Here is a 60,948-nt window from a genome sequence, read left to right on the forward strand (position 1 = left end):
TTACATGTCATAAGAAGACATAAGGGATACAATTGATCCTATGTGTAATGTAAACCTTAAGAAATCTACATACCTGTGTGATAAGCTTTGGACAGATATGTACATATGTACATGTATAAATATGAGTTTGTAGCTCAATATCCTATTTTTATGTTAGTCTACCAAACCTTGATTGTGTATTATTTAAAAGCCCAACATCTTGCCTTTGTCCTTAAAGGGGAATTCTGGGAACTATAGGATAGGGGAAAAGTAGGAGACTGCGGGGGACCCGACCCCTGAACCCCCTGGCGATCTCCATATCAGCACGCAACCCGCGGCTGTATTCATTCCTATAGAGCGATGGAAAGAGCCGAGTACGTATAGTATGACAGATCATAGTATACACTGAGTTCTTTTTATAACAACAAGCAGTATACTCTATCTATTGGTGTCTAGAGGTAGCCAGAAGATTATACTTTAAAGGGGTATTCCACTCTATACATGTCATTACCTTTTCTGTGAACTTCCCCCAGTCCTGAGCATGCTGCTTTGTGCTCAAGACACAGAAAACTGTATAAGAGCTGTCCCCCCCCCCTTTCCAAGACAGCTCATGTAAAAAGTGGCCAGCTGTATCTACACTGTTTCTGCACTACGGAAACAGCCGGCCAGGGACATGTCCATTCTTTCAGCAGAGAGGGGAGGCGCCTGAGAAATACCATTGCATCAATAGAACAGGCAGAATTTCAAGCAGTGTCCGTAGCATGATTCCACTTTCTGTCTTTTTTTGCTCTGTGTGCTTGGGCCCTTACCAGTAGGAAGAGGGAGATTGTGATGCCGCTGTATAGAGCTCTAGTGAGACCACATCTGAATACTGTGTCCAGTTCTGGAGACCTCATCTACAAAAAGGATATTGGTAAAATAGAACGGGTCCAAAGACGGGCTACAAAAATGATGGAGGGTGTCAGGCATAAAACATAGCAGGAAAGACTTAAGGATCTGAATGTGTATAGTCTGGAGGAAAGAATCGAAAGGGGGGACATGATCAAAACCTTTAAATATGTTAAATGACTAAATAAGCTTAAGGGGTTGTCCACCAAACATTTTTTCTTTCAAATCAACTGGCGCTGCTATATGTCCGTCAGGAATTAGTGTATTCTTTCCAGTCTGGAGAGCAGGAGAGTTTTTCTGTGGGGATTTGCTACTGCTCTGGACAGTTCCTGACATGGACAGAGGTGGCAGCAAAGAGCACTGTGTCAAATTGGAAAGAATACACCACTTCCTGCAGGACATACAGCAGCTCATAGGTACTGGACAACTTGAGATTTTTAATAGAAGAAAATGACAAATCTCTGGCGTTTTCTGGCACCAGTTGATTTGAAAGAAAAAAAATGTTGGTGAACAACCCATTTAAGGAGGGAAGTGGTTTTAGAAAAAAAAAAAACTGAGCTCATGAATAAGGGAACACAGTGAGGGGTTAGTTAGGGAAAAGATCAGAAGCAACATAATAAAATATTACTTTACTGAAAGAGTAGTATATGTTTGAAAAAACACTTCCAGCAGATGTGGTTGGTAAATCTACAGTAACTGAATGTAAACCTGCCTGGGATACACATATATCTATCCTAAGATAATAAGAAGGGAAATAGGTTTCAGAAAGTTATATAGATTTGTAAATTACTTCTCAAGTCTTCCAGTACTTATCAGCTGCTGTATGTTCTGCAGGAAATGGTGTTTCCTTTTCAGTCTGGCACAGTGCTCTCTGCTGCCACTTCTGTCCGAGATAGGAACTGTCCACAGTAGCAGCGAATTCCCTTAGAAACCTTTCCTGCTCTGGACAGTTTCTGATATGGACAGAGATGGCAGCAGAGAGCACTGTATCAGACTGAAAAGGAAACACCACTTCCTGGAGGACATACAGCAGCTGATAAGTACTGGAAGACTTGACATTTTTTAATTAGAAGTAAATTACAAATCTATATAACTTTCTGAAACCAGTTGATTTGAAAGAAAAAGTTTTTAGCTGGATAACCCCTTTAACTTTATACAATGCATACAAGCTTTGTGGCACCAGATGAAAGGTCGATTTATCCGGGAGAAAGAATAAAACAAAGATAAATGATGACATGATACATTGGGAACTGAGACATTTGGCAGTGACAGGGTTAATCTTACTAGACTTTCCTGAGTATCAACAATTTTAAGGCTTGGACCTCGCACATGCTCCTTCACTATTTTTCTTACAGTTCTTCCTCCTTGTTGCATAACACCTGCAGTAACGGGTGGGGGGAGCACATAGTTTAAGAGCCCTATTTCATACACGGATATCTGACAGATCTTGTTTTAAGCCCAACCCAGGAACAGATTATAAACCGAGAACAGGTCATAAAGGAAAGACTGAAGGCCCTATTACGTGAAGCGATTATCGGCCGTATTCAGCTGATGCCAACTGTTACGGCCACTATCCACTTAGTGTAATAGAAGATGAGAATTAGCCGAAGATCGTTGTCTTTCAACAGGCTGAAACCAACATCTCCTATGGGCTGCCCGGACGATCTAAAGATCACCCAGGCAGCCCCCCTGAAGCTCCCCCCGGCTCTTAGGGCCCTATTCCACCGAAAGATTATCGTTTGCATAATCGTTAACGATTAACGATCTCAAACGACCGCTATTGCGAAAGACCTGAAAACGTTCACTCATTTCTATGGAACGATAATCGTTACTTATGATCGTATTTGCGATTGTTTTTTCTTCGCTATTGCGTTCGTATCTACTGCGAATGACCGAGCGATGTCTTATTCAATACGAACGATTTGCAAACTTTTTGCGAACGAGCAACGATAAAAATAGGTCCAGGTCTTATAATGCGATCAACGATTTCTCGTTCGGTCGTTAATCGTTAACTGCATTTCAACCGAACGATTATCGTTTAGATTTGAACGGTTTAACGATAATCTGAACAATAATCGTCCGGTGAAATAGGGCCCTTACCCACTTGCTGCTTGCGCGTATAATTGCACTGACAGCAAGTAGGAAACGAGGAGCAAGCGAACACTGACCTGACAGGTCGGCACTCATTTGCTCCTCTTAATCTCCCCGTGTAATAGGGGCTTGAGATTTCTCCTCTTTTAAATTCCATTTCTGGTTTTGGCTGCCAAACTCTGTTAGATAACCTTTCAGATACCTGTGTGTGTAATAGGCCCTAAGGCAGGGCTTATGTCTGCATTGTATGATCCACCTCTAAGGAAGGGCTTACTGTCCCACCCTGACTCTGAGCTCAAAGAAAGCAGCCAGAGCTGGAGAGAGCAGTCAGCTCTGCATTACCCACTCTGGAGAAGGTATACGTTGTGGATCTATATACTTTACCTATCTGGAATATCATCATGGCTACAGCAGATCCCATAAACAAAGCCCCTTTGGAGCGTATGAACAGTGACCGCTCCATGATGAGTTTTTCTTCGGTGGGCTCAGACATCCTGTCCACGGTCACCACAGCCAACTGTGAGATGGCCCTGCTACCCCTGAGGCTACTCATAGAGCTGCAGCCCAACTACCTGACCCTGGAGGACGGTGTGCTGACCTCTCATAACCACTCAGGGGGCTTCAACTTATTCATTGATGGCACCGCCGTTATCGATGGAAGCCAGTGCCGGATTATCAATTATATCCAGAGGTGAGTGTGCTACTATCGAGACTCTCCATAGTTGCATCAGTTTGCATGAAACCCAAGTTTACTATACGCAAAAACATTTAACAAGAACTTTTCATTTAGATCAGGCTTTTTTGGGGGCAGTTTTTTTTATTAGTTTTTTTTTTTTAACCAGTGCCAGAAGCTTAGTGGAAGGAATGGCATAGGAAGCATAAGGGAAGGAAAATTCTTCTTCCTGCTGGATTCATTTCTGCCTGGATCCACTTCAAACATGTATGAATCTAGCCTAAAGCTGGCCATACATATTATATTATTACAAGCAGAAACAGCCAACCATCTAATGTGGAAGGAGCCCCCCTTGACAGATGATGCCAGGAGAGCGAAGCATCGGGTAGATGGACTTCAACATGCTGGATCCTTCTGTTCTCAGGAGAGATAAGCAGCCACCAGAGATGTCTGGCAGCAGTTCAACCCCCAGATAATAATAATAATAATAATAATAATAATAATAATAATAATAATAAAAAGGGTGGCCTAGGTAGTCTTTCACTACCATCAATAATTTACGTTTTAATCTCCACTGAATATACATGCGCGCATGGCCAAGCTGAGCATGCATGTGTGTGTGGTGAGGGACTGGGCAGAGAAACAAATATTCTCTAATGGATACGGCTGGTAAAAGTCTATATTTTAGGTAAAAACACACCTTGCACTCACATTGCAGTTGGCCATATGCAGTCAGTACTTACACCCCAATGGCTAAAACTGGCAACTATTAAAAGAAAAAAAACAACTCAGGTTAACAGCAACACAACTGCATTGTATTTTTTTACCCTACTATTATAGTTTCCCTTAGAACCTTGGCTTTGGTTGAGAAAAACAAATGCTCATGCGGACAGTAGTGCAAAAATACTGAAAATACATTCAATAGACTAAGCAGGACTACATCCCTATAGAAAGCATTATAAGTTATGGTCTCTACAACTGTTCATAAGGAATATGTATAACTATCGCCTTGTACTCTGTTACATTCAGTCGTGCGAAATGCTTATCTAAGCCTAGGACTTGCCATAATAAAGAACAACTTACAAAGTGCTGTATATAGACTCCAGCAAAGCCTTAGGGCCCTATTCCACCGGACGATTATCGTTTGCATAATCGTTAACGATTAACAATCTCAAACGACCGCTAATGCGACAGACCTGAAAATGTTCACTCATTTCCATGGAACGATAATTGTTTCTTATGATCGTAATTGCGATCGTTTTATCTTCACTATTTATTCGCTATTGCGTTCATATCTATTGCGAACGACGTCTTAATCAATGCGAACGATTTGCAAACGTTTTGCGAACGAGCAACGATAAAAATAGGTCCAGGTCTTATAAAGCGATCAACGATTTCTCGTTCGGTCGTTAATCGTTAACTGCATTTCAACCGAACGATTATCGTTTAGATTCGAACGATTTAACAATAATCTGAACGATAATCGTCCAGTGGAATAGGGCCCTTACAGTGCTGTCTTGCAATTCCATTATTCCACCAAATACCCTTAAGATAAATTGTGGCACTGGCAGCAAGCCTGTCCATATCGTATCCTTATCAAAGTCGCAGTTCTTGTCACTGCATTAGACAGCCATGTTCTGAAATCTAATGGAAATTATATGAGTGGAGTGGTTATTAGATGAATGTGATATTTGGTGTGGGGGGGTGGGGGGGTGGGGGGGGGTCACAGACGTCACATCTTCTTCACTTCTCCACTCTCCCCAGATAGCTGACGTTAGGAAGGGTATATAAGGGAAATATATAATTATACACCGCCCCCCCAAAAAATAATATGAATAAATAAAATATATATATTAAAATATTAAAATATATATATATATATATATATATATATATACACACACATATATATATATATATATATATATAAAATTTGTATTTTTCCATATTTATATTACATTTGACACTTTTTGGGGGTAAAACCTTTCCTAATATTTCATGGATATTAATAAGCAGACACATTATAAACTGACTTCACTGTTCCATTTATGATGTGGAGCTGTGGGAATCTGCTTTAGAAATCACTGGCACAACCAGGTCTGATGTCAGCCATACACCCGCGGTCAGGGCACGGCCCATATAACAGTGCACCATTTGTCAACCATCCAAGAGAACTGTTTAGCCACGTTATAGATCCCCAGGTTTTAACTGTAGTTTATACTAAAAAAAAAAGAAGAAATAAACATTTCTTATATTAAATTAACATTCCCAAAGCTTAAGTGACATTTCAGCTGGTGTTTGTACTAACAAGGTGGCGTCTCCCTTGGACACGGTGCTGGAATGTGCCCGTTTCGGAACACTCACACACTGGCTCCTAATGTTACATCCATTAGGTATTGGCAGTCAGACGCTGCCGACATCATATTTGGCTTCAGTCTGGCACATGAAATCACACAGGAGTGGACAAGTACTCCAAAGGGAGTCCGACACATCTAGGAACCAGAAGGGTCTTTAAAGAGACATAAAGGATGTGATCTCAGTAGAAATGACTAATGACAAAGGTGTCAGCGTGGATGCGGGAATCTCTCCAAGTCTGTACCTCCTGGAGAATTCATTTTTAAATCTAATTATGTTACTAATATTTTCTGTATACTTTAATAGGGGATTCTTTATTAGAATGTTACCCATCATCTTAATTCCCTGGTTATATGTATAACTCTTCAGTGCCAGCACTGCTTATTATATGGTAGCAGTAGTTATAAGTTATATGTTGCAATAACTCATTATTTATATGGCTCTAAAAGGAAACTGGCATGGTGATCAGCGGATCGCTGTCTGTTCCTGGCTTTGGGTTAAAAAGTCCATCAGATAAATCTGTCTGTGTAAAGGCAGCCTTAAGTCCTTATTACACAGGTCGATGTGGAGAGCAAGCGAGCGTCCACTTGTCCGGTCAGCGCTTGCTTGCTTCTTGTTACCCCGCCCGCTGCCAGTGCTATTACACACGCCGACAGCGAGCGAGGAGGAGCTGGTAAGAGCCGCGGGTATGCGGGGAGACTGCCCGGGCGATCGTCAGATTGTCCGTGGAGCCAATAGGGGACAGCGGTGGTCTGCTGTCGCCGCTCCCATTCCTCAGGGCGACCGCAGCAGATTGTTAACAGGCTGATCGTTGGCGTTTCAGCCTGTTGAAAGACAATGATCAGACGAAACTTGGGTGTTCAGAATTTATTTTATGTAAACTGGAAGAAGGGGCGACATTGTCTCCAAACTGAAAGCCTTTACAACATTCAATGAACACTTCTCATAATTGTCTTTATGTGCACAGCATAACTGTTTGTGTATATCGTCAGTATGATTTATGACTACATGTAATATGTAATATTACGTGCCCCATACTCTGCATGGCCCACACAACTGGACTTTCCTATATAACATGAGCATCAGGGGCGGATTATAATGTGGGTGGTTTGGGCGGCCGTCCAGGGCCTGAGGCTCCTGGGGGGGCCCATGGCTGTCCAAACCACCCACATTATCACTGTCAGGGCCGCTCCGTCCATGAGGAACATGCAGGAATGTGATCCAGTAGGTAAGATGGGGCAGACTATTTAGGGCCCCACCTGGTGACTAATGTGCTAAAAAGGGGAGAATTTTTTTAAGAAAACTGAAAAAGGAAAAATTCCAGTTTGCCCACAATGGCTTTTTAGGATGTTTAGTAATATGATTGGTCACATCCTCCTGCATAGTAACTTACCCTTTTTAGATGGATTTCTTCAATACGTTGAATTGACATTTTTCCTTTATCTTTTCAGAAAAGTCACCCTACGCAGCCATGTGGACTATAAGGATTACAGAGAAACAGTATTAGCAAAGCCCATGTTATTTATTACAAATGCAAGAAAAGTCAACAGCACTTCTACCTCAGGTACCATGATAAGTTGCTGCACTCTCTGATAAGTCGCTGCAGTGCACTCTCTGATAAGGCACTGCACTCTCTGATAAGGCACTGCACTCTCTGATAAGTCGCTGCAGTGCACTCTCTGATAAGGCACTGCACTCTCTGATAGGGCTTTGCACTCTCTGATAAGTCTCTGGACTCTGATAAGGCACTGCACTCTGATAACTCACTTCATGCTCTGATAAGGCACGGTACTCTCTGATAAGGCACTGCACTCTCTGATAGGGCTTTGCACTCTCTGATAAGTCGCTGCACTCTCTGATAACTCACTTCATGCTCTGATAAGGCACAGTACTCTCTGATAAGTCGCTGCACTATCTGATAACTCACTGCACTCTCTGATAAGGCACTGCACTCTCTGATAAGGCACTGCACTCTCTGATAAGGCACTGCACTCTCTGATAAGTCTCTGGACTCTGATAAGGCACTGCACTCTGATAACTCACTTCATGCTCTGATAAGGCACGGTACTCTCTGATAAGGCACTGCACTCTCTGATAAGTCTCTGGACTCTCTGATGAGGCACTGCACTCTGATAACTCACTTTATGCTCTGATAAGGCACGGTACTCTCTGATAAGGCACTGCACTCTCTGATAAGTCTCTGGACTCTGATAAGTCGCTGGACTCTCTAATAAGGCACCGCACTCTGATAAGTCGCTGGACTCTCTGATAAGGCACTGCACTCTGATAAGGCACTGCACATTTTGATAAGGCACTGCACTCTGATAAGTCACTGCACTCTCTGATAAGTCACTGCACTCTCTGATAAGTCACTGCACTCTTTGATAAGGCACGTCACTCTCTGATAAGTCACGTCACTCTCTGATAAGGCACTCTCTGATAAGGCACGGCACTCTTTGATAAGGCACTTTCTGATAAGTCACGGCACTCTCTGATAAGGCACTCTCTGATAAAGCACGGCACTCTTTGATAAGGCACTTTCTGATAAGGCACTTTCTGATAAGTCACGGCACTCTTTGATAAGGCACTTTCTGATAAGTCACGGCACTCTTTGATAAGGCACTTTCTGATAAGTCACAGCACTCTTTGATAAGGCACTTTCTGATAAGTCACGGCACTCTTTGATAAGGCACTTTCTGATAAGTCACAGCACTCTTTGATAAGGCACTTTCTGATAAGTCACGGCACTCTTTGATAAGGCACTTTCTGATAAGGCACTTTCTGATAAGTCACGGCACTCTTTGATAAGGCACTTTCTGATAAGTCACGGCACTCTTTGATAAGGCACTTTCTGATAAGTCACGGCACTCTTTGATAAGGCACTTTCTGATAAGTCACGGCACTCTTTGATAAGGCACTTTCTGATAAGTCACAGCACTCTTTGATAAGGCACTTTCTGATAAGTCACGGCACTCTTTGATAAGGCATGGCACTCTTTGATAAGGCACGGCACTCTCTATAATCCCTGTGTCTCATGTCTTTGGTGAAATTCACTTTTCACAAAATGTCAGGTGACTCAGGGCATGAAAACCAATACCAGCGCCTTCTGAAAATGCCCTGCAGGCTTGTTATTGTGGAGTCTGCAGAGGAGGACATACAGTACAGTACGTCCAGACCCAGGCACCAGGAACAATACAATATGTACCTTTCTTAAGAAACATAATAGAATAGAATGAAAAGGTCACGTTAATATGACTGTATCAGGGCGTCAGCTGTTTTTAACAAAAAACAGGAATGTTTAATGCTTTAACAAAGAGCCTGGAGTTGCCTTACTCGTGTTTGTACTGTAACAATATAAACAATATAACAGCCAATAACAGTTCTAAAAGGAACATTTGAGATTATTTCCCTATGTCCCCTTGTTCTTGGTGCAAAATGTCCGATGTGTGTATGTTAAATTTTCATTTTCAGTGTGGTGGTCTCCTCAAAAAGGCCTCCTTCATAGTGCCCTGCTCTATACTGATGAGGGGCAAGAGCCCCAAAACAGTTATCTACAAATGGGCAACTTTCCCTTCTATGGCTATGTTCACACAGCGATTTTTCTCTCTCCATTAAAAAAAAAAGTCCATCATTTTGAGTTCAAACGGAGGTCCGTCATTTCACTGGCCGTCCATCCGGCAGTTTGGTTGTTGGTAAATTATTCTAGTTTAGGGTGCGTTTACACAGAGAGATTTATCTGATATATTTTGGAGGCCAAAGCCAGGAATGGATCTGAAAAGAGGATAGATCCCAGTCTTTCCTTTATGACCTGATCCCTGTTTATAGTCTGTTCCTGGCTTTGGCTTTAAAGATCTGTCAGATAAATCCGTCTGTGTAAACGCACCATCAGGTGGACTAATTGGTCTTTGGGTGTGCCTTTAATTGAAAAGTCCATTGAATTTAATAGTAAAATTGGTGAAAAGACGGTAAAAAAAAAAAAAACGGTGTGTGTAATGCTGAGTTTACACAAAGCAATAATTCGCCCAATCGATCATTTAACGATTTTGAAGCAACAATTTGGTTTTTTATAACGATCAGCGTTTAGATGAATAAATCGTTAGAAACAATGTCAGAAAAATCGTTATTGCGATCTTTTTTAAGATCGCTTAAGCCCATCTCACACACCTGTTTAGCGAACAACCAACAACGATTTGAGAACATCCAAAATTAATGATTTCTCGCTCGTCACTTGATCGTTTACTGTGTTTACACGGAAAGATTATCGCTGAAATGCGATCGTTATATCGAAAATTCGCACAATACTCGTTCCGTGGAAATGCAGCATTAGTTTATGGCAGACAGCCTCTCTCCCTGCTAGTTGTGTGATCGGTCGTGGGCTGAACTAAATCAATGTCTCTGTGATATGCCATAAAATCTTTCTGTTCACTTGATGCATCTTTTGCGCTTCCTAAAGTATAAAGTGAATTTTATTTTTCATTTGCACAAAGTATTAGACTATGTACCTAAAATAGCTTTTTTTCCCCAGCTAAAACATTTGCCATTGTTGTAAATACGCGACATCCACAGATCAGAAGCAAGTTGGAGGATGGTATGAATAGTGTTATATCCTCCGTTATGGGAGAAAACTATCAACTGCAGGTGAGAAACTTCAAGCGTTTTTGTTTTTATCAATAGTCGTGCTAGTAGCTTGTGTTATGTAAAGAAGCAATGCTGCAATCAGGCCCGCTTCTGCCATGAGGCGGAATGAGCCTTCCGCCTCAGGCGGCAGATTTTGCGGTCCAGCAGGGGGCGGCATTATGTCCCCCCTGCTGTCATTTTTGTTAAGTATCACTTAACAAAAATGACAGCGGCAGCTCACCTGTCCCGTCGCCTGCGCTCTCCACATCCCGTCATGCCGGCCATCACACGCAAAAACCCCAGAATCGGCCCTGGCTGCAATGCAAACATAGGAACAAAGGAGGTAGAGAAAGAGCAACTGCTTTACTTAGGGTCCTATTGGGGCCATATTACACTGGACGATTATCGTGCGAAAAATCATTATATTGTTTTAATTTAACCCTTTCTGGACCGGGCGAATTTTCGTTTTTTTTCCTCCTTGTGCTTAAAAGGCCATAGCACTTGCATTTTTACACCTACAGACCCACATGAGCCCTTATTTTTTGCGTCACTAATTGTACTTTGCAATGACAGGCTGAATTTTTGCATAAAATAGGAAGCAAAACAAGAAAAAAATTATATGTGCGACGAAATTGAAAAAAAACCCCGCAATTCTTTTTCATTGGGGGTGGCGCGCTTCATTTTTATGCCGTGCGTCTTATGGAAAAACTGACGTTATATATGTTCCTTAAGTCGGTACGATTACAACAATATGTAACATGTATAACTTTTATATGTGTGATGGCTTGTAAAAAATTCAAACCATTGTTAACAAATATATGTTCCTTAAAATAACTCCATTCCCAGGCTTATAGCGCTTTTATCCTTTGGTCTATGGGGCTGTGTCAGGTGTCATTTTTTGCCCCATGATGTGTTCTTTCTATCAGTACCTTGATTGCGCATATGCGACTTTTTGATCGCATTTTATTACCATTTTTCTGGATTTGATGCGACCAAAAATGCGCATTTTTTTTTGCGTTTATGCCGATTACTGTACGATATCTGGTATGTGATAAATTAATATTTTGGGCAATTACGCACGCGGTGATACTAAACATGTTTGTTTATTTATTTATTTTTATTTATAAAATGGGAAAAGGGGGGTGATTCAAACTTTTATTAGGGGAGGGGGCTTTTTATTATTAATGACACTTTTTTTTTTTTTTTTTTTTTTACTCATACAGTATACTAGAAGCCCCCCTGTGGGACTTGTAGTATATGCACACTGATCTCTCATAGAGATCTATGCTGTAAAGTTATACAGCATAGATTGATGAGATCAGCTTTTGGCTGCTGCAGCCGGAAGCAACCGAATGCCGAGCCAGGATCAGCGCCATTACGGCGCAGACCTGGCCCGGCACCAGACACGGAGATCCCTCTTCCGTGACAACGTCACGGGGGAGCGATCTCCCCACTAGCCACCAGGGAATCGGCTGCAGTAAGTCTTCAGATGCAGCTGTCAACTTTGACAGCTGCATCTGAAGACTTAATTAGCGGGCATGGCGATCAGACCGTGCCCGCTAATAGCTGCGGTCCCGGGCTACATGGCGGTTCAGAGCGCGGTCCCGCTCTGAACTCCCCCACCCGCGTGAGGACGTACAGTTACATCCTCATGCGGGAAGGGGTTAAACGCTAATCGTTCTGTGTTATTGCAGGCAACGATCGGAAAATCGTTCGTATGTCGTTGATTTAGATCTGAACCTAAAATTATTGTTAATCGTTCGCTGTAATTCCACATTCGTTCGCTCAAGTTCCGCATTTTTTCACTAATCGTTCAGTGTAATTGCACATTGTTCATTGTTTTGCTGGGATCAGAAGGAGTAAACGATCATAGTTACGATCGTAGTAACGATCATAACTAACGACCATCGTTCTGTGTAATATGGTGAACGATTTCAGGTTAACGATAAACAATCTCGTTTGCGATTGTTTATTGTTAGGGTGCGTTTACACAGAAAGATTTATCTGACAGATTTTGGAAGCCAAAGCCAGGAATGGATTTAAAAAGAGGATAGATCCCAGTCTTTCCTTTATGACCTGGTCCCTGTTTATAGTCTGCTACTGGTTTTGGCTTAAAAGATCTGTCAGATAAATCTGTCTGTGTAAACGCACCATTAGTTGTTAATTGTTAAAAATTGCTCCATGTAATAGGATCCTTAGGCAAAGCGATTTTTAATGATTACCGATTAACGGTATATGATTGCAAATGAGCGCTTTTGGGGACGACCTGAAATTGTTCACCATAACACACAGAACGATAGTCATTAGTTCCGATCGCTACTCCGATCGTTTACGCCTTCTGATCCCAGCAAAAGAACAAACAATGTGTACATTTTAGCGAATATTTAGCGAACGATTAGGGCCCTTATTAGTCCAACTATTACCGCAGGTAAGCAAGATCGATTGTGCAGATGACTGGATTGTATGTGCTCTTTTTATGATAGTCGCCTGCACATTCCTGATTTCACTGATGATTTTGATGCCCGCGCAAAAGATGCCATCAGCCGCTGAAAGAGAAGTTTCTCATTTGTCAGCTGTTCGCTGGCCCTTTTAGGCAAAATAGGACTAGAGGGGATCTGTCAGCTCTATATATAAGGCTCAGAGCTGCAGGCATGGCCAGATAGCACATAGGGGAATAAAGCAAATGATAGTTGTATTTTAGACCATTGCCAATTGCAAAGTTAAAGTGAATGTACCACTAGTACATTGCTTTTTCTTTTTACATGAAAAGATCGGCAGGAATATCGGTGCCGCAGTGCTTTTTTTGAACTACTTCCCGGTTCTTGTGCACAGTGCCGGCCTATTACTGAGCACCAGCTGGGCATAAAGTACTGGAGACGGCCTGTCGACCCCCAGTGTGACACGCCTCCAGTGCATCATGCCCTGCTGGTGCTCAGTAATGGGCAGGCTAATGGGCAGGCATCGTGCGCGGGAACTGGGCAGTGGTTAAAAAATAGGACTGCAGCGCCGATTTATTCATGTAAAAAAAAAAAAGCAATATACTAGTGGTACATTCACTTTAATAAATCACTTTTTCCTTCCATGCCCAAGTGCCCAGAAGACTGTGCTAAGCTGCAGTATGCATGCCTCCTCCCTCCCCCACCACTCTCAGCCTTAACAGAATGACATACAGGGCTTAGTGCTGGAAGCACCACAGTGAGGTTAGAGTTCATTATGTTCTGATAACCCTCATTTTACCCTAAGCATAGACATTTGGAGGACTGTCACAACTTATATTTCTTTTTTTTTCTCTCTAGTTTACTTTTCACAATGTTGTAAGAGAATACCTTCAGTTACAGAACTTTGAACTGACAGAAGACAACCTAAGTTTTTCATACACCTTCAAGCTGGATGTCTTTGTTGATTTCTTTTACATGTTTGGTCTAAGCAAGAAAACTTATGATTTACATGGGAAAATTTTGAACTTGTACTGTACAAACAACAGCAGGAAAGACAGAGTTAAAATGTTCCTGTCCAAAATGACCACACCATTGATCCGACTGGGCAGCAGCCTGGACCATGATCGGAGACCGAGTGTGTTCTCTTTGGGTAAGATCACTAAATTAATAATAATGATTTCAAGTTTGTTTTCTGTAAAACCTAAATCTCAAAATTGAGGTTGAGAAAGCCGAGATTTGGGGAGATGTTGGGATCTCCACTATGATGAGCTGGTTTAGATCCTTGTAAAAGTCCTAAATCGGAGAGTTATCAAAGAATGACCCCCCTCCCTGGCACAGCTGAATGTTCATGTGTTCCCTATGGGGAAGGGAGAAGTAAGTTGCTGTCAGACAGCTCTGGCACTGGCTTATCCTTGTGAGAACAAAAGGGTCGTTAGTGAATATCCTTCACACCTGACCCTTACCTCCACCGACATTATCAGTAGTTGGAAAGCCGGGAGGCTCCATACACCTTATACCTGTAATAATTATCTTAAATGCTTTATAGTCATTAAACAGTGCCTCAGCCTATTCCATAATTTTTTGCTATGTGGTGCTTAGTGTTTCCGACATATACCAAGGTTTCCTAAACTTGTTTCTGGTGTCCTTTGACAGCTCTTTGGTCTTCACCATAGTGGAGTTTGGAGTCTGACTGTTTGAGGGTGTGCACAGGTGTCTTTTTATACTGATAACAAGTTTAAACAGGTGCCATTACTACAGGTAATGAGTGGAGGAAAGAGGAGACTCTTAAAGAAGAAGTTACAGGTCTGTGGGAGCCAGAAATCTTGATTGTTTGTAGGTGACCAAATACTTATTTTCCACCATAATTTGCAAATAAATTATTACAAAATCAGACAGTGTGATTTTCGGGATTTGGGATTTTGTTTTCTTATTTTGTCTCCCATAGTTGATGTCTACCTATGATGTAAATTACAGGCCTCTCTCATCTTTTTAAGTGGGAGAACTTGCACTATTGGTGACTGACTAAATACTTTTTTCCCCACTGTATTTGTAGTGGGAATAATTATATTTTAATAAATCTGGGCCAATAAATTTTAAGCCATTTTGGAGTTTATAAAGGAAATTCTACCACTGCCATGTATAGACAGTGTGATTTCACAATACTGGGGGTCTATACTACATGTACATTTATTGACAGTCTTTATGCTAATACTAATTTGTTTTTTTGCCTTTTTTCCAGATATGATCACAGAAGACCCTTTTCCACAAGAGGAATTAGTCAGCGATAGTGCGCCGGTTCTTCCACTGAACTGTTGAAGATGAGAGGAAATAATCACATTATAAATATCAACATCAATGCAAGGACTGAAGATGTAATCGTTCATACCATGCTTTGCGCTTATGGACACCAAACTAAAAATGGTTACGGATTTTTTTAGTGAAGAGGAAGAAAAATGCATATAAGGCTGACGAGTCTTCTGAAAACCGTGGGCTCATTATATGACCCAAAGGGATATGGACTATGACCACTATGAACATCTCATGCACCTTCATACTGTACAATCTTAGCACTATGGTACTTTTTTTAGCTGCCTGTGAATAGATAAATCTTTGGTGCAGAACCCTGGTATAGGGTAAATATTATTTTTATTAACAATCCTATATATATATGTACATAATTAAGCTGAATATTTGGGGTTTTCATAAGTTCGCCATGTTTTCTTTTTATATACTGAAAACCGTGTTGGGTTTAAAAGCACTTGAGGTAAATTGAGGCATTGAGGTAAATGAAGCATTACAGAATGAACTCAACACGCTGTCAGTATAATGCAAGAACATCTTAGCAATAAAAAAAAAAGAATTTTTTGCTGTCGTTGGCAGCCATATATTATACAGAGTATATTTGTGGTGAAACAAGTGCTGCTGACTTTGGGCCCGCACTAGGATGGTGGCCCATTTGGGTTTTTGCTCCTCCGTTTCACTGACCAAATAGCTTTAGGGTATGTTCACAATGAGTAAATCAGGCGGAGTCCTGCCTGCCTCAGTGTGACACTCAGGCCCGGACTGGTAATCTGGCAAGCCAGGCAAATGCCCGCTGGGCTGGCCGGATTACCAGTCCGTGGGCCGCCCGGGTTGCACAATAAAAAAAAAATCACCGATGCGGCCCGCTCCTCCCACCGCGCAGCCCGCTCCTCTCCTCCCGGCCCGCTCCTTCCACCGCAGCCCGTCCCGTCCTGGCCCGCTCCTTCCACCGCAGCCCGCCCCTGCTCCTGGCGTGCTTATCCAATCAACTTGGAGCAGGAGTGTGGGGCCGCTGCGGCTGGCTGTGGCGCACGCGTTGTACATGCACAACAGCCAGTCGCAGCGGCCCCACGCTCCTGTTCCACATTGATTGGTTGAGCACGCCAGGAGCAGGGGCGGGCTGCGGTGAAAGGAGCGGGCCAGGACGGGACAAGCTGCGGTGGGAGGAACGGGCCGGGACGGGACAAGCTGCGGTGGGAGGAACGGGCCGGGACGGGACAAGCTGCGGTGGGAGGAACGGGCCTCACGGAAAAAGCGGGCTGCGGTGGGAGGAACGGGCCGCACGGAAAAAAGTGGGCTGCGGTGGAAGGAGCAGGCCACGGAGGGGTGAGGTGGCAGAAGCGCCGATTCGGACAGGCGGGGGGAGGCGGTGGCAGGGGCGGGATTGTCAGGTGGAGGAGTGGAGAGGGGAGGGGGGATTTGTCAGGTGGGAGAGTGTGAGTGTGTGGGGGGGGATTTGTCAGGTGGGATAGTGTGTGTGTGTGTGTGTGGGGGGATTTGTCAGGTGGGATAGTGTGTGTGTGTGTGGGGGGGGATTTGTCAGGTGGGATAGTGTGTGTGTGTGTGGGGGGGGATTTGTCAGGTGGGATAGTGTGTGTGTGGGGGGGGATTTGTCAGGTGGGATAGTGTGTGTGTTTGGGGGGGGGGATTTGTCAGGTGGGATAGTGTGTGTGTGTGGGGGGGGATTTGTCAGGTGGGATAGTGTGTGTGTGTGGGGGGGATTTGTCAGGTGGGATAGTGTGTGTGTGTGGGGGGATTTGTCAGGTGGGATAGTGTGTGTGTGTGTGGGGGGGATTTGTCAGGTGGGATAGTGTGTGTGTGTGTGTGTGTGGGGGGATTTGTCAGGTGGGATAGTGTGTGTGTGGGGGGGGGATTTGTCAGGTGGGATAGTGTGTGTGTGTGGGGGGGGATTTGTCAGGTGGGATAGTGTGTGTGTGTGGGGGGGGATTTGTCAGGTGGGATAGTGTGTGTGTGTGGGGGGGGATTTGTCAGGTGGGATAGTGTGTGTGTGGGGGGGGGGATTTGTCAGGTGGGATAGTGTGTGTGTGGGGGGGGATTTGTCAGGTGGGATAGTGTGTGTGTGTGGGGGGGGGATTTGTCAGGTGGGATAGTGTGTGTGTGGGGGGGGATTTGTCAGGTGGGATAGTGTGTGTGTGTGGGGGGGGATTTGTCAGGTGGGATAGTGTGTGTGTGGGGGGGGGATTTGTCAGGTGGGATAGTGTGTGTGTGTGTGGGGGGATTTGTCAGCTGGGATAGTGTGTGTGTGTGTGGGGGGGGATTTGTCAGGTGGGATAGTGTGTGTGTGGGGGGGATTTGTCAGGTGGGATAGTGTGTGTGTGGGGGGGGGGGATTTGTCAGGTGGGATAGTGTGTGTGTGGGGGGGGGGGATTTGTCAGGTGGGATAGTGTGAGTGTGTGTAGGGGATTTGTCAGGTGGGGTAGTGTGTGAGTGTGGTGGGTCATGTGGGGTAGTGTGTGAGTGTGTGTGGAGTGTCAGGTGGGGTAGTGAGTGTGGGGGGGATTTGTCAGGTGGGCTAATGTGTGAGTGTGTGAGTGTGGGGGGGGTCAGGTAGGGTAGTGTGTAAGTGTGGGGGGGGGATCTTAATTAGTGTGCCCCTGTCAGCGGCCGCCCGTCCGAAACATCATGCTCAGACTGACAATAGTGCCGCCCACCCACAGCCCACGGGACCGCAAGTTTATTGGGAGGATACGGCCTGCGAGGAGATCAGAAGAGAGAAGGACCCGCTGTATTTCAGAATAAGGTGAGTATAATGTTTTTGTTTGTATTTGTCAATGCAGGGTGGGGGGGGGGGGGAATGGGGGCTGTATTATGGAGCAGAGCACAGGGGGATTACTGTGGGGGTGCAGCACGGGGGGATTACTATGGGGGTGCAGCACGGGGGGATTACTATGGGGGTGCAGAACAGGGGGAGTACTATGGGGACAGCACAGGGGGGATAACTACTATGGGACAGAGCACAGGGGGGATTATTACTATTGGGGCACTGCACAGGTGGCCTTATTATTATATCGGAGCACAGCAGGGGATTCTAGTGTGTGTGTGTAGGGGGGGGGGGGGGTCAGGTGGGGTAAGTAGTGTGTAGGACTAGGACTACAAAGCCATCAGCAAAACCATGCAGTACCAGAAGTCACACTGATGCCTGATAGAGAAAAGACACGCACTGCCGGGAGAGGAGCTGCAGGAACGGGTCACAGGAGAGTTGTTGTTTGTTTGTTTTTTTCTCTGGTGGGGGCACTGTGGGGGGGACACTAGTAATTGGAGCATAGAGGGGCTTTAATCAAATATATGGGGCACAGATCGGACTTGAAGTGAAAAATATGGGAGATAGAAGAAGGATGTAAATATACACCTGGTGTAAACTGCCCACAGCAACCAATCACAGCTCCTCTTATATTTTACCAGAGCTGGAAGCTGAGCTGTGATTGGTCGCTGTGGGCAGTTTACACCAGGTGTATATTTACACCCTTTCATAAATCTTCCCCTAAGCGTTTACTGTGCAAGAAAGAGGCAGATCAGCTAGGACAGGTGTGTGTGAGAGTCGGTGATGCAGCACATCGCACTCACATTGTCACATAGTGTGGCTCCTGGCAGTGTCACTCTGGTTGTGTCCCCTCTGTGTTACCTGGAGGAGGTGCACACTATAGAGAATGGAGGAGTACGGAGGGGGTGCACACTATAGAGAATTGAGGAGTACGGAGGGGGTGCACACTATAGAGAATGGAGGAGTACGAGGGGGTGCACACTATAGAGAATGGAGGAGTACGAGGGGGTGCACACTATAGAGAATGGAGGAGTACAGAGGGGGTGCACACTATAGAGAATGGAGGAGTACGGAGGGGGTGCACACTATAGAGAATGGAGGAGTACGAGGGGGTGCACACTATAGAGAATGGAGGAGTACGGAGGGGGTGCACACTATAGAGAATGGAGGAGTACGGAGGTGGTGCACACTATAGAGAATGGAGGAGTACGGAGGTGGTGCACACTATAGAGAATGGAGGAGTACGGAGGAGGTGCACTCGAGAGATTGGAGGTTGAGGGGATTGAGCTGTGTGGGGAGAGGCAGTCTTGGATCTGTGTTTCCTTTGGTGTTTGCAGTATAAGTTAATGTGGCCTGGGGTCTGAAGTTACATGTTGGGGTATGCATTTTAGGCCTGTGTCATACATTTTTTGGGGGTCCAGGCTATGAATTTATTTCAGCGTCTGTGAATTCCATTTAGTCAGCAGTCTGAGATAATTTATTTAGGCGTCGGATAGGGGAACAGCACAATGACAGGAGTGGGGATGGCTCTGTAATGGCTCTGTATTCTACCTGTGACTGTCTGACCACTGCTGTATACTCTCAGCATCTGTGTACACCTGCTATGGGATATCACTGCTGTATACTCTTCTATAGTCTGCAGGGAGTAATACTTCACATATGTAAGAAAATAATGTGACAGTAGTAAAGCTAAAAAAATTTCTGCTCAACATAGTGCAATAGGTGTGTGGGGAATATATATGTGGGCTGGTGGGGTTTGTGTGCCAGGGCTGCTTTTCAGCCCCAGTCCGGCCCTGGTGACACTGCTTCTCTATGGGAGAGAGTGCGCTCCTCCGCTGCCACCGCTCTCCGCTAAAGTGACATGTCACTTCTTTGAGCGGAGAACGGCGAGGCGCGCAAGCTTTCCCATAGACAGGCTATGGCACACTGAGGCAGGCGGGATACCATGGAGGAGATGTTCCACCGCAGAATTCCGCCTGATTTACTCAGTGTGAACATACTCTTAGTTTTGAAATGTAAAGAATGGGAATAGTATCTTTTTATATAGGTCAATTGCTCTTATATTTTATTCTATCCTGATTTGTTACTCCTAAAGGAACAATATAAACAATATAACTTATGTAATTTATCTTCAGACTTTATTTAGTAGAAGAAGGTATGTTTTTTTTCCATTTAAAATGCAATGTTTAATATTTTTCAATTAAAAAAAAAAAGTTAAAGTTTATAGAAGTTAATTTGTATGCGGAAATTATTTATTTTTTAAGTCAAGTCGCCACCTTGATGTCTTTATGTTCCTCACGCCTTTCCTGAACGGTTTTGAAGTGTGGAAGAGTGTTTAGTTAGATGGTACAAAAACGTGCAGCATTTGAATACTGGTGGCTGAAGAAGCTGGATGCAGCCTTAGGGAGTTCTGGAAAACATGGATACAGCCTATGGATGTATCTATGTTTTCCAGTCAGCTTTAGGGTCCATTCACACCGACGCCCAAAATTCTGAGCAAAACCCCCGCCCACGGAATTGGAGCGTGTCAATTCTATGAGCAGAGAGATGCGGAGATTGGAGGCTCGCAAGGTCTCCCATTGAAACACATAGCAGGCAGGATTTGGTAATGTGAACGGGCCCTTAGGGCTGCATCCATCTTTCAGCCACCAGTAATGAAAAGCTGCGCGTTTGTGTTTGAATGAACCAGATCGTGCTCAGGGTTCGCTCATCTCTAGTAACATCCTCATGATGCCAGGACTTAAGTTTTCCCAGCAGAATCCCATTGCCCTCGTTAGCCTGTCTTTTTCCCATAGTGCATCATAGTGGCATTTCTTCTTCAGGTGAGTGACGCACAGGCACCTGGCCATTTATTTTCACCATTTTCCATTGCTCCATGGTCCAGATATGATGCTCATGTGCCCATTGTAGGCATGTTTGGTGGCAGACAGGGGTCAGCATGGGCACTCTTACTCGTCTGGGGCTATGCAGCTCCATGCACATCAAGCTGCAATACAGTGGCACTGATCTGTGTTACAATAGCTTGTCTGTGGGATCAGACCAGACATACTAGTCTTCGGCTTCCGATCAATGAGCCTTGGGTGCCAATGACCCCGGTTTTCCTTCCTAGAAATAATTCTTGCCAGTATCAGTTACTAAAAACTGCAAATCTATATATATGTACAGTATCTCTTGCTACTTATCTCTCTTTCTATTGAAAAATGGCTTCGGGCTTCATGTCTATGGATGGCTCCACTTGGCCATGCAGATATCCGTTAAGGGCTAACAATAAATACACCCATAAACATACAAAAACAGTATAAGAAACTAGATGGAAGCTAAAAACTATCTGCCTATTGTAATAGTTAAAGTTTCAAGTAAAGTTTAGAGGAATTTCTGCTGCAGGGGATGCTGTATATTCTGCTGATTCTATGTAATCAAAAGAAGCCGGACAGGTTTGACAACCTTTGAATGCTGAGTGTTGAGATGCAGGATTTCGTGAGGTCACAAAAAGAAGCGATGTTACTCATAGTCATAGCGAAAAAATGCTCATTTATTTTAAGCAAAATAACAAAACAAATAATAATCAGCACGTCAGGGATTGTTGCAGCTGCCTTAGGGTATGTTCACACTAAGGAATAGGCGAGGAATTGAAGAAGAAAGTTTTGTGCTTGAAATTCCTTGCCAAGGGTGGGTTCACACTACGGAATCCGCACAGATAACTTCTGGCGGATTCCGTCGTTCATTCACGTTTGCGGTGTCTATGGCACGGATAACTGATTTGTGCCATACTGTGCCAAAATGGTAGGAGATGGGGTTGTATGGCCTGTTGATAAACAATATTGGCAGTTTTCTTGCCAGAAGACATAAATACTTCAACCTGATCCAACTCTGGAGCAGGCAACATGCAACTGTCCATGTGAGAAACATGCAGAATCCAGATTTATGCCAGCCACCTGCAATGATCAGCATTGGGTCTTAAAGGAAAACTTTAAAGGGGTTATCTAGCATTAGAAAATCATGGCCATCCAGAGACAGCATCACTCTTGTCTCCAGTTCAGATGGGGTTTGCCATTGCTCTGTTCACTTCAATGTAATTGAGTTGCAAAACCTGCACCCAAACTGGAGACAAGAGTGGTGCTGTCTCTGGAAGAAAGTGGCCATGTTTTTCTAACCCTGGGAACTCCCTTCAAGTATCTAAAAGGTATCTAACCTGTTGATACTGTATGATAATGCACAGGGGCGCTGAGGATGAAGGTACTGTTTTCAGGATATTAGTAGTTAACCCCTTAGTGACCCATGACGTATCTGATACGTCATGGTGCCGCGGGGGGTGTTCAGAGCGGCGCTGATCCCGGCTGACATGTGCAGCCGGGCAGTGCCTGTACCGGGACCCGCGCCGGATAATTAAGCCTCTAACTGCAGCTGTCAAACCTGACAGCTGCACTTAGATGCTGTGCTCTCCCTGTCCCTGGTGTCTAGTGGGACAGATCTCTCCTCCGCGATGCGATCACGGGGCGGGGGGGGAGATCCGTTCTTCTGCCCATGCCGGGCCTCAGCGTCGGAATGACGCTGATCCTGGCTCGGCAATAGATTGCTATGGCCTGCAGCTGGCCATAGCAATCTATGACCGATCTGATCGATCTTTGCTGTGTATATACACAGCATTGATCTCTATGAGAGATCAGTGCTGTCTATATACAAGTCCCCCAGGGGGACTTCTAGTTACAGTAAAAATAAAAGTAAAATGTTTTTTTTATTAATAAAAAATCCTCTCCCCCATTAAAAGTCCAAATCACCCCCCTTTTCCCATTTTATAAATATAAATAAATAAACAAATAAATAAACATATTTAGCATCGCCGCGCGCGTAATCGCTCGAACTATTAGTTAATCACATTCCTGATCTCGCACGGTAAACGGCGTAAGTGCAAAAAAAATTCCAAAGTGCAAAATTGCACATTTTTGGTTGCATCAAATCCAGAAAAAATGTAAAGTCGCATATGCGCAATCAAGGTACCGATAGAGAGAACACATCATGGCGCAAAAAATGACACCTCACACAGCCCCATAGAGCAAAGGATAAAAGCGCTATAAGCATGGGAATAGAGCGATTTTAAGGAACATATATTTGTTAACAATAGTTTGAATTTTTTACAAGCCATCAGATACAAGAAAAGTTATACATGTTACATATCGTTGTAATCGTATCGACTTGAGGAACATGCATAATAAGTCAGTTTTACCCCAGGGCGAACAGCGTAAATGCAAAACTCCCCGAAATCAAAACAAATTCCTTTTTTTAAAATTTGACAGCGCAAATTATTTTTTTCCAGTTTCGCAGCATACGTTATGGAAAAATAATGGCTGTCATTGCAAAGTACAAAATAAGGGCTCATATGGGTCTCTAGGTGAAAAAATGCAAGCGCTATGGCCTTTTAAACATAAAGTGGAAAACGCAAAAGTGCAAAAACGAAAATTGGTTTCATCTCAAATGCTGATGAGGCGGTTTGGTGCACTGGGGGCGGGACTAATGCCCTCAGTGCACCGATTTAATAGCGCATCTGTATTAGATCTGTAGCGCATCTAATAAGTATTAATCAGTAGGACGAGACAGTCATGGTGAACAATGGTAAGTATTCTTGAGGAATACTGGAGTCTTTTGGCTGAGGATGCACAGTGCACCTTTATATCTCTTTCATTGAGCAGGACATCTTTGCATGTGTGATTGCAGTATTTGTACTACAATGGGCAAGCCTATAGCGAACTATAGTATGCATGCCATGTAGCTGCAAATCCTCCGTCAGCTCTGCTCAGATGAAACACCAATAACTACACAGCAGGCTCAGATACCTGAAATCATGTCAAGATGGTGGTGCTTATGGCACGTGCTGATGGGCAAAAGCAAACAGTAGTGCTTGTCGCTGTTCTCGCTGAACCAGAGTCAGGATGGTGGGATGTGTCGTGAAGTCCCACTGATTCCAATAGGAGCTTCATAGCCGAATCAGGTGGAAAAAGTGACATCACTTCTTTTTCAGGTTTGATGCCTTCATCCCATCAAAACTGCACCCAACCACAACCCAAACTAAGACAAATATAGCCTAGTAAAGAGCTTGTTACTGTAAGTTTCCTATACCTAAGTGGGTACATGGAGTTCAGAAAAGAGCTGCCTAAGCTTCACATCAAATATCCCGTGCTGTACTGTTCACTGTGGCTTTCCCGCATTTTGCTCCTCACCCGCTGAGCTGACCTATATCATCATGCTGCAAGAATTCTTACAACTGCACCCACTGTCTGGAATGTATTCCTGTACGGGAACCAAAAAGCATTAGCCTAATACCCTAACCTCTGAAAACTACAGGAGAACATACATAGGGTTGTAGACCGTACGTAATGTATAGTATGTATACTGCAGCAGCTGTACCGCAAGGATTTGGAATATATATATTGTAGAAGTGTCACTGGGAAAGTGTTCGAGGGGAGGTACATCTCACCCAGGCTACTGCATATGGTGAGGTGGTAAATCCGGGAGAGATCTGTCACTCAGCAGTATTATGCTGCTGAGTTGTTCTTTACATTTTCCGGGCCGGATTTACTGGAATGGTGGGTAGGTTGGTAGTGGGACCTGCCATTCCCTTCCCCCCGATCCAGTTCGGGTGTTGCAGTCAGGTGTGCCCTGATGAGCCTGCAACAAGTTAAAAGCTCCACAGAGCTACAGGGGATTGCTCTCAGCCAGGAGGGAACAGCCTGCATGCTGTGTTTCCTGGGAGCAAAAGAATACTGCCACTGTTGGGGCTGATTTATACCGTGCGATACTGCTGGTCGAAGTGTCAGATAGGTAACCTGTTGGTTAGTAAGCGCCCAGACGGGCAAGACCTTTTTGTTTTGTTTTTAAAAGCATGCTGTTGCTGTATTTCTGTTTACTGGACTGTTTATGCTGCAAATAAACGCCAAGCTATTATTTTCAAAGCCAAGTCTGCTGTGAACTGTGTCAAACCACACCATCCCCCGGGAAGATCCCTACAATTTTGGTGCCCTAGGCAGAGAAGGCAAATAGCGCCCCCCCCCCATATGTATATATATGCCCTGTTTGCTTCCCCCAGTAGTATATAGACCCCCCCTGTTTGCTTCCCAAGTTGTATATATATCCCCTGTGTGCTTCCCCCAGTTGTATATATATCCCCTGTGTGTTGCCCCCAGTTGTATATATATCCCCTGTGTGCTGCCCCCAGTTGCATATATTTTTATGTATATATATTTATGCATTTACACACAGACACATATTTATGCATATACACACACACATTTATGTACAGTATATACACTTATGTATACACACACACACTCTTATGTATACACACACAGTCACACTCTCACACATGTAAATACACACACACAAAACAGCTACCCAAGTGACACACACACACACACACACAAAACAGCTACACCTCAGTGTGACACACACACTCTTATGAATACACACACACTCTTATGAATACACACACACACTCTTATGTATACACACGCACACTCCTATGTATACACACGCACACTCCTATGTATACACACGCACACTCCTATGTATACACACACACACTCCTATGTATACACACACACACACACTCTTATGTACACATACACACAGACACAAAACAGCTACCTCTCAGAGTGACACACACACACGCACTCTTATGTATATACACACACACTCTTATGTATACACACACACACACTTATATACACACACACACACTTATATACACACACACACTTATATACACACACACACTTATGTATACACACACACACTTATGTATACACACACACACTTATGTATACACACACACACACACTCTTATGTATACACACACACACACACTCTTATGTATACACACACACACACACTCTTATGTATACACACACACACACTCTTATGTATACACACACACACACACACTCTTATGTATACACACACACACACTTATGTATACACACACACACTTATGTATACACACACACACTTATGTATACACACACACACTTATGTATACACACACACACTTATGTATACACACACACACACACACTCTTATGTATACACACACACACTCTTATGTATACACACACACACTCTTATGTATACACACACACACTTATGTATACATACACACACACACTTATGTATACACACACACACACTCTTATGTATACACACACACTCTTATGTATACACACACTAGTGATGTCACGATACCAGAATTTTGAGTTCGATACCGATACTAACTTTTTTATTTCGATACTCAATACCAGTTCGATACTTAGTAAAGTATAAAAGAAAAAAAAAAAAAATGGTAGAAATATAATACCCCTGCACTATTACAGTGATACCAATTTTTGGCCTATTTTTATTTTATTGTGTTAAAAATAAAGTTAGTGATATCTGTCTAAGACAGCTCTGCTGCATCCGATATCACTAAGACAGCTCTGCTGCATCAGCTATCACTAAGACAGCTCTGCTGCATCAGCTATCACTAAGACAGCTCTGCTGCATCAGCTATCACTAAGACAGCTCTGCTGCATCAGCTATCACTAAGACAGCTCTGCTGCATCAGCTATCACTAAGACAGCTCTGCTGCATCAGCTATCACTAAGACAGCTCTGCTGCATCAGCTATCACTAAGACAGCTCTGCTGCATCAGCTATCACTAAGACAGCTCTGCTACATCAGCTATCACTAAGACAGCTCTGCTACATCAGATAACACTAAGACAGCTCTGCTACATCCGATATCACTAAGACAGCTCTGCTACATCCGATATCACTAAGACAGCTCTGCTGCATCAGCTATCACTAAGACAGCTCTGCTACATCAGCTATCACTAAGACAGCTCTGCTGCATCAGCTATCACTAAGACAGCTCTGCTACATCAGCTATCACTAAGACAGCTCTGCTACATCAGCTATCACTAAGACAGCTCTGCTACATCCGATATCACTAAGACAGCTCTGCTACATCAGCTATCACTAAGACAGCTCTGCTACATCAGCTATCACTAAGACAGCTCTGCTACATCAGCTATCACTAAGACAGCTCTGCTACATCAGCTATCACTAAGACAGCTCTGCTACATCAGCTATCACTAAGACAGCTCTGCTACATCAGCTATCACTAAGACAGCTCTGCTACATCAGCTATCACTAAGACAGCTCTGCTACATCAGCTATCACTAAGACAGCTCTGCTACATCAGCTATCACTAAGACAGCTCTGCTACATCAGCTATCACTAAGACAGCTCTGCTACATCAGCTATCACTAAGACAGCTCTGCTACATCAGCTATCACTAAGACAGCTCTGCTACATCAGCTATCACTAAGACAGCTCTGCTACATCAGCTATCACTAAGACAGCTCTGCTACATCAGCTATCACTAAGACAGCTCTCCTGCACCACCCACCACTAAGACAGCTCTCCTGCACCACCCACCACTAAGACAGCTCTCCTGCATCAGCTATCACTAAGACAGCTCTCCTGCACCACCCACCACTAAGACAGCTCTGCTGCACCAGTTACCAAGATTGCGGAGGAAGAGAAGAGGAGGTTACACAGGATCCCACACACTACAGCCGATCTTATCTGCTCCTCTCAGCCCCGGCCACCTCCCCCACCTGCCAGCCGGCTGGATCCTCACATGTGCTGCACTTCCCCCGGATCTCACAGACCCCCGCTCTCCCTCTTCATCCTCCCCACCTCCAGCCTTCTCCGTCCTCCTCTCTCCGTGACCTCCCGCTCTCTTCTGTGCAGCTCCGGCTTCTCTCCCGGACATCCCGCTCTCCCTCTCCTCGGTCCTCTCTCCCGGACCTGCCGCTCTCCCTCCAGCCTTCTCCTCCGTCCTCCTCTCCAGCCGCTCTCCTCCGTGCAGCTCCGACTCCTCGGCATAAATCATCTCTCTGATAACAGAGCCTGGCGGAGCCGGACTCTGTTATCAGAGAGACACCAGCAGCGGGGGTCTGTTACACACAGTAGCCGACCCCTGCAGCATATGGAGCGGGCTCAGGAGGGGTCAGATGCCGCTGTCAGTGTGACAGCGGCATCTATATACTTAAATAGCCGACACTAGCAATAGCTAAGTGCCGGCTATTTGAAATTGGCGCCAATGGGAGCGGAGGGAGGGAGAGCAGAGGAGGAGACTGCAGGGGGCAGGGGGAGGCACATAGAGAACACGGCCGGCGCTCAGCTAGCCGCCCACCGTGTTCTCTGCTTAACTTAAAGTTTCGATACCAGGAAATCCTGGTATCGAACGGTTTTTTTGCCCGAAATATCGATAGTAGTATCGATATTTCGGTGCATCGTGCATCCCTAACACACACACACTTATATATACACACACACTTATATACACACACACACTCTTGTTGCTGTACACATACACAGGCACAAAACAGCTACCTTTCAGCTAGGTTGCTTGCACTTTCTCTCCTCACGGTCCTGGGACTGTCATGGAGGGGTCTGCTGCTAAAAATGATGATAATGATGCAGCCATGAGCAGCTGACAGTAGAGGCCCAGGACACAAAACACAGGCAGACACTTCCTGGTCCCCATGTGCTGTGTCTGCAGGCTGCCATTCCTCACCTCCTCCTCTCTGGCCCGACAGCTGAGCAGCTCCCAGAGCCTGGAGGATGTGTAATGCTGCACAGTCCCCCATACTGGCCTCCTGCACCAGGTCAGACGCCTCCTGGGAGTGGGAGCTCAGCCCGAGCAGTGTCTTCAGCAGGAGGCCGCCCCTCCCCCCGGCCCTGTGGAGCAGCAGCAGAAGACTCCCTAGGCCATCGCCTACCCCTGCCTACTCTTTGTCCCGGCCCTGGCACAACTTGCCACTCTATTCAACACAAAGGGGGGGATTTATGAAGATGGCTAGCTGGCAAAAAAGAAGCGAGAATAACAAGCTGTCTTACATACTAGACATACTGTATTGTTGTAGACTGCACGTTTTTACGCAAGGCTCTGTGGTTAGAACTGTCATGCATTAGGTGTGGCTGAACACAAGTGACACTTCATGTGACTGATCAGAGGTGCTTCATCGCTAAACTCCCACGCTGAATTTTTTTGCTGGAAAATTGTGCCAAGGAATGTGCGGCTGAAATATAAGACACACTTAAATATCAGCTATGTATTCCAATATTTAATAAAGGGAATAAAGGGATTGCCATTTCTTTTAAAACGTGGTGTGGCACTTATAGGTCACTTACTATTGGTTCTCGTCCTTGACTCGGTCCCCGTTATAAGTAATGAGAAGCTCCTTCCTTGATCCTCCCTCCTCTCTCTTCCCATGGAGTAGACTCTTCTATTGGAACTTGCTAAATAAAAGAAGGGCAGATGCAATGGAGAAAGCTAAGGGGCCTATTCCATGGAGCGATAATCGGACGAATCGGCCCGATTCGGCCGATTATCGCTCCGTGGGATAGAGACAATGATCAGCTGATGATCGTGTCATTGACTGATTGTTTATTTAGGTTCAAACCTAAAATCATTGGGCACCGACCGGGCATCGCTGTGTGGAATAGTGATGCGCGGCAGGCGACCAACGATTTCACAAGCACCATGCTTACCTAAGCATGTTGCAGGTCTTCTCCTGTGCTCCTTCTACCTCCAACTTCAGTGCAGCCTGTCTTAGCTGACAGAGCGCTCAGCCAATCACTGACCAGGACCGCCGTGGCCAGCGATTGGCTGAGCGGTCTGTCAGCTCAGACCGGCCGCTCCAAAGCTGCTGCTGCGCGGGACCGGGAGAAAGGAGCGCTGGAGAAGCCCTGCAGCATGGATAGGTAAAGTATGGTGTTTAAACAAGGGCTGCAAGGAGATCGGTAACAATGTCCCTTCAGCCCTTGCTAAACGATTATCGGGGCGTGTAATAGGCCCGGTAAACGAGCACCGATCTGCTAGATCGGTGCTCGTTTACATTATTGATCGGGCGCACACAGGGGCGGATTAACTTTACCATAGGCCCTGGGCTGTTCACCAGGCCTGGGCCTCCCCACCCCACTGTAACTATGGAAGCACTAGCCTGGCGTTCATAGTACAGTATAGATAATGTCATGATGTCCCGATTTGTGCAAAATTGCTATAAAAAAACAGTGATTTTTTGCAAATCATGGCCGAAGTGTAGCCAGGAGACAGTACACCACTGAAAATATAAGTCTTTTTGGGTGGTCATGGGCCCCCCAGGAGCTCAGGGCCCCGGGCTGCCGCCCGGAATGCCCCTATTATAATCCACTACTGGGCCCACATCAGCTCGTGGAATAGGACCCTAAGTGACATTGCAATGATCACATGATGCTCCATAGGATGCCATGTCATTGATGAGATCTCCACCTCCCAGGGAGAAAGAAAGGAGAGAGGATTGAGGGTGGAGCTTCTGATCACAAATGATGGGGACCTAAGCAAAAATGAGTACAAACTGGGTGCCTTATATGTGCCATATTACCTGTTGAGTATTCAATGACCAGCATTCAATGTTTGTTAGAGTGGCGTGTCCACATACATAGGGAACTGCACCAGAAGATGAGAGTGCTATACATTGTAGAGGTTACTGCAGCTCAGCTTTCATTAAAGGGGAACTCCATCCAAATCTACCGGGCTCCAGTTTCACCAGGCTTCCTACACTGTCATGTCCTGGCAGGCAGTACCTGCTCAGCCAGTCAGTTACTAAATTAGTGTCGCATCCCAGTCACTGACTGGCTGAGTGAGCATTTCTAAGCTGGTATGTGATGTAGCTGGAGGGGGGGGGGAGCTGCAGGAGGACGGCGGCTATCAGAAAGCTGGTGATGCTGCGATGGGAGAGCATGGGGGACAGATATTTATAGATTCTTCATTGTGTTCCCCCCACCCCTCCTACACATAGCACTTGTTAAACCCCACTCTGATGACTGTAATTTGTCCTCAGCTATCTGTGACTAGAGACAGATTTCCCCTGACAACCAACAGTAGACAGGTCATCAATAATTTTTAGTTAATAAAGGGATTTACATAGATATTAGCAACGGTGTGATTATAAGTATTGTAGAGGATGGTATTGCATACTAGACATATTGTTGTAGACTGCACGTTGTTACGCAAGGCTCTGTGGTTAGAACTGTCATGCATTAGGTGTGGCTGAACACAAGTGACACTTCATCTGACTGATAAAAAGTGCTTCATCGCTAAACTCCCACGCTGAATTTTTCTGCTGGAAAATTGTGCCAAGGAATGTGCGGCTAAAATATAAGACACACTTAAATATCAGCTATGTATTCCAATATTTAATAAAGGGAATAAAGGGATTGGCCATTTCTTTTAAAACATGTGGTGTGGCACTTATAGGTCACTTACTATTGGTTCTTGTCCTTGTCTCGGTCCCCGTTATGTGTAATGAGAAGCTCCTTCCTTGATCCTCCCTCCTCTCTCTTCCAGGCAGAGATCCCACCCATGGAGTAGACTATTCTGTTGGAACTTGCTAAATAAAATAAGCGCAGATGCAATGGAGAAGGCTAAGGGGCCTATTCCATGGAGCGATAATCGGACGAATCGACCTGATCCGGCCGATTATCGCTTCATGGAATAGAGAAAATGAACAGCTGATGATCGTGTCATCAACTGATCGTTTATTTAGATTCAAACCTAAAATCATTGGGCACCGACCGCACATCGCAGCGTGGAATAGTGATGCGCGGCGGGCGACCGACGATTTCACAAGCACCATGCTTACCTAAGCATGTTGCAGGTCTTCTCCTGCTCTCCTTCTTCCTCCCATTCCCGTGCACAGCAGCAGCTTCAGTGCGGCCTGTCTTAGCTGACAGACCGCTCAGCCAAATCACTGATCAGGACCGCCAAGGCCAGTGATTGGCTGAACGGTTTGTCAGCTCAGACCAGCCACAACAAAGCTGCTGCTGCGCGTGGGACCAGGAGGAAGATGGAGCGCAGGAGAAGACCTGCAACATGGTTAGGTAAAGTATGGTGTTTAAACAAGGGCTGCAAGGAGATCGGTAACAATGTCCCTGCAGCCCTCGCTAAACGATTATCGGGCCCTGGAATAGGCCCAGTAAACGAGCTCCGATCCAGCAGATGGGCGCTCGTTTACATTATTGATCGGGCCCACATCAGCCTGTGGAATAGGACCCTAAGTGACATTGTAATGATCACATGATGCTCCATAAGATGCCATGTCATTGATGAGATCTCCACCTCCCAGGGAGAAAAAAAGGAGAGAGGATTGAGGGTGGAGCTTCTGATCACAAATGTTGGGGACCTAAGCAAAAATGAGTACAAACTGGGTGCCTTATATGTGCCATATTACCTGTTGAGTATTCAATAACCAGCATTCAATGTTTGTTAGAGTGGCGTGTCCACATACATAGGGAACTGCACCGGAAGAAGAGAGTGCTATACATTGTAGAAGTTACTGCAGCTCAGCTCTAATTAAAGGGGAACTCCATCCAAATCTACCGGGCTCCAGTTTCACCAGGCTTCCTACACTGTCATGTCCTGGCAGGAAGTACCTGCTCAGCCAGTCAGTTACTAAATTGGTGTTGCATCCCAGTCACTGACTGGCTGAGTGAGCATTTCTAAGCTGGTATGTGATGTAGCTGTAGGGGGGAGAGCTGCAGGAGGACGGCGGCTATCAGAAAGCTGGTGATGCTGCGATGGGAGAGCATGGGGGACAGATATTTATAGATTCTTCATTGTGTTCCCCCCACCCCCCTCCTACACATAGCACTTGTTAAACCCCACTCTGATGACTGTATTTTGTCCTCAGCTATCTGTGACTAGAGACAGATTTCCCCTGACAACCAACAGTGGACATCAGATTGCATACAACTAAAACACCTAGTGGGCAAGATTTAGGGGGGCATTTATTAAGTCCGGCGTTTTTTACGCCGGACTTATAAATGCCCCCGCAGCTCCGGAGCTACGGAGATTTATGTAGAGGCGGACTGCCTCTACATAAATCCCGTGCGCGCCGGTGTGCACCGCCGAAAACCTACGCCAGCTGAGGACTGGAGTAGGTTTTCAGCGTACATTTGGGCGAAACGGATGGTAAATCGCGCGGACTCTGAGTCCGCGCCCTCCGTTCCGCCCACTACACGCCCCCTTTCCGCCCCCCTGGCGTACTCGGCGGAAAGTGCCGATTTGCGAATATTTTATACGCAAATCGGCCATTTGCGAATAAAAAAATACGCAAATCGGCACTTTCCGCCGAAAATCATCCGTTCGCCGGATGATACATGTGGCCCTTACAGTTCTTTTTTTCTAAGGTCATTAATCATTTTTAGTTAATAAAGGGATTTACATAGATATTAGCAACAGCGTAACTATGAGTATTGCAGAGGTTGTTATTGCAACCAGACTCCATTGTCCAAGGGGGCTCCCCCCACATAATGCACAAAACTAGCAAGGGCCTCCATCCCCTCCAGCTGATTCAAGGAATCAGAGCGGTTCCCAGCAGTCCCAGGATTCAACTGTATCAGCGTCTTTAAGACGTCAATACAGCAAAACAGTGTGGCACCAGGGATACGTGAGTACTCTAAGGAGAACTGCTGCACAGTTTGTAAGGGGGCAGAGGCACAGTGGCGCAATACATTTGGGGGCACAGTGACCCTGTTTATGGGGACAGTCTTACAGTTTATAAATGGGGTAGTGACACTTTTTTAGGGGACAGTAGTACTTACAAAGGGGTCAGGGGCACTGAATGGGGACAGTGGCACAGTTCATTCAAGTGCACAGTTATTACAGGGGCACAGTGGCAGTTTATGGGCACAATGTTAAAGTTCATAAATGGGACAGTGGCACAGTTTTTCTGTGGGGACAGTTATACAGTTCATTATTTATAGTTTTCTAACACCAAACTTTCCTATTTTCTTGGGACAGCGCTGGCATCATAGTGAGTACAGCCCTTTGTAGTGTGCCAGTACAGTAGTCCACTAAGTCTTTATACCACCTGGGTATCAGATGTCCCACAAAGGGGATGAAGGTGTAATTTGTGTTTCTCCCACTAGGTGTCTCACTTTCCCCCTAGCTAAAACTGTCTGCATGAGCACATTTGAAAGGAATGGGGTAACTTGTTTTAATGTTGTTCGCTGTTTCTGACTAATCAGAGGTGCAGGTGCCACACAATTCTCTCAGACAACTACACTTCTTCCCTCTCCTTTCTCCGCACAGTTCCACCATTAGGAGTTAGACCCAGTCACTCCTATATAAACCCAGGTAGCCCTCTGGGATTGGTTAGTTGGTTGGTGTTGGAGGGACTAAGATACAAAAAGAGCCAGGAGAGATTTTCTATGGGAACAGCCTACCTGAAGAAGCACTGCTAAAATCTACAGGAAGGGTCACCGTCCTCTAGGGTACACCTTGTCCATGCCAGGGATCCTTTGTTACAAGTCAGGATAGTTACCAAAGCATACGTAGACACAGCCAATAGCAGGTGCGCCCCTACTGGCCACAACACAGTGTAACAGCGCTCTCTTTCCGTTTCTATTATATATCAGGGTATTTAGTAGGGAGCACGGCATGTGGCAGTATTATCTGTAGGGAGCACAGCATGTGGCAGTATTATATGTAGGGAGCACAGCGTGTGGCAGTATTATATGTAGGGAGCACGGCATGTGGCAGTATTATATGTAGGGAGCACAGCATGTGGCAGTATTATATGTAGGGAGCACAGCGTGTGGCAGTATTATATGTAGGGAGCACAGCGTGTGGCAGTATTATATGTAGGGAGCACAGCGTATGGCAGTATTATATGTAGGGAGCACGGCATGTGGCAGTATTATATGTAGGGAGCACAGCGGGTGGCTGTATTATATGTAGGGAGCACAGCGTGTGGCAGTATTATATGTAGGGAGCACGGCATGTGGCAGTATTATATGTAGGGAGCACAGCATGTGGCAGTATTATATGTAGGGAGCACAGCGTGTGGCAGTATTATATGTAGGGAGCACAGCGTGTGGCAGTATTATATGTAGGGAGCACAGCATGTGGCAGTATTATATGTAGGGAGCACAGCGTGTGGCAGTATTATATGTAGGGAGCACAGCGTGTGGCAGTATTATATGTAGGGAGCACAGCGTATGGCAGTATTATATGTAGGGAGCACGGCATGTGGCAGTATTATATGTAGGGAGCACAGCGGGTGGCTGTATTATATGTAGGGAGCACAGCGAGTGGCTGTATTATATGTAGGGAGCACAGCGTGTGGCAGTATTATATGTAGGGAGCACAGCGTGTGGCAGTATTATATGTTGGGAGCACAGCGTGTGGCAGTATTATATGTAGGGAGCACAGCGGGTGGCAGTATTATATGTAGGGAGCACAGCGGGTGGCAGTATTATATGTAGGGAGCACAGCGTGTGGCAGTATTATATGTAGGGAGCACAGCGTGTGGCAGTATTATATGTAGGGAGCACAGCGGGTGGCAGTATTATATGTAGGGAGCACAGCGGGTGGTAGTATTATATGTAGGGAGCACAGCGTGTGGCAGTATTAAATGTAGGGAGCACAGCGTGTGGCAGTATTATATGTAGGGAGCACAGCGTGTGGCAGTATTATATGTAGGGAGCACAGCGGGTGGCAGTATTATATGTAGGGAGAACAGCGGGTGGCAGTATTATATGTAGGGAGCACAGCATGTGGCAGTATTATATGTAGGGAGCACAGCGGGTGGCAGTATTATATGTTGGGAGCACAGCATGTGGCAGTATTATATGTTGGGAGCACAGCATGTGGCAGTATTATATGTAGGGAGCAAAGCGGGTGGCAGTATTATATGTAGGGAGCACAGCGTGTGGCAGTATTACATGTAGGGAGCACAGCGGGTGGCTGTATTATATGTAGGGAGCACAGCGTGTGGCAGTATTAAATGTAGGGAGCACAGCGTGTGGCAGTATTATATGTAGGGAGCACAGCGTGTGGCAGTATTATATGTAGGGAGCACAGCGGGTGGCAGTATTATATGTAGGGAGAACAGCGGGTGGCAGTATTATATGTAGGGAGCACAGCATGTGGCAGTATTATATGTAGGGAGCACAGCGGGTGGCAGTATTATATGTTGGGAGCACAGCATGTGGCAGTATTATATGTTGGGAGCACAGCATGTGGCAGTATTATATGTAGGGAGCAAAGCGGGTGGCAGTATTACATGTAGGGAGCACAGCGGGTGGCAGTATTACATGTAGGGAGCACAGCGGGTGGCTGTATTATATGTAGGGAGCACAGCGGGTGGCAGTATTTTATGTAGGGAGCACAGCGGGTGGCAGTATTATATGTAGGGAGCACAGCGTGTGGCAGTATTATGTGTAGGGAGCACAGTGGGTGGCTGTATTATATGTAGGGAGCACAGCGGGTGGCAGTATTATATGTAGGGAGCACAGCGTGTGGCAGTATTATGTGTAGGGAGCACAGTGGGTGGCTGTATTATATGTAGGGAGCACAGCGGGTGGCAGTATTTTATGTAGGGAGCACAGCGGGTGGCAGTATTATATGTAGGGAGCACAGCGTGTGGCAGTATTATGTGTAGGGAGCACAGTGGGTGGCTGTATTATATGTAGGGAGCACAGCATGTGGCAGTATTATATGTAGGGAGCACAGCGGGTGGCGGTATTTAAAGGGGAATAATCAGCAGGTTTTTGTGGTATTTGTGGCATAGTATTACCACCTCATTTAGGGGCACAGTAGGGTGGCATAGTATATAACCATTGGTACCTTATTGACACGTTTTTGTCCGTGAGGCCGCAGTGCGTTGCTAACGTGTCTGAGCGTTTCTACGCAACACCACGCGCCTACGTAGACACAGCCAATAGCAGGTGCGCCCCTACTGGCCACAACACAGTATAACAGCGCTCTCTTGCCGTTTCTATTACATATCAGAAACGCCCCATGCTAACCACACCCCCTTCACGTCACGCGCACTCAGCAGTCTCCACGCCCCCTTCTACACGTGGTCTCCCTGTTACCTAGCAACTGAAGCGTCCGGGCACTGAGCGGGCTGAAACTTTCATCCTGAGCTCCGGTACCTCGGGCCGATCACGTGAGACTGGTGCCCACGGGGGAGACTGACGCCATGATCACCACTCAGGTGGGAGCTGCCAGGATCACAGGGGGACCCCCAGTGCACAGTGTAACCGGATATGTCACTGTGTATCAGTGCGTGTCATCCTGAGAGATCGGATTCCCTGCAATGACTATGGATGAGAGGGAGAGTCTAGTTTAGTGCAGGGTTTAACCTCTCCAAGCTGGGGCTCTTTCCAGCTGTTGCAAAACTACAACTACCATCATGCCTGTCGGGGCATGATGGGAGTTGTAGTTTTGCCACAAACCTTCTGATAAATTGGGGTCTTAGCACTGGGAAACCCACCATACTTAATACTTAATTTACACGTCTTCTTAATGTACACAGGAGGAGTAAGCCACTGCCAGGCGGCTCTATTGACAATTTGTTTTCCTGAGAACAAAAGGATCAGGCAGTTGAAATCCAACGTGCCTGATCCTATATCCCAATGACATCCTCTATCGGGGGAGGGGGGTGAGTCGGGAGGCCGTTGTACAGCTTGGACAGTTGGCTGGCCTGGCCCAAGTCGGTGGATTAGGCTAAAGTACATAGGGGAACTTTTAAGTCTCCTTAAAGGGGTACTCCAGAGGAAAAAGTTTTCAAATCAGCTGGTGGCAGAAAGTTATACAGATTTGTAATTTACAGTAATACCTCCGTTCTCAAACATAATTGGTTTTGAAAGGCTGTTCCAGAAACGAGAAGTCTGAGAACCGAACCATAGGGAACAATGTTAATGTCTTTAATTGTTTTTTACACTCCATGAGTAGTAAGTAGCAGTGCATCTTGCACCACTATTTACTGTAAAGAAGCTGGGATTCCTGTCATAATGACAGGAGTTCCTGCTCTAAACAGGTATTCCCCGCAGCAGAGATAGAAGCAGGAGCGGGCGGCTGTTTGAACTTGCCGCACCGCTCCTGCTTCTCACAGCTGCGGGGAACTACCTGTAAAAAAAGCAGGGATTCCCATCATTATGACAGGAATCCCCGCTCCTGTAACCTTGGTGTCCCCGACCACCTCAATAACTGTCAGCTGAACAATAGATCTTTACATAGTTTGCCTGTTTTGGTCCCCTGTCCCCATTAGGGCTCACAGTCTAAATTCAGCTATCTGTATGTTTTGGGTGTGGGAGGAAACCGGAGTACCTGGCGGAAACCCATGCGAACAAGGAGAGAACACACAAACTCTTTGCAGACATCCATTGCAGCAGATCCTTTATGTGGTGTAAGCTGTGAGGTGCGGCCTCCATGGATCAGACTTGCTTCGCCAGTATGTCTTACAGATGCTCCATCAGGTGATTTTGGAGGCCACGTTATCACCTTGAACACTTTTGCTGCGTTTACACGGAACGGTTATCGTTCAAATTTTCGCAATAACGATCGCATTTGATCGATAATCGGCTCGTGTAAACACAGCAAACGATCAAGCGACGAGCGAGAAATTGTTCATTGTGATCTTTCAACTTGTTCTCAAATCGCCGTCGGTTGTTCGCTAAAAATTCGCAGATCACTTTGTGTAAACAGTCTTTCACAGATTCACCCTATGTGTGGGATGGGCTTAAGCGATCTTAAAAACGATCGCAATAACGATTTTTCTAACAATTTAGTCGTCTAAACGCTGATTGTTATAAAAACCAAATCGTTAAACAATCGATTGGGCGAATTATCGCTTCGTGTAAACAGACCATTTGTCATGTTTCTGATACCGTTCCTAAATAATTAATGGAGTGTGGCCGTTGCAGAAGCTCTGCTCTTGGCTGGGGCTTATATTGAGTGTAAGGTTATACAGTGGATGGAGTCGTGCTCACTGACTTTGTGTATTCTCCATCATTTCATAGCTGGATGGAGACGTCCTGAAGCCGCAGTTCATGGAGCAGCTGAGCTATCTAAAAGATAAAAGTAAATCATTGTCGGAGAAAGAAAAATGTAACCAGCTGGCCGCCTGTCTACTAATATCCTCCAAGTTCAGCCACAAGACGAAGCTTCCTGAAGCAACAGCAAGAACTCCACCAAGACCCAAGACGGCAATGGCTGCGCTAGGTAAGAAATGTCACTATCGTTAATTTTTTTTTTTTTCAGACATCAGGCGATTTTAATAAACGTTTTAATTGGGTTTATTAGCCAAAAAATGCATTTTTATCCTGAAAAAGCAGTTTGAAGCTCTCCCCCCCCCCTTCCCCCGTCTTCATTGTTCTCTATAAAGAGGGGAGGGCTGGAGGAAGATGAGGCACCAAAACAAGACAACAAAGAGTTAATTTACAGCTACATCACCGGGCTCTCTCCTCTGAGGTCAGCACTGACCTCTGACTATCTGCTTTCACATAGGTCCCGTTACGCAATCCTTTGTTCTCTGCACTCTGCTGGCGACTAATCCCCCTCCTCCTCCCTCCCCTCTCCATAGAACAGACAAGACCCGACTGATGTTAAAGAGTCAAAATTTCCTGATAATGAGCAGTGAATGAGAGAGAGTAATGCTGGGTTTTACGCGGAGCGATAATTCGCCCAATCGTACGATTAACGATTTCTAAGTAACGATTTTTCTTTTATAACGATCAGCATTTAGATAGAACAATATATCATACAGATATGTTTTCCGATTGTTTTGCGATCGCTTAAGATCTCGCACATAGGTAAAATCAGTGAACGACTGTTTACACGGAACGATCGGCAAATTTTTTGCGAACGACGATTTAAGAACAAGTTAAAAGATCAAAATGAACGATTTCTCACTCGTCGTTCGATCGTTCGCTGCGTTCGAATCGTTCGAATTCGATTGTTATCGTGTAAATTCGCACGATAATCGTTCCGTGTAAACCCAGCATAATGGTGCGTTTACACAGAGAGATTTATCTGACAGATTTGTGAAGCCAAAGCCAGGAGCAGACTACAAACAGGGAACAGGCCATAAAGGAAAGACTGAGATTTCGCCTCTTTTCTAATCCATTACTGGGTTTGGCTTCCAAAATCTGTCAGACAAATCTGTCAGTGTAAACGCATCATAAGGGAGGGGGGGGCATGTACCCTAACAATCATGATAACAAGTAGGCAGAAGAGCACAGCTGTGCGCTTCACTCCCCAGATCTCTGCAATCTCCATCCTTTATATTGGTGCGTTTACACAGAAAGATTTATCTGACAGATTTTTGAAGCCAAAGCCAGAAATGGATTTGAAAAGAAGAGAAATCTCAGTCTTTCCTTTATGACCTGCTCTCTGTTTATATATACCTCTCAACTTTTAGATTGGCCAAAGAGGGACACTTGTGGTTCAGTCTAGGAAAGTTTTCAGATATTTCTATCCTTTTTAATTCAAGGATGCAGTCACACATACAGGATCAGCAGGATCTGTAACACCCACAGAAGGCCAAAGAAGTCAATGAGTCTGCATGTGTGAAAACGGCCATAATATCACATGACTCATCTAAATATAAAAATTTTTTGGATGCAACCTGCACCACATGATAAAATAATATACAAGTTTGGGTCTATTATACAGTAAAAAAAACAAAAAACAGACACTTTCTAGAGCAACATAGAAAGTCTATTAATGCAAATTTAATTTCTAGGTCAAAAAGAGGGTCATGTAAAGGGCAAAGAGGGACGTGTGTCAAAAGTAGGGACTGTCCCTCCAAAAGAGGGACACTTGGGAGGTATGATTTATAGTCTGTTTCTGGCTTTGGCTTCAAAAATCTGTAAAATAAATCTCTCTGTGTAAACACAGCATAAGACATGGGAGCTCTTCACCTACACCCAGACCCCGACCATTCAAAACTTTTGACATGTCTCTGCGCAGTGTCAGGAAACGTGTCAGCACAGATTGTGGGTGAGGAGATGGATTAGGCAGCGTACAGGTGACAGCCATTGTTCTGCGCAGTGTGAATGTGAGTCAGCGGACTGGCCTTTTAGCAGACATGCATGAACACGTTATCTTTCTAGTTCAGTAATACTATAAGCCCCAGGAAGCTGTATATACATGTCAGTTCTTAGAGGATTGGCCAGTTTTAGACTGGGTTCACACTACCTATATTTCAGTCAGTATTGTGGTCCTCATATTGCAACCAAAACCAGAAGTGGATTAAATACACAGAAAGGCTCTGTTCACACAATGTTGAAATTGAGTGGATGGCCGCCATTTAATGGCAAATATTTGCTGTTATTTTAAAACAACGGCTGTTGTATTGAAATAATGGCCGTAATTTACTGTTATATGGCGGCCATCCATGTGTGAACAGATCCTTTCTGTGTTTTAATCCACTCCTGGTTTTGGTTGCAATACTGACTGAAATATACGTAGTGTGAACCCAGCCTTAAACAATATTATATGATGAAGAGGTCTGAAGGATTCTATATTGCTAAATATCTGCATTGTCTGTACAGTTGCATCGTTGCACGTCCACGATCCATCAGGCAGTCCATATGATAGCTTAATGCCTATGATTTGGTCAAACAACAATGTTCCTACATTGTCTGGGGGGGGCAACAACATTGGGGAAGAATTGGGGGTATGGTTTCCACAGCATTCAGATCACATATGTGGAAACCCGGCCTAAGGGCTTCTTCATTATCGGCGTATTCCATTTTTGAGTGTGTATTATGGTCCTTTTACACACACACAGATTTATCTGTCAGATTATTGAAGCCAAAGCCAGGTACAGACTATAAACAGAGAACAGGCCATAAAGGAAAGACTGAAATCGCTCCACTTTTCAAATCCATTCCTGGCTTTGGCTTCAATAATCTGTGATATAAATCTATATGTGTAAAAGGACTGATATACAGTAAATCCTGGCCTGACAGGTGTTCAGGCTGGGTCTTGCGTTCTTAATACAGACACAGAAATATGCTTTTAATACTCTAATGTAACAAGAACCCAATTTTAGAGGGATTGGCTTAAAGAGTCACTGTCGTTTCATTTTGTTTTACAGAAATCAATAGTCCAGGCGATTTTAAGAAACTTTGTAATTGGGTTTATTAGGCAAATATGCCATTATCTGCATTCAAAAAGACTTTCCCCAGCCCCCCCCCCTCCTTCCTCTCTCTCATTCACCTCTCATTATCAGGAAATCTCGACTCTTTTACATCAGTCGAGCCCTGTGTAACCTATGGAGAGGGGAGGGGAGGAGGGAGATTAGTCGCCAGCAGAGAGCAGAGAACAAAGGATTACACAGCGGGACCTGTGTGAAAGCAGATATTCAGAGGTCAGAGAGGTCTGTGCTGACCTCAGTGGAGATAGCTCAGTGATGTAGCTGTAAACTAACTCTTTGTTGTCCTGTTTTGGTGCCTCATCTCCCTTCACCCCTCCCCTCTCCACAGAGAACAATGAAGACAGGGGGGGAAGCTTCAAACTGCTTTTTCATGATAAAAATGCATTTTTCAGCTAATAAACCCAATTACAAAGTTTCTTAAAATCACCTGTACTATTGATTTCTGCAAAAAAAAAAAAAAAAATTAATGACAGTGACACTTTAACCCTAGAATGCGTATTGGGGGCCTTTTAGGCCCCCATGCTTACTTTTTTGCTATTATCTGCAAAATTACTTAAGTTAGAATTTTGAAACTCCAGGTAATCCTCAAGTATGTCGTTTTTGGTAATATCCAGTTGTTCATATAATTTTTTTCATAGGCATTTCGGTGTAACAATGCTTTTTTTGTGAAAACCACATCTGTACACGTTGGGGGCCTTTTAGTAGTGTTTGTGTCTCAAGTTACTTTATTTGTACTCAGTAATGCTGGTGGGGGGGCCAGGGTGTGGATAATGCCATATGAGGATGTCATGTGATTTTGTGAGGGAGTGGTAAGGCCATGACATCATCTCAGGTCCTTCGGAATACAGTAATGAGCTGTGTATAGAGTAATGACGACAGTATACACTGTGAGCTAATTGTGAAGGACCTGAGATAAGATAAGATGTTGAGAGGAAGACTGATTCAGTTTCAGTTTCTCTGATTCTAAGAAGCCTGCAAATGGTAAAGCTATTGAGCTAAAGACATCCAGAGAATTGTACACCACCTAAAATAAAGTATAAAAGGTAAGAGCTGCTGAGGGTGAGAGGAGGGAGGGGGCACATTACCCTTACAGTGTGTCACACACAAGCAAAGAGTGGACAATCTTGATTGTGTTCATTGTTTTTTTCATAGTTTGCTAACATCTAGTCAGCAATGGCGCAGTCTTCCACCAAGCATCTGACTGACCAAGAGATTGAAGCAATTATGTTTCAAAGTGATGATGAAAGTGAACTATCTTTGTCCGATGACGAGTACCTGCCACCAGAGAATCAAACATCCTCAAGTGATTCTTCTTCTGATGATGAAGAAGTGAATACAGTAGATCCTCAAGAAGTGATAAGTAGAACATCCAAAACGAATATTTTTTGGGACAGTAAACCTACATTAGTCGGACGTACTGCAATCCATAATATTGTGAGACAGGCTCAAGGAGCCGTGGGAAGTCCCAGGTACTTTTCCCCTAAAGACGTATTCTGTACTTTTTTTTCTGACAATATGGCAGAAGAGGTCCTTTTATGTTCAAACCTAGAAGGAAGACGTATTGCTTCTGCAAAAAATAAGTCCTGGAAAAATATCTCAAAAGAGGAACTTTATGCATACATTGGACTTTTACTGCTGGCAGGAAGTCAAAAATCGTATGATGTTCCTATACGAGAATTATTTCTGGACCCACTTTCTGATCCACACTATAAGGCGACAATGTCAGTGGACAGATATGAGGAAATTAGAAGACATATTCGATTTGATGATAAGCGAACACGTGCATTGAGGTTTGAAACAGACAAATTAGCCCCTATCAGTTATATTTGGAACATATTTATAAAAAATTGCACCAAACTTTACAATCCTAGTGCTAATGTTACAGTAGATGAGCAACTTGTACCGTTCAGAGGACGCTGCAAGTTCATTCAATACATGCCCAGCAAGCCAGCCGAATATGGAATCAAAATCTTCTGGATGTGTGATTCGGCATGTTATTATGGCATAAATGGCGTAATCTACTGTGGCAAAGAGGTTGGTGCACCAGCACAGAAGGATCTGGGGTCTGAAATTGTCAAAACTCTTGCTGTTCCAATATTCAGTTCAGGTAGAAACATTACCATGGACAATTATTTCACCAATGTTGAACTAGGCAATTTTCTGCTTCATGGTGCGTTCACACCTACAGGATCTGCAGCTGATTTTCTGCAGCAGATTTCATTTAAATAACTGAACACAGCATCAAATCTGCTGCAGATCTGCTGCAGATCCTGTAGGTGTGAACGCACCCTCAAAAAGATATTACACTTGTTGGTACTATCAAGGCAAACCGCCGAGAAATTCCAGAAGCACTGAAACACAATCGTCAGCGAGCACTTTATGAGAGTGTCTTTGGATTCAATAACAAAGCGACTTTGGTATCTTACAAAGCAAAGAAAGAGAAATCAGTGATTTTACTCAGTACCATGCATCACAATTGCAATATTGACAGCAATGACAGAAAATTAAAGCCAGAAATCATCCTGTATTACAATAAAACTAAAGGAGGTGTAGACAAAATGGATGAGATGGTGGGAGAATATTCATGCAAGAGGCAAACAAAACGATGGCCTGTAGTACTTTTTTCAAATATGCTTGATGTAGCAGCCCTGAATTCATTCATCATTTATACAGAAAATCATCCAGAATTCCATGCACGGAGGAAGGACAGGAGACGCCTATTTTTGAAGGACCTTTGTCATGAGCTTGTAATGCCTCACATGATACAGCAAAGTGACGTGAAAGGCTTGATAAAGCAAACTAAAGAAGCAATGAAACGGTGTGGCGTACAGTTTCAGATGATTCCAGGGCCAGGAGAAAGAAAAAGAAAGCGCTGTTTCATGTGTCCAAGAAACGTAGAAAGGAAAACTGAGAGATTTTGTTCAATCTGTAAGGAAAATGTCTGCAAAGAACATTCTTCCGAAAAAATAACTTGTCAAAATTGTTTGGAAGACTAATAGAATAGAAAAGAAACATAATAGAAATGTAGCTGCAGCTAGTTTGGTATAGAATTCTATGCGTTTTTTCATATGTTTGTGAGAAATTTGGAAAAAAATAATTTTTTTGGTTTTATTTGTGAAAAATTAGTAAAATTTTGTTTACTAGTCATATTTTATTTAGCAGTTTTAAAATAAACTTGTAGAAGTTTTATATAAGTGTGTTTTTCCATGTGATTCGCATGGGGGCCTAAAAGGCCCCCAACACGTTAATATGAAGATTTCTGATGTCACGCATTCTAGGGTTAAGGCAGTGGCTCATAGTGTATCATAAGGATATACAACTGTCTGAATGGAAGGGATGCCGCCACTATGAGCCCATGCGTCGCTAGAATAAAGCAGCAATGAAGGCTTCTTATGTAGTTCTGCAGATTGGTAGATGAGAGTGTAGGTCACTATAGGAACATAGGGATCGAGTGCTGTCGCCATCTAACTTCTCTTTACTTTTGCTCCACATCCGACATGGATGCAAGGGCTACCTATCGTACAGGATATGACAATTGTGAATTGATTGTGTATCATGAAGAATTTCCATTGTACTGAACAGATAGAGGACTTGTCTAGTCCTTTTCTTCTCACCCATCTCTTGTGTTTGTTCCCTGCAGTATCCACATATCCCATGTACTGGAGATCCCCTTCACTGCATTTATTGTATAAGTCTGAGGAGAAACAAGTAATATATTAGTCATGTAGTCACCATCGTAGTCAATATTTAATAGGTATTACTAGGGACATGTAGAAACATGCCAGACATTATGAAAGCGCTATAGGTGACTTGAGTCACTAAAATAGTCCTCAAGTCCTCTTCCAGAATGACAGAACTGTAACCAAACCGGAGTCCCCACTATTAGAGTCTTCCATCTGTAGACAAAGTTACCAATTGCTGCAGGTCTACTTGTTATCTCCCTGGCTGTCAATCTAATCTTAGCCTTTCTCTTCATTACAGTATGGCTGTTACGGCCGCGGCGGCGTCCCGCGTTCCGGGCCGCCGCCGCGACCGCTACCTGCCCTATGCAGCAGCCGGTGTCCATAGTCGGGGACCCGGCGCTGCTGTCACCTCGGCCCCGGGGGGCGCCTCACCTCTCCACGCTCCTGTCTCCCGCTGTGCCGGCCGGCGCGCGCGTCCCCGCCTCCTCGGGCGCGCGCGCGCCGGCTGTCTCAGATTTAAAGGGGCAGTGCGCTCCTAATTGGTAGTTGCACCCAATCACTCCCCTATAAATCCCAGCATGCCCTGTCCTTAGTGTTGGAGCCTCTACATGCTTCCCATAGCGTTTGGCCCAGCTCCCTGTTGTTCCTGTGTCCTGTCCGTTACCTGGTCCCTAGTCCCTGTTCCTGAGTCCTGTCCGTTACCTGGTCCCTAGTCCCTGTTCCTGGTTCCTGTTCCCCTGTCACTCCACCTGTTCCTGTGTCCAGCTTGTCACGTGCTCTCTTATCTGCAGACTATTGCCTGTGCCATCTCCAGCCACGCCTCGCCTGCCGACACCAGCAACCAAGCCAGGGGTAGCGACCTGGGGGTCGCCTGCCGCAGCAAGTCCATCCCGCCTTGCGGCGGGCTCTGGTGAAAACCAGCGGCCCCTTAGACTCCGCTCCCTGGTGAGGTTTGTGCCATCGCTGGTGCCGGTCCAGTGGATCCACTGCTCCGGGCGTTACAGTAGGCTCCAACCATGGATCCCGGCGAGGTGCCAGATCTCCGTGACGTCGCCAGAGTGGTCGCGCAACAGGCTCAACAAATCCAGAAACAGTCACAGCAGATCCAGCAACTCACTGCCGCCTTACAGCAGCAGACTACTGCCCAGCGCACACCATCTCCTGACGCTGCTTCTTCACTCCGACTGGCCCTCCCAAGCAAGTACTCTGGGGACTCTAAGTTGTGCAGAGGATTCCTGACTCAGTGCACCATGCACATTGAACTTTTGAGTAGTCAGTTTTCCACCGAGCGCTCTAAAGTGGCTTTCATCATCAGCCTATTAGAGGGTAGAGCCCTGGCCTGGGCCACGCCACTGTGGGACCGTGATGATCCTGTTGCTGCCAATCTCCGGGCCTTCCTATTCGAGTTTCGCTCCGTCTTTGAGGAACCTGCCCGTGCTTCTTCAGCCGAGACTGCTCTCCTCAACCTCTCTCAAGGCAGCTCCTCTGTTGGTGACTACGCCATCCAGTTCCGCACCCTGGCAGCTGAATTGGACTGGAACGAGGCCGCCCTATTGGCCACCTTCAAGAAGGGCCTGTCTAGTCGTGTGAGAGACGTGCTCGCTGCCCGAGACCTGCCTACCTCCCTGAACGAACTCATTCTACTGGCCACCCGAGTTGATACTCGTTTTTCGGAGAGGGAGGAGGAGGTTCGGCATGAACATTTACTAACCCGTTCCCGTCGCCATCCCCAGCTGGCGCCAGTTTTCCAGAATCCTGACCTTTCGATGTCCCAACCCTCTCCGGAGATTCCTATGCAGGTGGAACGGGCTCACCTGACGCCTGATGAAAGAATCCGGCGCCTGGAGCAGAATCTCTGTCTCTATTGCAGTGGTTCCGATCACTTCCGGCTGGGATGTCCCCTACGTCCCCAAACATCCGGAAAATGCTCGCACCTAGGTCCGGTGGGACAGGTGTCCCTAGGTGTAAATGCCACCATTCCAAGTCTGTCTATGCCAGTTTCCATCCGGACTCCCTCAGGACAAAATCATCTGACTACTGCCTTCCTCGATTCTGGGTCAGCAGGCAGTTTTATTGCGGCAACATTGGTCCAAAGATGGCGGCTACCCGTGACCCGACTAGCCAGGCCCCTGACTATCTCCTCGGTCACGGGCGAAATTCTTACCGACCGTGTGTACTACCAGACCGCATCTTTAGTCCTCCAGGTGGGTCCTTCACATCAAGAAGAGATATCCTTCTACGTCCTGCCCCATTCTTCCCCCGCGGTCCTCCTGGGACTCCCGTGGCTACAAGAACATGCCCCTCAGCTGGACTGGAGAACCGGGGAGATTCTCAGTTGGGGTCAGGACTGTTCCCACCAGTGTCTCAAGTCACCTCAGACCAAGTGTATTATGTCATTTCCTGTCCCGGCCAAGCCTCTATCCGGCCTACCGGCAGAAGACCAAGACTCGGCGGATGCCTTCTCTGCCGAGGTGTACCCTCTCCCCGTACCCAAGACTAAGGTCGTGTCCTCTCACCACCGGAAGAACTTACAGAAGGTCCCTTGCCACGTTATACCGCCTGATCGCCTAGTACCAGTCGTCACCTCCACTCTTCAGAGAGTACCCCCCGGAAAGACTCATGTTCACCCTGCGCTTCGAAGAGGTATTTTGAACTGGGGACATTCCTCGTTGGAGGCCGGGCACCCGGGAGTCCGTAAGACCGGCCAACGGATCTCTCGCCACTACTGGTGGCCCAGCCTATCCCAAGATGTCAAAGACTTTGTGGCTTCCTGTACCATTTGCAGGCAAGAAAGAGGGGGAGGCCAAAGGGGGGGGGTACTGTTACGGCCGCGGCGGCGTCCCGCGTTCCGGGCCGCCGCCGCGACCGCTACCTGCCCTATGCAGCAGCCGGTGTCCATAGTCGGGGACCCGGCGCTGCTGTCACCTCGGCCCCGGGGGGCGCCTCACCTCTCCACGCTCCTGTCTCCCGCTGTGCCGGCCGGCGCGCGCGTCCCCGCCTCCTAGGGCGCGCGCGCGCCGGCTGTCTCAGATTTAAAGGGGCAGTGCGCTCCTAATTGGTAGTTGCACCCAATCACTCCCCTATAAATCCCAGCATGCCCTGTCCTTAGTGTTGGAGCCTCTACATGCTTCCCATAGCGTTTGGCCCAGCTCCCTGTTGTTCCTGTGTCCTGTCCGTTACCTGGTCCCTAGTCCCTGTTCCTGAGTCCTGTCCGTTACCTGGTCCCTAGTCCCTGTTCCTGGTTCCTGTTCCCCTGTCACTCCACCTGTTCCTGTGTCCAGCTTGTCACGTGCTCTCTTATCTGCAGACTATTGCCTGTGCCATCTCCAGCCACGCCTCGCCTGCCGACACCAGCAACCAAGCCAGGGGTAGCGACCTGGGGGTCGCCTGCCGCAGCAAGTCCATCCCGCCTTGCGGCGGGCTCTGGTGAAAACCAGCGGCCCCTTAGACTCCGCTCCCTGGTGAGGTTTGTGCCATCGCTGGTGCCGGTCCAGTGGATCCACTGCTCCGGGCGTTACAATGGCCTCATTCACATGTCCGCAAAATTACGTAATTGTGAATCAATACTTCTGGACAAATTTATATCCCATTGGTTTCTATGTTTCTATTTACGCATCCCCAAATTTTGCGGACCCTTTATCCGTGTCTCAAAAAAAACCCAGGAGATGTCCTAGTGCGGAATATAATTGTGGCACAGTTGTAACATACGCAAATAATATGACGTGTGAATGAGGCCTTTAAAGCAAGAGAGTTGGATCTTCGGCTGGCCGGGGAGTGAAGCACCCTGCTGTGCACTACCATCCATAAAAAAGATTCAACCATTTTATATCTTCAAGAACTTCTTATTATGGCCATGATCCTCTGCTTTCAGTTCCTCGTAAAGGTGGAAAGAGTTAAGTTGAACCAGTGAGCCAATCAGTCATGGAAGGGCTCCAGCAATTGCCACAAGATGTAGGAACCTCGGCACCTTGCAAAGCCAGTGCATCAATAGCCCCTTCTCCCCCCACCTGCTAACTATAGTAGGGTACTGTAGTAATCACCAGCTCAGCTATGCTGTGATTGGCTAGAAAAGTCAGAGAATGGAAACCCCTGTGTGTCTGCTACTGGCAGATAGCCCAGTAATGAAATGTAGTGAATGAGAAAGCTGTGCACCATGGAGAGGACTCTCAGGGTCCTATTCCACGGGCCAATGGGGACCTGATCAATAATGTAAATGAGTGCCGATCTGCTAGATTAGTGCTCGTTTACTGGGCCCATTCCACAGCCCGATAATCATCTAGCGAGGTCTGCATGCACATCGTTACCGATGTCCTTGACCCCCTGTCACCATACTTTACCAAAACATGTTGCAGGGCTTCTCCTGCGCTCCTTCTTCCTCCCATTCCCGTGCACAGCAGCTGCTTCGGTGCGGCTTGTCTGAGCTGACAGACCGCTCAGCCAATCGCTGGCCAGGACTGGTGCTTCTGAAATCGTCGGTCGCCTGCCACGCACCGCTGTTCCATGCAGCGAAGCGCGGTCGGTGCCCGATGATTTTAGGTTGGAACCTAAATAAACGATCAGCTGATGACACGATCATCGGCTGATCATTGTCTCTATTCCACGGAGCGATAATTGGACGAATTATTGCTCCGTGGAATAGAGACAATGATCAGCCGATGATCGTGTCATCAGCTGATCGTTTATTTAGGTTCCAACCTAAAATCATCGGGCACCGACCGCGCTTTGCTGCATGGAACAGCGGTGCGTGGCAGGCGACCGACGATTTCAGAAGCACCAGTCCTGGCCAGCGATAGGCCCCTCAGAGGAACAGTAACAGCTGTGACACCACTACAACCACCTTGTCACTCTGAAGGGTTAATCACATTCCACCGATCAGTAAAATGAATGGGGAGAATCGTTGCCTTTCTTCAGAAGTCTAGGTGTAAGGGTACCTTTACACAGAGAGATTTATCTGACAGATTATTGAAGCCAAAGCCAGGAATGGATTTGAAAAGAGGCAAAATCTTAGTCTTTCCTTTATGACCTGTTCCCTGTTTATAGTCTGTTCCTTGTTTTGGCTTCAATAATCTGTCAGATAAATCTGTCAGTGTAAAGGCACCCTCAGTCTCAGTGTATACATGGAGCAGAGCAGACAATAGACAGTTTACAATATGTATACATGTGGCCACTATAGCCTCTCCCTGCAGGTAGTCTAGACAGCCTCCACCTACCCGGAGCGCCGCGCTCTCAGTGCATTGCTTGTACTGTGTGTATTGTAGCTTGTGTTTATTTTTTTACCATCCATATAAAATGTGCCTATTGTATGCTTTATAATGGTTATTTCAGCATAGAAATCCTTCCTGACCTTTCTGCTGTTTTTATCTTTACCTTTTTGTGTGTGACATTCTCCCCTCCTCTTGCATTAGTGACTCACATATTATGCCGCAGTTTCTCTCCAGGTGTTTCTATTTTTACAGCTTCTTTATTACAACAGAGATGGAAATACCTAAAGGGGTTTTTACACCAGTAAGGGCCAGTTCACACGTAGTAAAACTGGCAGGATTCAGCTACGGAACTCTCCACTGCAGAATCCCGTCAAACTCAGTGTAATACTGGCAGTCTGTGGTAGGGCTCAGGTGCCTCCTCTCTCCGCACCTCTCCACTCGGAAGAATTTACATGTCAATTCTTCCGCGCGGAGAGAGGAGACGCGAGCCCTCCCATAGACTGCCATTATAATGATGACCTTGGTGGGATTCCGCACGGAGAGTTCCTTTGCGGAATTCCTACTTTTTAGTTTTACTCCATGTGAACTGGCCCTTAGGGTCTATTCACACGTTAGTATATTTTTCACTCCACAAATCTGAGTCCGCAATTTTTTGTCCCCAATCCGCAAAAATTCCATCCGTATTCAGTCCGTAATTTTTGCTGATCCGCAAAAATGAAAAAGTGTACTTTTAATAATAAACTATTCACTATTTGCTGATCTGTATTTTTTGCAGATCACATCAGCAAAAATACGAATGAGTCTGCACTGGGGCCTGTCCTTTTTTTTTTTTTTTTTTGGCTTTGGCTGCACAGATCCCAGTCCTGTGGATATGTAGATGAGGCCATTGAAATACATTGCCCTATTTTCTGTCGTAATTGTGGATCCAGAGTTGCGGACATGTGAATAGGGCCTAAGACTTACCCTTATCCCCTATACTGTGGATAAGTTATATCGCCCCCTGCAATTTTTGCATATAGCAAACTTGGCTCCTTCTCCTGATATGCTGCTCTTTCCCTTCTCTTGTTGCCAGCTCATTGTGTTGGTTACCGACCACCACTCTGCTCTAAAAGCAGTGGTCTGCCTAATATTATACAGTGTATATATATAAGTATGGGGGGATTAATAGAGCCCAGCGTATCTTACTTCAGTCTTAACTAAAACACCCCCAATGTCCCACACCAGATTTATTAAGAGGTGCATGCCTCCCAATAAATCTACTAAATCTGAGGCTGCTGTGCACATACTCTACTGCTTCATTCAGACAAGGGCACTAGGACCCCCATTTTCATGATCAGTTGGAGTCCTAGTGGCTAATCAGACAACTATTATGTTACATTGCATATCAGTAACAACATGGTGAAGTCTCTGCTGACAAACAGTACCCAGAAACCACAATATGATGGCCTAAAGTTACCAGAACCTGTACTGCAGACTGCACAAATGTTGCTACATTTGTTGATTTAAAAAAATAAGATTAAATATAGACAACAATTAAAAAAAAAAGTTACTTACCCACCGATCTCCACATTCTGGTCCTGTCCCGACACACAAGAGATGCCCTGTAAGCCAATGACCAGCAATGGTAGGTCCCTGCAGTGGCTGGTGATTGGCTGAGCAGGCATTTCCTCAGTGTCAATGTAGGACCAGGAAGTAGAGTTTAGCAGGGATCTGGTGACAGAATAGCACTGGCAAGGGATCAGTGAGCTTAGAAACGCTTATTTTTATTATAGCGAGTCAAAAAAAAAATGAGTTCATGTGGCATGGGAAAAGTCTTACATGGAAACATGCAGCAAACACTGACTACACGGATAAAGTATAATTCCATCTTCACACAGAAAGGGAGGAGGATATTGCCGGGTGTTAGAGTTATAAAGCCACGTTCACACATTTTGCATGTGTTTATATTTTTAGCAAAAGTGTGTCCAAAAGATGAGTATTATCAGAATAACTTTTTGTGACAAACAAACGTAAAAAACAGCTACAAACGTCACATATATCAATATTTATTTCTAAGGCTAGTGTAGGAATCTCGCTCTGCAGCTCTTACTTTAGGCATTTTGCAGCAGTTTCTCCCATACTAAAAACTCCGGTTTAAAGGAAAAACTTGGTCTGATGTACAGGATTTGATGGCAAATGCTATGGGCTATGGCATAAAGTAATCTCCAATTCTTTCTTTCAATGACAGTCCGGTACGGTAGTTTCGTCTTTAATGAGTCATTAATTCTTAGTCTTTGGTGTTGAAATTATTGGTAGTATCGAGAATCAGGAATTGTTGGTTGCAGCTGATGAATAATTTTTTTTTATTTTTAAGGAGGAAACATATGGGATCCTTATGAAACAACAATGAACAGAGACTACCCTCATAAGGTGTGTCCTCCACCAGTAGCCTTACGGTAAGCTTTAATACTTTCGTTTTCTTTGTATCACTGTCTTGTATTGCATCAGTAGATTCCCTAAAGAGCTGTTCTAATAAAAAAATAAAAAAAAAAAAATTATGTTGCTGTGACCGGTATAAAAATGAAAATAAATAAATAAAAATGTGATACTCATCAACCCCAATCCCCCACAGCTTCTTCCAACATTCTGCTTATTGCTGCTTCTCTCTGCATCCAAGACAAGAAGTCTTAGCAGGAACGTCCTGCTGGAACTTACTGGTTCCAGTCCTGTCCTGTTGCTGCCAGTGAGCAGGTCCTACTGAGGCATCTTGTTCTTAAAACAGGGATAAGAATCAATGGGCGATGGATTGACAGCTGGACTGGGTTAGGTGAGTATTAAAGATGAGCGAACCGGGTTCGGGTTCGAGTCCATCCGAACCCGAATGATCGCATTTGATTAGCTGGGGCTGCTGAAGTTGGATAAAGCGCTAAGGTTGTCTTAAAAACATGGGTACGGCCAATGACTATATCCATGATTTCCACATAGCCTTAGGGCTTTATCCAACTTCAGCAGCCACCGCTAATCAAATGCCGAAAGTTCGGCTTCGGATCTCGAGCATGCTCCAGGTTCGCTCATCCCTATTGAGTATCCATTTTAACACTAGCCTCAGCAATATATAAAAAATGGGAATACTCTTTTAATGATGATCTTTACTTTCCTTCATTTCTTCCTGCCTAACGAAGGTTATATTCATGCGTTCCATAGACTTTTTTGCGGCATGGATCATGGCCCTGTAACACATATGTAACATGTAAACAGGGCAGTTTAACTGGATAAGTTTGTAGAAGAGTGGAGAGGTTAAAGGGAAAATCCCCTCACAGTTTAATATCCCTTATCCATAGGATAAGGGGAAAAAAGTGGATCAGTGAGGGTGCAACCCTGAGGACCCCCACAGAGAGCAAGGACCTGAGTCCTCTTTCTGAATAGAGGAGCAGGATACACATGCGTGTCACTGCTCTATTCATTCTCTATGGTAGCTACCAAAGATTTCCACAGAAAATCAAGGGAGCAGCAAAGCACATGCACGTCCCACTGCCTTAATTTTTACATGAGTTTTCGGGATCATAGGATAGGGAATAACAAACTGATCCATGGAGGTCAGAATACCCCTTTAAGAGCTGACATCTAATTGCTTGCTATGGGCATCTTCTTTAAACTGACCTCATTTTGGCTTTTATGGTACTACTACCTCAGCATTGGCTGCATCCCCCAGTATCTGAGGTTAATACCAGTAATCTGCTGTTTCAGATCTTCTTATAGTGTAATCATTTACTGTAGACTATAGTGAGATAAAGCAGTGCTTACGGTGAGGACAGTTCATAACCTTCTTCTGCATTTTTAAGTATGGCATTGTCCTCAGTTGGGTCACTTTACAGGTGTAGGTGACACATCCATCCGCACATTGCACTCAGCTACATCCATGGTTTATTGACATATTAGCTGCATGCCTATTGTATCCTGGGTTTATTTTGCAGACCTAAGACATCCAAAAGCTACAGAAACCCTTACTATCTATGTGACCCTATCGGAATAAGTATGTACAACGATGAGTATAGCTGGAAACCTTATTCCAAACCAGAGCCTATAAGAGCTGCAACGGCATCAGGAGCCAGAAACAACAGACCTCATCCCGATAAGGTACTGTACATATTATATGCACGGTGCAGGTAGTTTCATCCAGCCTTGGGTGGTGTCTACCATTGCTTTCAGCTGTTGACTGGCGCCCATTTATTTCAATGCAGGAGCAATGAACAGTTTTAATCCAGAAATACGGATATCTAACCCGACATGCCGGTTACTTTTCTAACTAAAGTTCTGAATGTTTATTACATACCATAACTATTTTTTATCTACAGACTTTTTCAGCCTGGAAGTTGCCTCATGAAGAGAAGAAAATTTCCCAGGATAGCTATTCTCCATGGATAAAACCTCCAACTATTGAAGAGGTACAAAGAGCAGTGAGGTCCCAGTATCTCTCCACATATAAAGGGGACTACTTAGGAACACCACAAGGTAGGTGCTGGGGGCGGGGTGGATATACATTTGTTATGCCAGTCATTGGTAGTTACCAGAGAAGGCACCATCAGTATATGTGCTCCTTATAATAGCCAAGCCTTCTTTCTTAGTGAAAACAGGATCTTTGAGCTATGTATAGCTATATGGAGCTCTTTACTTTTAAGGCAACTGTATATATATCAGCAAATGTTGATAGAACCCATGATTTTGTAGCAAGACTGGGTAACTGACATATCATGTACATTACTATTCTAACGCCAGATATGTCTTACCTTCTAATGACATTATCTACTATTACTATATGTTCTCTTCCCTCATCATGTCCAATGCTATATTAAAGGAGAAGTCCGGCCATTTTTAAAATTGGGCTGGGGTGGGGGGAATGTCCTACCTTACCCCTTCCCCTGCCCGCTGTGAGCGGCAGGACCAGCCTTGGGACCCCACCAGAAGGCATTTTCCCACTAAGTTTTGATGACGTCACAACTAGCGGGGTAATGCCTGTCCCGGCTGATGGACAGCCAAGTTATGAGGTGTGCAATGCTGGAGATCCCAGGGCCCCGTGGGGGTCCCAGAGCGGCGATCAGGCCCTAAAGAGGCACGGGAGAGGTGAATTAATACTCTTACTTTCCCCCGTGCCCCGGCCATACACATCCGCAGCTGTGCTTTCCTCTCACTTCTTCCTTCCTGCACTGCGAGCGTATGAGTGATGTCATAGGCGGCCTCATGTGACCAGAGGCATAATGCTGCTTTCGTGCAGAAATGTGATTGAACAGGTCAGGAGCCAATGGCCCCCCTTTAAAACATTACTGGTTGTGATTTGAAATTCGTACACACTGTGCAGAGATGTATTCTGCTATAGTAGCTGGAATACATAGGTATACATACCAGGTATACGGTTATATGTAACTACTGTTGGGTACCATGCACTTTAATAGGTTGCATTACACTTGGCGTATTGTAGTTTTGTAATTCCTCTACTTTACTGTGAGTGGTAGAAATACACCCGGCAATGCTCCACGCTCACCAAACTAGCGAGGGGCCACATTAAGCTGTAAACAGGAAACCAGTTCTGGATGGGGGTGGAGAAGAAAGTATTTCTGGTTCCCATCCAGGGCCAGTGCATACACAGGAACCACATATCAGAAAGGGTAAAACAAGTGCAGTTACCTGTAAGAGAAGCAACTACACACCCTGTCTGACCGCACATCACCCTTATAATCCTAACTACAAGGTATTTTAATGTATAAATCATGTACGGCACATAGCTTGTTTACAAGTTTTCTGTTGTTTGACTTGTTTGCACAGAGAGCAGACATCATTTGTGGAGTTGATGAGCCATACAGCCGTGTTTTTTCTTTGTTGGAAAAGTACAGATTCGTATTTAAAGGTCCCCATACACTTTATACTTATTTCGGCCGAACCTGTGTTTGATTGAATTTCTTGAAGAAATAAGCCGCCTCCAGGGCTGTCTGGCTGTGGCTTACCTACTTCTTCCCATAGAGAATACAAAAATGTTCACCTATGCCGTATAGGGAAGATGTTGGAGATAACTGTTGACCAAATGATCATTCGACTGACAGTTATTAAAGTAATATTGTCGCCTCCTCTAGGTCGGCCCATTCCAATGGCTGCAGAGGGGGCAGGGCCTATACGGTGAGGGGGCGGAGCTAAAGTGCAAATATGGGCGGAGATATGGGGTTCCACGGCTGTTAACCCCCACCCCTCCTGCACTTTCCACCAACAATAACGTGCATTTTAGAGGGGAAAGACTACAAAGATATCCTTTATATTGTAAGGTATGAAATATCCACAATATAAGGTTAAGAATGGTGCTGAGAACTCCTTATATAAAAAGGGGGTGACATTATCACTTAAAAAAGGGTATGGCCACCTGAAGACATTGGGTCCGGCCAACAATTATACTTTGTAGCCACCTTATAGCCTTCTAAATAAGATTGTGATTACGAGATTAAGAAGACCCTTGGGGGGCATATAATACCCAGTCATCCAGTGTAAATGATGCAATATGGCTCACTTTGTATTCCCTTCTCTTATGTGATATCTCCTACAGGTTACCAGGTCAGATATGCCATTGATACGTCTCCAAACTGGAGGAAAGATATTCCTCAGCCTCTGGCCACCGAATCCAGGTTTAATTATCAAGTCCAACCTCATTATCCTAAACTGGATGATTTCACCCACAAGTACGGCTGCTACGCAAATCGCCACCTCTCAGTTAAAGGAGTTGGTAAGAATCTATTTCCAAACTTAATGGGAATCTATCAGCTCTATTACTTGCTCAGAGCTGCAAACATGGGCAGACAGCTGATGGAGAAAACAAATTATACCTGTCTGTTAAATGATGGCTGTTTGCAAAGGTATAAAATCATGTTTTACTTCCAAGCACAAGTGTCAAAAAGGCAGTTCGGAGCGGTAGCATGCACACCTTCTTTCACCTTTAACTCTTCCTACCTTGCCTGGTTGGTGTACAGGGCTCAGTGCTGAAAACTAAATCCTGTACATTAGTCATGTAGTGAAAGGAAAGGTGGGAGAGGGAGGAGACATGCATGCTGCAGCTTAGTCCAACCTCTATGACACTTGAGCTTGGAAGGAAGACATGAGTTTATAACTTTGCAAACAGCCATCTACTATGTCTAAGACAGATATCATTTCATTTACCACATTCCATTTAAGGGTCGATTCAGGGTTACAGGATCTACTGCAATTATAAATGTAACTAAATTGTTGAACAAGTCTGCAGCATCCAATCTATTGCAGATCCTGTATGTGTGAATGGACTCTAAAACTCATTTGTATATTTATAAGCAAGGTGACTTGCTTGTGGTTATTTTAGGCTAGATTCACACATAATGTATCTGCAGCAGATTTCACGCTGCGAGTTTGCAGCGAAATCCGCTGCGCATACCAAACTGTCATTTTCAATGAGATTACATACTCGCAGCTAGATTGTGATCTTGCTGCGAGTATGTAAATGCCAGCCCCCTTAACCCACCATGGGCCAGAGCATACTGTACCTGGTCCGCGCTCCGGCTGCATCTCAGGCTCCCTGTACCTGTAGGTCCCACTCAGCCAATCGGTGACTACGGCGGGGCCGTGCGCTGATTGGCTAAGTGGGACTTACGGGGACCGGTAGCCTTGGATGCAGCCAGAGTGTGGACCAGGTAAGGTATGCTCCTGGCAGCGGGGGGTTAAGGGGTCGGTATTTGTCATTGAAAATTACAGTTTGGTATCCGCAGCGGATTTGGCTGCAACCTCGCAGTGTAAAATCTGCTGCAGATACGTTATGTGTGAATCTAGCCTTATAGTTCTTTCAAAACTGCTGTGAAAATCTAATCTCCGTGCATTCATGTTCTGATGAGCTTGTGCTTACACTCAGCATCCTGTCGGAGCAGAGTGAGCTGCAGTGTAAGAGTATGAGAAGGACAGCGCAGCAACAAAAACTAGCAGTCTAGTAAATTTAGTGTGGTTCATGACGATCTCATCCTTATTACCTTTTTCTAGTGTTTTTTCTAAATTGTCAAGCATGACACAACACATAATAAATTTAAAGGGATTATCCAGGATTAGTAAAAATATGGCAAAAACTGCACCACCCCTGCCACCAGGTTGTGTGTGGTATTACACTTCAGCTCATTTCACTTCAAAAGAACTGACCTGCAAAACCCCACACCCAAACAGGACAAGAGTAGTGTTGTTTCTGGAAGAAAGCGGCCATGTTTTTTTAAGCCTTGACAACACCTTTAATACATGCCATGCACATTTTTTGTGGCACAATGGATCACAGAATTCTAAGCCAAAGAGCAGTCATGTACATAACAAATAATTTAATGATGAAAAAAAAAAACTCTGGCTCAAAATGGATTCTTACTGAAAATAATGTTGTCTATTCAGATGTCAGGAGGAGAAAGAAAATAATGAGTACTCACCTCTCCTCCGTCACCTTGTTTTTCCCTTTTTTGGCCTAAGAATAGAGAGGGCGGCAGAGCTGTGCCCACCTGTGCCAGGCATGTACAATCTGCAGACATCAAATTACAGGCATTAGCAGAATATTAGGAACATTTTAGGCTGCTGCTTACTCCATATGCCAAAGCAGGAAAACTGCAGCGTCCAATCATCATCCTGCTGCCGTCTAAAAGCCATTAATGTTATTCTATTTTGGAAGATTGTCAGGGCTGAATATAGCCAGACAAGTGAATGTCTATCTGAACAGTCGCTTTTAGTAAAATCCAAACTCCACAAGCCCTCTCTTATAAGAGACTGTTCATAGTATATATTTCCTTTAAGGACAGCTCCAGACATTAGGTGAAGTATGCCTCTCACATGGCCAATAAATCCAGTCCACTTAACTAGAGGGCACATTGACTATGACCTCCATCTAATGACATCTCTGCACATAATTGAGCTGAAGATCTTTCACCGAGACAGCGCATATCCTAAAGGTGGTGTTATTTAATTTCCCCTGACATTTCAGTTCCTACGGTGACATATTCTCACATCCGAAACCAAGAAAATAAGAAGCAGCTGACCACCTATCAGAGGCATTTCGGAAGGAACTTTCTTGACCTTTCAGCACTTGCTCATTCAATGAGTCCTGAGGAAGTGGCGAGCTTTCTGCAGAACGTCCCTAATGAAGGTAACTCGTGACTCCGTCACCTCTCTGCGCTACCAAAAATCTTTTTTAACGCTTTTCATTTTATGTGACTTGGATTCAATTTCTTCTAAGTGCCAGAAAGGAGAGCAATGGAGAAGCTACTGAATACCTTTCCCAAGGCTGACAGTCAGGAGGTGGAATCGATGGAAAGACGAACAAAGTTAAATGGTCGCTAGGAAGAAGATAGAAGCTGACTACCCTGATTTTGCTGCTGATGTGTACTGAGAGTGATTTGAAGTAAATGTTGAGTTAGAGGGGTTTTGATTGATCGGATATTGATCGGGTATGTTTTTGTCAGTGTCTGTCTGGTGGAGGCCTCACAGCTCTGCCCTTGCTAAGGGTTAGGTCGCAGAAGCGCTTTGAGGGTGCGTTCACACCTACAGGATCCGCAGCAGATTTGATGGTGCAGATTTGATGCTGTGTTCAGTTATTTCAATGAAATCTGCTGCGGATGCGGTAAGTCTGAACGTACCCTGAAAGTACCATACCACTTTGTCTATTGTCAGCTCTGCTTGGCTACTGACTATAATGATGCCTATAAAGCGCCTATGTAATATTTCCCAGGTCCTATGCTCAACATAGAACCAAACAACAAAAGACGTATAGGGATGTAATAAAATGAGAACTTTAATTGAATGCCATTTGCCTTAAAGGAAAAACTACCCACCGCCTCAGATGCTGATGCCTAGTTATGCATATTCAATATGCCATGAGTAAGCATGAGCCTCGGAGGTGGCGTG

The 60,948-nt window shown here is 45.2% G+C and overlaps 2 protein-coding genes across 4 annotated transcripts in view; both read left to right on the forward strand.

Moving 5' to 3' along the window:
* MEDAG (mesenteric estrogen dependent adipogenesis) overlaps nucleotides 1–16,088 on the forward strand; it is a 17,121-nt gene extending 1,033 nt beyond the window's left edge. Inside the window, exons 1-5 of one of the 2 annotated variants that reach the window (XM_069972070.1) lie at nucleotides 3,252–3,649; nucleotides 7,438–7,550; nucleotides 10,512–10,624; nucleotides 13,900–14,191; nucleotides 15,281–16,088. In XM_069972070.1, coding sequence (XP_069828171.1) covers nucleotides 3,360–3,649; nucleotides 7,438–7,550; nucleotides 10,512–10,624; nucleotides 13,900–14,191; nucleotides 15,281–15,357 — 885 coding nt within the window. In that variant the 5' untranslated portion in view covers nucleotides 3,252–3,359 and the 3' untranslated portion in view covers nucleotides 15,358–16,088. Of the gene's footprint in view, nucleotides 1–3,251; nucleotides 3,650–7,437; nucleotides 7,551–10,511; nucleotides 10,625–13,899; nucleotides 14,192–15,280 lie in introns of those variants that run through there. The other variant, XM_069972072.1, reaches the window with a different exon arrangement.
* Nucleotides 16,089–37,056: 20,968 nt separating this feature from the next.
* Nucleotides 37,057–60,481, forward strand: TEX26 (testis expressed 26). Of its 2 annotated transcripts, none has more exons than XM_069972073.1 (8): nucleotides 37,057–37,205; nucleotides 39,013–39,214; nucleotides 53,396–53,477; nucleotides 54,996–55,158; nucleotides 55,377–55,533; nucleotides 57,608–57,784; nucleotides 60,029–60,190; nucleotides 60,281–60,481. In XM_069972073.1, the coding sequence occupies exons 1-8, from the start codon at nucleotides 37,191–37,193 to the stop codon at nucleotides 60,382–60,384; spliced, it is 1,062 nt and encodes a 353-aa protein (XP_069828174.1). In that variant the 5' UTR covers nucleotides 37,057–37,190; the 3' UTR covers nucleotides 60,385–60,481. The 2 variants fall into 2 exon arrangements, with proteins under 2 accessions (XP_069828174.1, XP_069828175.1); XM_069972074.1 differs by lacking the exon at nucleotides 37,057–37,205 and adding an exon at nucleotides 38,322–38,469.
* The last annotated feature ends 467 nt before the right edge of the window (nucleotides 60,482–60,948 follow it).

The sequence above is a fragment of the Dendropsophus ebraccatus genome, chromosome 5 (assembly GCF_027789765.1).
Source record: "Dendropsophus ebraccatus isolate aDenEbr1 chromosome 5, aDenEbr1.pat, whole genome shotgun sequence".
NCBI classification, from domain to species: domain Eukaryota; kingdom Metazoa; phylum Chordata; class Amphibia; order Anura; family Hylidae; genus Dendropsophus; species Dendropsophus ebraccatus.

Excerpts from the sequence above, each read along its gene's own strand:
- TEX26 (XM_069972073.1), top strand. Across the intron at positions 55,534-57,607 it reads CTACTTAGGAACACCACAAG|GTTACCAGGTCAGATATGCC; the intron begins GTAGGTGCTGGG and ends TATCTCCTACAG. Across the intron at positions 60,191-60,280 it reads GCAGAACGTCCCTAATGAAG|TGCCAGAAAGGAGAGCAATG; the intron begins GTAACTCGTGAC and ends ATTTCTTCTAAG.